At 45.0% G+C, this 71,023-nt stretch overlaps 1 protein-coding gene, 1 long non-coding RNA gene, 1 other non-coding gene and 1 pseudogene across 5 annotated transcripts; 1 reads left to right on the top strand and 3 right to left on the bottom strand.

The window, feature by feature from the left end:
- Nucleotides 1–3,733: 3,733 nt before the first annotated feature.
- LOC140694450 (uncharacterized) lies at nt 3,734–11,008 on the bottom strand. The gene is made up of 3 exons (XR_012070091.1): nt 10,852–11,008; nt 7,634–7,723; nt 3,734–4,675 (listed from the first exon to the last, which is right to left on the bottom strand). It is a non-coding gene; the product is annotated as an uncharacterized lncRNA (long non-coding RNA).
- An 843-nt stretch (nt 11,009–11,851) lies between these two features.
- Nucleotides 11,852–23,819, top strand: LOC140694416 (tectonic-like complex member MKS1). 3 transcript variants are annotated; one of them, XM_072957675.1, is made up of 18 exons: nt 11,894–11,973; nt 12,372–12,481; nt 13,747–13,817; nt 14,279–14,434; nt 15,876–15,973; nt 16,158–16,286; nt 16,546–16,650; nt 17,084–17,189; nt 17,730–17,786; nt 18,862–18,904; nt 19,158–19,223; nt 20,723–20,793; nt 21,144–21,207; nt 21,306–21,410; nt 22,102–22,238; nt 22,759–22,841; nt 22,927–23,024; nt 23,120–23,819. In XM_072957675.1, the coding sequence occupies exons 1-18, from the start codon at nt 11,894–11,896 to the stop codon at nt 23,209–23,211; spliced, it is 1,671 nt and encodes a 556-aa protein (XP_072813776.1). In that variant the 3' UTR covers nt 23,212–23,819. The 3 variants fall into 3 exon arrangements, with proteins under 3 accessions (XP_072813775.1, XP_072813776.1, XP_072813774.1); XM_072957674.1 differs by lacking the exons at nt 12,372–12,481; nt 21,306–21,410 and having other exon boundaries at nt 11,852–11,973; nt 22,105–22,238; XM_072957673.1 differs by lacking the exons at nt 11,894–11,973; nt 12,372–12,481; nt 21,306–21,410 and adding an exon at nt 12,586–12,626 and having other exon boundaries at nt 22,105–22,238.
- A 548-nt stretch (nt 23,820–24,367) lies between these two features.
- On the bottom strand, nt 24,368–34,823 carry LOC140694415 (eosinophil peroxidase-like; annotated as a pseudogene).
- Nucleotides 34,824–38,292: 3,469 nt separating this feature from the next.
- Nucleotides 38,293–38,397, bottom strand: LOC140694569 (U6 spliceosomal RNA). The gene has a single exon (XR_012070161.1). It is a non-coding gene; the product is annotated as a U6 spliceosomal RNA (small nuclear RNA).
- Nucleotides 38,398–71,023: the final 32,626 nt, after the last annotated feature.

The following is a 71,023-nucleotide window of genomic DNA, read 5'->3' on the forward strand; positions in this document are numbered from 1 at the left end:
TACAGACTGACAACACATTAGCCTTTTTATGAAATTATACTTTGGGGTGAAGATACTCTGGAGGACTATCAGAAACTCATCATCCAAAAACCAACCCCCTGAATTTACCTTCCAAAAAGTGATATTCCTTTGCTCTGGCTGATGGAATGGAGTTAGAAGCTGCTTCTCTTGTGGTGAATCCAGGCAAATGAGCTGGGCATCTCGAAAGAAGGCAGCTGTCCAGGAAAGGTAGTGAGAGACTTCAGGCTCTTCTTGTTTTCTTTGAAAGACATTTCTGCTTCTCAGCCAAGTTTTTCTCTGTCTGATCCTTCCCTGAACTTTGAAGCACGTGTCTCAAGGCTCTCGCCTCTGGGTTTCGAGACTTATGATTTAATGAAGGTGTGTCTTTAGATGGATTTTGACCTAGTTGGTTCTGAATGATTTCAAAATGAAACTTCCTTCTGGAAGAGCATATAGGATAATGCTGTCTTCCTGTGTGCAATATATAGTGAGCTACTGGAGTCAAGGTAAGAGCAAAATGCAGATCTGACTGTCCCTGGGTCTTGATCGTGTTATGAGATGATATGATGTCTTAGGTTCGATCTTTTTGGAATGGGCAGGGGTGGGGCAGTGTCAGCTCCAGACGAGGGTGGTCCTTCCTTTGTTCGGGGCATGAGGCATACCTGGAGGCAGTCACAGTGGATGTGTAACTGTCCTGTGGCTAATCTGTATTTTCAGAGCTTTGCTGACATGTAATGATGTGTTCCTGGACTTACTCAATCTAGTTAACTCTGTTTAGCATAGTTAGATGTCTCCCCATTAGAAAATGGCAAATTGGCCCATAAGAAATGGAGATTGGAAGACAGGAAGTCCAGTAGAAGGCTAAGAAGGCCAACAGCTTCTCATGTATGGGGGCAGAGATTCCAAGAGATTTTAGTAACAGCAGCAGAAGTGGCAGGAAATACCCAGTGAAGATCACGGGCACATGGTAGTGTGCGCACACACACACACATTTTCCAGGAATTCGGTTTATAGATGAGGCTGACCTTGGACATGGTTGGTTCTCCTCTTCTACTTTAAGAGGTAGAATTCTGCATGCTGTACATACACTGCATGCTGATTAAAGGGACATCCATGGTCAGTGACAAAGTGATCTCTCTGTATGAGGTGACTTAAGTTCTTACACTGGCCTTCTCGCCATCTCCACCATTTTGGATGATACCTTCCTTGGAAACCCAGCTGGTCCCTTCCTCAGCTGTCTGTTTTCACCCATCTTCTGCTGGCTTGACTGTCAATCACAGCTGGACAGCTTATTTTTTTCTTTCCTGGCTAAAATGCATTTCCTCTTGTTGGTTCTCAGAACACCAAACTAATGGACTTCTTGTCCCCCAATGGTTACCCTCTCTGAGACTCACCCACCTTTCACCCCAGGAAAGGGAGGAACCCAGGTGCTCTGGTGTAAGCCATCCTGGCCTTAGGAGAGGCGTGGAGATGGCAAAGGTTCTCTGAATGGTGACCCTGGCAGCCAGAGGCCCTTGGAAAGGATGGGAACACTGCCAGGCAGCCCCTTTCAGAGTGAAGAGGGATTTATGGAAGAGAAAAATGTCTGGGATGGTTTGTGTATCTCCCTCAGCAGACAGAAAGAGGCCCCACTGTCTTCTCTAACTATTTTTTAGTGGGAGGATTCATTAGATGCTTGGTGGCTTCTGAAATTGCCGTAACACAAGGGTTCTGAGTGGCAAACTCAGTATCAATGAATTTCTCCAATTAGCCACAGAATGTTGGACCCAACTCTAGTAGAGTTGGCAGAGGGGGTTCCCAAGAACTTCTCTGCTGGAGTGGGCAGAATGCTGTTCCTTCCTTTTCTCCATTAATCAAAAATCCTCTTTTTGGTCAAGGCCATTCTCCTATTTCCCATTGGTATTCTGTCTCCCTGTCCTTTCATTTCTCCCTCATAGGTATTCATTGAGCACCTGATATTATGTGCCTCTGGTCTTTTTCCTCTCCTTATTCCCAATCTTCCTCCTTCTCAATTAACATACAGATGATGAGATTGGAAACCAGCGAGTTACCCCAAGTGCTTCTACTCTTCTTTTTTCTCTTCCTCTTCCATCCTCCCATCTCCCATCTCAGTCACCAATTCCTGTCCACTTGTCCTTCATAAATCTTTTGCATCTGTCCTCTTCTAGCCTTCCCTACATTCTGGTTCTGCTCTGACTCACCACAGTTTTGCTTCAAGACCACATCCTTCTCAGTGGCCTCCCTGCCACCAATCCTCTCCACCCCTTCCTTTGCTCCAGGGCTCTCTGCTACCCGCAGGACAAAATCTCAAGCTTTAGCCATGGTTCTATCTTGCCTACCCCTCTATCTCTCCCAGTCCATCACACATCACTCCTCTGCCCAAGCTCTTCGTTCCACCCAAACTAACCCATTAACATTTTTCCCCAACATGCCCTGCACATTCCTGCTCTGCCTCTTTTTCTCTGCCATCCTCCATTCCTGGCTTGCTCTCTCCCTTCTTGTCCGAGCCCAATATCTAGCTCAAGCCCTATCTTCTTCATGAAGCCTCCCCTATCTGCCGAGCCCCAGGGAGCATCGTATATTGCTTCTCTTTCTCTCTCCTTTGCTTTTCCTATTTATTATCTCTTTATGCCTCTTTCCTGTTGCCCAGATTAGCTCCTAAACTCCTCAAGAGCTCTAAATTATACTGGGCAATCAGTAATATTTATTTTGATGATAAAGATGATGACCTTGGTGCAAACATGACCTTGGCTTAACTTCATCATTCAAGCCTAAGTTCTTGATCGTCAGCTCTAAAACTTGTTTCTGGAAACCATTTCTGACTTGACTGAAATACTGTGGCTGTTCAAAGTGTAGCTAGAGGGTATGGTTTCTGAATTTTTCTCTTCTCTCTTTCATCTTCCCCAGGGTACAGCCCCACTGTCCATCCTGAGCTGTACAAAAACAGACAGGCCAGGACATGGTGAGGAGCATCTGGATCTTGGTCCTTTCACAGTTGGGTGAAAACAGCAGCTCAAGTCTGTTTTCCAGCCTGAAGGGGGAACTTCAACGCCTGTTTCCCAGATGGCGGAAGAAGCTTTCGGAAGCAACAGAACCCACGCACCCTAGTCTTGTAAGGTTCCATCCTTAGGTCTGTTTGCCAGAAGCAGGCTGGAGTTCTGCATGGACGTCGCTGAGAAGACACCCCGCTCCACTGCTGGCTAGCCCAGCACGAGTAGGTGGTGCTCACTGGGTGCCAGGGAGCACCCTCTGGGACTTACCCTAAATGGCAGATCTCACTGCTTCTTCCCGGGGCTCCACCCAGATGATCTGGGGCGGGGGTGCAGCTCTGGGAGACCGTGATGGAGGCTGGATGGGGTGAGGTGCTGTAACAGAAGCCCTTCTGCTCTACTGGGAGCCCGGGGAGGGCAAAGCGGTTATTTGCCTCTCACTCTTCTCACAGCGCTAAGAAGGGGGCAGAGGCCAGGGGAGGGGAGAGAAAGAGGCTTTACTGTCCTGCTTTCTTGTTCTTCCCTTTGGAAATACAGGGCTTTCAAGACTCTATAGAATGTCCCTCTACTCTGCAAACAGTAGGGCATGGGTAACGCTTTTTAACTATGGCTTCTGCTAGGCCTTTAACAAAAGAGGAGTATGACCAGGTACTCCAGGAGGAAACAGACTCTGCAGCTTCTTCGATAGCTCATACCTTTTAAAATAAAATTTTTATTTAAGAACAGTTTTAGATTTACAGTATTATTGCAAAAGTAGTACAGAGAGTTCCCATATACCCAGTCTCAGTTTCCACTGTTGTTAACCTTCTACATCACCGTGGTACATTCGTCACAATTAATGAACCGATATTGTTACGTTATTATCAGCTCAGATTCAACATCTCACATTTTAACTTAGGAAAGTCACACTTCTGTGTGCTTCTCCAGAACTCATCTGTGTCTGTTTTACGATGTAAAAATTTAAATTTACTTAACATCAAGCTAAAATGGACACCCCCAGGGACCATGAGCTGTGCTTAGCCTGTGCTCTGGGTTCTCTGAGTTACTCCGGCTATCCCGGGGAGGCGTCCAGCCAGCTTAGGTAGCATGTGCTGTGGAGAGTGAGCCTGGAGTGAGGTCAGAAGATCTATCTCCCTGGGTCCCGACAACTCTGCTCAGTAGATGTGTGACCCCAGGCAGTCATTCCGTCTCTGAACCTCGCCTTCCTCCTCTGGCCATTGGGAACAATAGTGCCAGCCTGTATCACGAGGCGCTGTGACAGCCAACTGCCACCATGGATGCAGACACGGAAAGCATGATTCATGGGTAAGCGATGAATATGGAGATGAGTTCTTAGTCATGAATTTCCCCCCTGAATCCCAGCCCAGTGCCTGGGGCACTGCTACTCCTGATAATTTAATTCAGTCCAGGACAATTTAAATAATAATAATAGTGAGCAGCTACTTCAGCATAAACTTGTTCTTGAGGCATGCTGTCTGTTCGCTGCCTCATCTGAATCCCCAGTTACTGAGGAGGCCAGAAGCTAAACCTAAGACCCACGTCCTCTCTGCTGGGTTGCATTTCACAGGCTCGGTAGGGGGGAGGAATGGAAAGTTTCCTTTCTTTTCTTTTCTTTTTTGGCTTCTGCTGCTGGACTTCCGGTTGGTCCTGGTGACGATGCGGGTCCCTCCCACCATGGGCTGCTTCTGATGAGGAGAAAGAAAGAGTTCATAGGGACTGTAGGCTCTACCCTATCTCCCCAGCAAAGCTAGGCAGCTCTCGTTTTTCCATCTGGGGGTGGTGTGGATGTGCAAAACACTGTCTCCAGCCTAAGGACAGCAGCTGCCCACACAGGATTTCTTCTCTTGAACTCGGCCACTCAGGCTAGATGCTGCCACTTCTCAGAAGTCCCCGTGGGCCTGGCTACTGCCCAGGGGTGATGCCTGTCTCCCGGAACATAGCCTAGCGGGGTTTCCTAGCCTCACATCCTAAAACCAGCCTGCAGTGCTGACAGTTACTCACGTTTTCTCTTTTCCCTTCCAGTTGCAAACTCTAGGAGGCTCACCTTAATCCAAGTACCTGGGCCCCCTGAGTCAATGACCTCACTCTTAGCTTCCCCTGGCCAAAGCCTAGAATTTCCCCCCTGAATCCCAGCCCAGTGCCTGGGGCACTGCTACTCCTGATAATTTAATTCAGTCCAGGACAATTCAAATAATTCTGCATTGAGCAATCGTTTGGGTGCCCCGAAGACACAAAGATAAATCGAGCCTGGTTCTTCCTCTTAATAAGCTCACTGATCAGTGGGGCAGAAAAATATAGAAAAAGGTAATTGTTCACTTATTGAGCAAGTGTCTATCATGTACGTGCCAGGCACTGATGTTCTGAGATGTCTTGGGACTCAAGATAGATCTGACTTCTGCCTCTGTGGAGCTTAGAGTTGACAATAATTTTTTTAAATAACATTTTTAATTGTATGACTGCAAAGTGTGAGAGTGTAACCTGTCTTTGATTCAGCCTTCCTGGAACTTATAAAATCTACAAAAATAAAATAGAAGCCTACAGTCTCAGATTAGGGATCTGCGAACTTTTGGCTCATCGCTGCATCTGGAGCAAGAGATCATGGCTCCAACAAGTGTAGCTCTGATCATTCCCCTTTGTGGGATATTTTGAGTGTTCACATAACCCTGGATTTCCTTTGCTATTTTTGTCTTTTAAAATTCTCCAAGAAATCTAATGTAGAAGTTCCTCTTCTTAATACAATTAAGCTGTATCACCATGGGCTGATGGGCTAAAAGAAGTTGCTGACAATCCTACACCCTGAAATTTCCCCATCCTCCTAATGCAACAGCATGAGTTGTACAAGAACCCTCTTTCAGGACACATCAGTTTAACTCCTTGCTATACAGAGTGTGGTCCATGGGTCAGCAGTGTTCGCATCACCTGGGAGCCTGTCAGAAGTGCAGACTCAGTTCCCTCCCTAGACCTACTGATCGGAATCCTCATTTGAACAAGATCCCCAGGTGATTTTTTGCATATTAAACTTCAAGAGGCAGACAAGCCAATTATTTCACGACCACCTAAAGAGGATTGTTAACCTTCCAAGCCAGGATCAAGCCCTATCTCTCCAGGTCGGCCCATTCCATCAAGTTTCAGATCTGTTCCTTATAGCATTCCTACTTACTGGCACCAAATGCTGCAACACTTAGCATGCATTTGCTGGGTCCAAGTCACCAAAAACTCAACTCAAATTGGCTTAGCTACTAGGGAAATGTCCAAGGTGGATGCGGGATACAATAATGGGTGGTCATTATCCTATGTTTCCATATTTTTGTTGTCATTTTTGTTATTTTTCTTTTGTAAAAAATTGTGGTAAAATACACACAACATAAAATTTACCATCTTAACAATTTTAAGTTCAGTACTAAGTATATTCACATTGTTGTGCAGTCAATCTCTGTTCCACATTTTTGATCATCTGAAATATAAAAATGGTAGTATCTACAAATCCCAAATTCCCAATTTATCCCTCCCCACCTCCTTTCCCCCTCTGATAACCATAAGTTTGTCTTTGAATATAGACTTTTAAAAGATCATCGCTAATTTGGGAAAAGTCAATGGATTTTAATGAGATTAAACTTGAAATAATCTTAGAGTTGGCAGAAAGTTCTGCCATTTATTAGAATGTATTGAAGAGATTAATTTCTTTATATTTCCAGGAGAATACCAAGAGGAGAAACATGGAAGGTAAATTTTTAAGTCCCTGTGTTTCCAAAAATTGAAACCTCTTCTTAAAGGGGGAGAGGCCATAGGAACCAACGTTCTCAGAGTTCTGCCATTTAGAACACTCCTGTTGCTCCACGTCTTGACATGCCACTGAAGACCTGCGCTAACTTGTTGGGACGCACTGTAGAGAAAATGGGGCTGCCCACGATAAAGCAATTAATTGTCAAAAGCTGAGCATGTTTCTTAAGAAAAGGCATTTGAGATCTGGCTAGGACTTACAAATGAACTGTTTCAGAGGCTGAGTTTCTGGGTCCTGCTGACCTATTTTATTCTCCTCTGATTCGGGTAATGTCCATGTGGTAATAATACCTGCGCAGTCCCACCTGTTCTGCCTGTTGACACACTGCCTGGAAGGGGCTGGGGAAAGGTGAGGATGCGCACTCTCTTGGTGCCCTGAATAAGCTGGCCCGTAAGTAACACTCCCACACCAGACTTTTCTGGGATTAACCTCTCCAAAGCATACTTGTAGCAGATATTGTTAGTGCCCTGCCCAGGTTCCCTTGACCAGATGCTGAGCATAACAGCTCATCCCGGACTGCCCTTGGCTGATGGAAGCTATCTAGCCCAACAGCATGAGTTCCCATGAGGTTCCATTCCATTTCTTCCAGGAAATCAATCATTTCTCCAAGGAGCCCTGATTCCTTCTGATGGAGAATGATATTTAGAAACCAAGTCTGGGTACTGGGAATGCTCATTTCTGCTGGAGAGTAACTGCTTCTGGACTCTGTCAGTGGGCAGAGCTAGGTACCGTGTGGATGGGTAGTACTCATATATACTTAAAATTCGTATTTCATGTCTGACTCTGTCTTTATACATATCTTTTAAAATACCCAGGGGTTTTATTGCTAACTCTGATTAGGCACCACAGGGTTCATTCTTACCTTTACCTCCTTTCCTTGCTTGTAATTTCTTTCTCAGACAGTCAGAAACATGGCTCTTGTTATGTCCAGTAGTTTATTATTTGTTCAACCCTAGTATACATAGAAAATGGTTTCAGAATTGAAACTCATACCCCTTTGAGAAAGAAATTTGCCAACTTGAGTAGGGCATTTGTGGACAGTTTTTTGTCTTTAGCCTTCAGTTTCCATTAAAACACTGCTTTCCAGAGTTATTTCGGTTGGCTCCTTTCTTTCTCACTCCCTTCAGTGTGGTTATGTAAGTATTTTGTAACACAGTTACAGTTGGACTCCGTTGTCATAGCCTGCATTCCAATTTGAGTCCTTCTCATAACTTGGTTAATAGTTTAAATGTTACATACAGTGACATCCACTCATTGTGACCCACAATTCTGTAGATTTTTAATAAATGCCTAGTTCCATACAGGATAGCTCCCTTACCTCCTAAATTCTCTTATTCTGCCTCTTTATAGTCAAACCCTATTCCCAGATCCAACCCCAGGTGACCACTGATCTGTGTTCCATCTTTATAGTTTTCCTTTTTTCTAGAACGTCATATAAAAGAAACCACATGGCATGTAGCCTTCTGTGTCCAGCTGCTTTCTTCCGCTTAGCATAATGATTTTTGAGATTCATCCTAGTGGTTTTCTGTAGCAGTATTTACCTCGTTTTTATTGTGGAGTAGTATCCCATTGAATAGATATTATACAATTGTCGATATCATACAATTTGTTTAAATATTTACATGTTGGTGGACGTTTGCACTCCTTCCCATCTTTACTAGTATGAATAAATTGCTATGCATATTTACATCTGGGTCTTTGTATGGACATGTGTCGTTACTGCTCTTGAGTAAATAATTAAGAGTGGGAGTGCTAGATCTTAAGGTAGGTAAATGTTTCACTTTCTAAGAAATGTCCATTTTTCCAAAGCAGCTGTACTATTTTGTATTCTGACCAGCAATTTCACGAGTCCGAGTTGCTTCACATCTTCACCAGCATCTGGTATTGTCTACCATTAAATGTTAGCATTCTAAGAGGTATAATAGGTGTGTAGTGGTATCTTATTATGGTTTTAATATGCATTTCATTGATAACTAATGATGTTGAACATCTTTTCACAGACTTATTGCCAATCATGTACCTTTGGTGAAGTGCCTGTTCAAATCTTTTGACCATTTAAAAGTAAGATTGTTTGTTTGATGATTACCAAGTTGTAAATGTACTTTTTTTTTTTTCCTGGATATAAGTCCTTTATCAGATATACGTTTTGTAAAGTTTTTTTCCAGTCTGTTTCTTGTCTTTTTCTTAACAAGTGTTCTCTAAGAATAAAAGTTTTTCATTTTGATGAAGAGTAATTTATTAATTTTTTCTTTGATATTTTGTATATTTTGAGTCCTATCTAAAAAAATATTTACCTAACTCAGAGCAAATATTTTCTCTTGTATTTTTGTCTGGTAGTTTTGTAGCTGTATTTCTTACTTTTAGCTCTATGATCCATTTTGCTTTAACTTACTAAATTGTGTAAGGTAAAGAATTAAATTTTTTTGTTTTTGTATTTTACAAATGGATATAAAGTTCTACCATATTTGTTGAGAATATTATCCTTTCTCCATTGAATTATTTTTAGAATTCTGTCAAAGATCGATTGCATATATTTTGGACTCTCTGTCTCATTGATCTATATGTCTATTTTTATGCCAATAGAACAATTTAGTGATTATTATATTTTTGTATTGTCTAGAAATTAAATATAAGTCCTCAACTTTGTTTTTCTTTGTCACTTTTTTTTTTTTGGCTATCTAAGTCTTTTGCATTTCCATGTAAACTTTAGAATCAGCTTGTCAATTCCACAAAAAAACCTGGTGGATCCCTCATACCATACACAAAAATAAACTCAAAATGGCTTAAAGACTTAAACATAAGACAAGACACTATAAACTTCCTAGAAGAAAACACAGGCAAAATATTTTCTGACATAAATCTCAGCAATGTTCTTCTAGGGCAGTCTACCCAGGCAATAGAAATAAAAGCAAAAATAAACAAATGGACTTAAACATAAGCTTTTGCACAGCAAAGGAAATCATAAGCAAAACAAAAAGACAACCTACATAATGGGAGAAAATATGTGCAAATGATATGACTGACAAGGGCCTAATTTCCAGAATATACAAACAACTCATATAACTCAATAACAAAAAAACAAACAACCCAGTTCAAAAATGGGCAGAAGACCTAAACAAGCAATTCTCGAGTGAAGACATACAAATGGACAACAGACACATGAAAAAATGCTCAATATCACTAATTATCAAAGAAATGCAAATCAAAACTACAATGAGATATCGCCTCACACCAGTCAGAATGGCCATCATTCAAAAGTCCACAAACAATAAATGCTGGAGAGGCTGTGGAGAAAAGGGAACCCTTTACACTGTTGGTAGGAATGTAGTTTGGTGCAACTATTATGGAAAACAGTATGGAGATTCCTCCAAAAACTAAAAATAGATTTACCATATGACCCAGCAATCCCACTCCTGGGCATATATCCAGAAAGAAGTCTAATTTGAAAAGATACGTGCACCCCAGTGTTCATAGTAGCACTGAATACAATAGCCAAGATATGGAAATAAACTAAATGTCCATTAACAGATGACTGGATAAAGAAGTCATGGTATATTTATACGATGGAATTCTACTCAGCCATAAAAAAGAATAAAATAATGTCACTTGCTGCAACATGGATGGACCTGGAGATTGTCATTCTAAGTGAAGTAAGCCAGAAAGAGAAAGAAAAATACCATATGATACCACTCTATGTGGAATCTAAAAAGAAAAGAAAAAAAGAAGACACAAATGAACTTATCTACAAAACAGAAACAGACTCACAGACATAATAAATAAACTATGGTTAGCAAGGGGGAAAGGGGGTGAGAAGAGATAAATTGGGAGTTTGAGATTTACAAATACTAACTACTATATATAAAATAGATAAACAAGTTTCTTCTGTATAGCATAGGAAACTATATTCAGTATCTTGCAGTAACCTATAATGAAAATGAATACATGTATGTATATGTATGACTGAAATATTATGCTGTACATCAGAAATTGATACATTGTAAACTGACTATAAAAAAAGATAAAATCTTAAAAAAAAAACCAAACCCAAACCAAACCAAACCAAAAGAACACAATACTTACTTAAAGGGTTTCTAGGAGGACTGGGGACAATGGAAACAGAGTGCCCAGGCTGTAGAAGATCTTAAATAAATAGGGTTATTGTTATGGTGAGTCCTTGGTGTTAAACAACAGTAGCATTGTTGCTTAGGGCTCCCAACGCCATATAATCAAACTGGCATTATATTCTTGAGTTCAGGGGACAATTGCTTACTCTGTTGGAGGAGCAGTAAATGTCAAAGACTGGTAACTGTTGACATCCCCAAGGTGCCAGAGAGCCAGACTCGAGGTTACAGTGTGTCCTGCCTTTGACAGGCCAATGAAGCACGTCTTCAGAATGGCATTTTGTTGGCTATTCCTGAGGTGGCTTAGGTGGCCATCTAAGGTGGCTTAAAAATCCGGAAATAACACACGCAGGGGAAAAACCAGTGCAATAATAACACATTTTCCTTCCTTACTGTTAGCTTCCTTGTTTTTTCTTTCTCTGATTCAGTGAATGCCAACACAAGGATTATTAAATCTCCTGACATTTTCGTTTTCTTCCAAGAATGTATCTTCATGTCTGAGTAATTGTCATCACCTCCCCTGGTGAGGGGGGAAGAATGGGTACATTCTGTGAGTCACGTCCACTGATTTACAGGCCAAAGTTTCCCAGCATTCAGTGGAAGGCCGAGTCGTGTGGCAGACAAACTAGTAGCTGAGAACTCAGGACACTTGGGTTTGGTCTCCATCACCATTTCTGTCTGAATCTCTGTAAAAGGGGCCGATGGTTCTGCTTTAGTTTCCTCGTTTGGAAAGTGCATCAAGCCTGGCCTTGGGTATAAGCGCGCTTCGTTCGCACACGTTCTAAGCGGTGACCCCAAAAGGACCCCGGCTTGAGCGCACAACGGGGCTCCGCCCGGGTGGCGCCCGCGCTGGGCAGGCGGCTGCGGCGGCGCGTGGGGAACCGCGAGTTGCGCGCGCAGCGCCTCCGCCGCCTCCCGAACCCCCGCCCCCGTTGCCAGGGGGACTGGGGCGACGCGCTTTCCGGCCGCGGCGCGGCGCGGCGCGGCGCGGCGCGGCTGTCATGGCGGAGGCCGCCTGGAGCACAGACACCGGAGAGGCCGTGTATTGCTCCCGGGACCCCGTGCGCAACCTCCGCCTCCGGTAGTCGCGTTGCCTCAGAGCTCCGTGCTTTTATGCTCTCAGATAGTTGGAACCTGAACTACAGTTCTCGGTTGTTCAGGGCCCCTACTTCCGTTTGCAATCCTGACCTCTGCCCGGTCTCCCCGCGTCTCCCTCACCACCCGGAACCCTCTTCAACTCACAGCTTCCAGACCCACCCTTTCAGGACCTTTCCTTTCCCACATTCCTCGGAGCCCTGTGTCCCCAGTGTACTTTCTCATCCTTACTCTTCTCCTTAGGACCCCGTGCCCCACTCACCTCCCTCTCTGTTGCCTTAGCCCTCCCCTCTACTGTGTTTTGTTTCCCCCGTTTTTGCTCTGTGTTTATCTCCTGGTTGTGTGTCTTGTAACGGGTATTTGGGGCTTCGCTTTCCCTGGCAGAGTCCACCTGCAAAGAATCACATCAAGCAACTACCTCCATTACCAGCCTGCTGCCCAGGCCGGAAAGGACCTCATAGACTTGGCCACTTTTAGGCCTCCCTCAACCGCCAGTGGGTGTATGGTGGTGATGTGGCCCCTTGGGGATCTGGGGAAGGGCCTAGGGTGAGGTTACCTCTTAAGACAAAGTAGACCCAGGTCTGTAGTCTGGGGAAAGGCATAAAGAGGTTGAGTTTCTTGTCCAAGGTCACATGGCTGGTAAGCGTTGAAGCCAGGATTTGATCCCAGGCAGTTTAAACTACATTATGTTGCATAAAAATTGAATAAGCGTAATTCCTGCCATCAAGATACTGATCTGAATTGTGGTCAAATGTAGTGAAATAGCAAATACCATACTTTAGATATGTTATAAATTTGCCTGTCAACCTAAATACCATTTGTGGCATTTTTTTTTTTTCTAAGAAAGAATGCTCCAGGCTTGAAATATACTTACAAACCCTTTTCAAAACAATTTACAAATGGGGGTCTGCTTGGGAAATGTATATATGAACATCATTTTTACTCTTGCAGTTTTCCTTATCTGGGAAGCCAGAAAAGTGAGCAAGAGAGGACATTGTGTTTGTGTTAGGTCACTGCTCTCTCTGCTTTTGTTGTCTGTTCAAAAATATTTCTGAGCAAGAGTGTGAGCTGGTGGGTTGTGAAGCATGTATCTTTGAAAAAGGCATACCCAGCCAGGAGTATATGTATTAGATTTGGTTCTTTAAAAAAAATCTGTTCTTTGCAGGGAGGGTAGAGCCCATGCTTAGCATGTATGAGATCCTGGGTTTGACTCCCAGTACCTCCATTAAAAAAAAAAGAAAAAGAAAATGGGCGAAGGATGTGAATGTACAATCTGAAAAGAATAAATACTAACTGCAGACAAGATTTAAAATAAAAGTTATTCGACTTTCCTTTTCTTTACTAATACTTAGTCTCTTAAGGTTACAGTGTTTGATTCTAGATATATGGTTTCAGGAATAGTAAAGATAAAAACACCACAGTTTTTTTTCTAGCAAATATTGACAGTTGGGATTGAGGAAGAGCCATTCAGCCTATTTCTAAATTTCAGTGCCTCACACTGAGTTAGAATAAATAATTCCTGGAAGGCATGACTTCCATTTATCCAGATTAGTGATTAAGACTTCTTAGGTCCTAATCTTGGCTTCTACACATATCTACAGCATCTCTAGAGTGAGTCTAGGGTGAGTGCTTAATAAACCAGTGAGTTCCAACAGGTTTTGTGGCAAATGTAAGAGCAGGGACTTTGGTTATAACCAACTACAGAGCAAGAAGTGGTGCTGGTTTGGCTCAAACAATTGACTCTCTGTTGTCTTTGGAGGTGGACACCGCCCAGATGAAGATGAAGAGGAGGAGGCTGTGATTGGGTGGCAAGAGAAGCTCTTTAGCCAGGTGAGCCAGTGCCACTTGTCTGCTCAGTCTACCTCCACCTGGTCCACCTCCCACCTGGCTGGTAGCTGGGAAAGATTCTTGATCCATATCGCCAAACTGATTTCCAGAAGGTTGTAGCAGTTGTATACTTCCCACTGCTGTATTCACGGGGTCAGTGTAACATCATGCCTGCCACTACCCAGTTTTGTGATCCTGGCTAAGGCACTTTCCACCTCTGGGCCACAGAAAGAATTACTGTTTTGCTATGTCAATTCTGTAACAGTAGAGTTGAATTAGACTATCACTCTGGTTCCTTTTAGCTCTAATCTCCTTTGGATCCCCTGTCCTCCATTAGTTTAGACAAATGAGAGTTGGTTGTGAAAATGTGTTGGATTGCATCATCTCTATAGAGCTGATTTGACCAGTTACAGGAAAAAAATTTGACCTATTCTTAGTAGATCTCTGTTTCCTTGTGACCTCAGTTTGAAGTAGATCTGTATCAAAATGAAGCAGCCTGCCAGAGTCCTTTGGATCATCAGTACCGTCAAGAGATTCTGAAGCTGGAGGATTCGGATGGCAGGAAGAACCGACGAATCTTTACTTACACTGACTCTGACAGATTCACCAACTTGGAGGAGGTATTGTTCTTTTCCCAAGTCCCATAGCTCCCTTCACCTTTGCCTTCCCTAGCTTTCTGGCCCCACTGTCTGTTAAGACAGAAGCCTGTTCAGGGGAGATGGAGAGCCTGTCTAGGAGCCACGGTGTGCCACTGGCAGCCAGGCCAGAGTAGGTGGGCACAGTCCGCAGGTGCTGTGGCTGCAGCTCCCTGCTCCACCTGCTGGAGGGACTGGGGGAGCCAGCAGTGTCTCTATTTTTATTTTATTTTATTTTTAATTTTTCGCCACAATTCAGCAGCTGCTTCTCAAAACCCACAAGACCGAAACAGACAAAGATTGTGTTTGTACAAAGCACAGTTGGGCCAAGAAACTCATCTCAGAAAGGGACTTTTCCCCTCTGTTTAAGGCAAGTTTGAGACTCTGAGTCACGAGAGACCATTTGGCAGGGAGATGGTGGCAGGTCTCTGGCCAAACTCAGCCTTTTGTGTATGGCTGCCTGCCGGAGGTACATGGCATCGTGGTGAGATGAGCTTGCAGTGGGGACTTCCCTGTCAAGCCACTTGCCCAAAAGGGTCCTGGAGATCATTTAAAGTGTCCATAGAAATGTGGCAGTATCTCTAATGCTAGACTTGCAGACTGTAAATTGGGAGAAACAGCCACTGGGCTTTTCCTCCATGCATCGTGAGATCAGACAGGTGGGTGGAGTCTAGAACCATATAGATCAAATTCAACATGGATTCAGCCAAAGCTGAATATATATGAGTTTTAAGAGGAATTCAGTACAACACAGGGAATGGCTTATGTCCTCATTTTGCCTGTGACAACATGCCCTCGGGGATTTCAGTTTTACCTTTTCTTCAGTCACTGCATGATGTATTCTTTTTAGTGAGATTTCAAACTCCTTGAGGGAGAGTAGAGCGTGTATTTTCTGATTTTTGTCTGTGACCTTGTAGATTTCTGCAAGGAGCAGGTGTTAGGTGAACGTTTTTGAAAGGTTGATGCTTTCATTAGGAAAGCTGTGGGTTGGTAGATACAAAGTTTGGGTTGTCTGTTTTGGTAAAGAAAATTACAGTGAAGTGCTCATTACCCATGTGCGGATTCTCTACAGAACACTTGTATTACATGTGGCATCTTCCAGCTACCTAGTGAATGTCAACGTCTAGCAGGCAGACTCACCCAACTTTTTGGTGGTATGTGCTTAGAGACTGCAGGCTCATTTTAATATTAGCACAAATAAATTCATTTCTGAAGGGTAGGATGCTGCTGAAATCTTAGGGCAAACCAAGGCTTGGTTGGACTGTCCTTTGGGTTGTCCCCTCCATTAACATGTGTAACTGTGAGGTGGCTGTGCCTCTTAGGGTCAGGTCTCGGGTGAGGTTTCAGAAGGAGGACTTCCCTCCAGGTGCTTGGTCCCATGTGGCCCTGACCAGATGGCTTACACAGGGCTGCCCTGTTTTCCCAGCACTGTCAGAAAATGACCACCGCAGCCAGTGAGATGCCATCCTTCCTGGTCGAGCGAATGGCAAATGTCAGGCGGCGCCGGCAAGACAGGCAAGGGATGTGAGTACCAGTGTGGATGGCGGCTGGGGGGCCTTTGTGGTCCTTCCAGGCCAGTGTTCTGTCTGCCTGCTGACTCAAGTGTCCCATTCTGCAGAGGCCCCCACCCTGGTGTGCTCCCCTATGTTCCTCCTTCAGGCTCTTCTTGGGGGGCCAGGGGAGTGACCCTTCCTGTGGTGTCTCCCAGGGAGGGTGGCATCCTTAAGTCACGAATCGTCACCTGGGAGCCCTCAGAAGAGTTTGTGAGGAACAATCATGTCATCAACACCCCTCTTCAGACGATGTACATCATGGCAGACCTGGGGCCCTATGGAAAGTGAGTGCAGCCCCTCGTGGCCCGGCTCAGACCCTCATCCTTCCTCCTTTCCCTACCCGCCACCCCCCGTTGTAGTCATCCCAGGTATGTGGGAGGGAGGGACTGTTTTCTTCTTTTTTCTCTTTGGAAGAAAGTATTTTGCCATGACAGTTCTCACTACAGCCTCTGTCCTCTCTGACGTGGGCTGCCTACCTCTTCCTCTTTCCCTGGAGGTGGGACCAGTGACCTTGGACCCTGGTGTGGATTCCCTGGTTTCTAGGCTTGGCTATAAGAAGTATGAACACGTCCTCTGTACTCTGAAGGTGGACAGCAATGGTGTGATCACAGTAAAACCTGACTTCACTGGCCTCAAAGGACCCTACAGGTGAGGAGAGGAGGAAGGGGACAGTGGACACCGGCACTCCTTTCCTTGTCTTCCCTTCTTGCCCCTGGTTGAGGAGCGTCTCAGAAAGCCCTTCGTCTGTTCTAACTCTTAAATTCCCGGCCGGGGGTTCATATTCTCTTCCAGGCCATAGACCCTTAGGACACTGGGCATCCTGTTCTCAGAAAATGTGCAGCTACACTGATTTGAAAGTGATGACTTCAGCAGTGTAGTTCAGTGAAAATAATTCTCTGCGCTGCTGCACGCAGGGACTGACCCAGACGGGGCGCAATGGGCTTGGCCAGGGCTTTTCCTCCGGGCTGACCTCTTCTGTCTTAGAGTAACAGAACCGCAACTCGGCTCATCCCCGGGCTGGGTCTGCAGGGCCCCATCTCCTGTCATCAGAGTTAGCCCTTTTGTGGCTTCGACTTTACAGAATTGAGACGGGGGAGAAGCCGGAGCTGTGGAAGTATACGATTGACAACGTGTCGTCCCTCGCACAGCCTGAGGAGGAGGAGCGAGAGCAGCGTGTGTTCAAGGACGTAAGAGCTGGTTCGTCCCAAGTACCGGAGAGCGGGGAGTGAGGCCCCGTCCAAGGCTGAGGTCTGCAGCTGCGAGGTCTCGCTCTTAACGGCCCCTCCTGGCTTAGGAGTCGCCGCTGACATCTCACATACACGCTTTTGGTCCTGTTGTAAGATCGTCATAATAACGACCATTTACTTGAGCATGTACCATGCTCCACGCAAGGCCCTTCACATGCTTTAGGTTATTTAGACTGTACCACAGCCCTCTGCGGTGAATACCTTTATTGTTACCGTTTTATAAGTGAGGAAATGGAGACTGAGAAGCAGCTGAGCGTTCTGCCCGAGGTCGCGTAAGCGCGAGAGCCAGGCCGGTCCCAGACCCGCGGACTCCGCGCCCTCCGGGCCTCACTGGGACGAAGCTGGCAGCGGCTGGGATGCTCCGGCCTCCAGCTCTTGGTGGCAGTTCCCGCTCCTGCTGCTTGTCTCCCTCCCGTTTGGAACTGGACCCCGGCCTGGCTGGGGTCACCTCTCAAGTTCTGGTTTGCTTTGTCTCCTCAGCTGTGTGGCCGCCACAGGGAGTACCTCAGCAGCCTCGTGGGCACCGACTTGGAGACGGTGAGGAGCCCGGCGTCCTGTAGCCCCAGCCCCGCCGGCGGGTGTGTTCAGCTGGAGGGTTCTGACCATCCCTGAGTGCCGTCTTCTCCTCAAGGCCCCCAAGACATACTCCTCAGTGTAAAAAGGAAGTGAAAATTAGCATGTGGAGTGTAATCCTTGTTACGTTTTAACAACATTGCATGTTGATCTAGAACTGTTAGCCTGTAGAAGAAGGTCCCAAAGGGGACACACACTATGGGCGACTTTCTCTGGGCAGTGGGCGGGTTGGAAGATGGCAGGTGGCTGTTGTGTGGTGAGAGGGTTAAATTAGGAATGTTTACTTTTTAGTCTCTAAACTTAGATACTTTTGAGTTCTTATCCGTGGCAGTGTATTTATTTATTGCTTTATAATTAATTTTATAAATATAGGAAGGAAAAATGTCTTCCTTACTCTTCATGTCGCCATTCTTCCTAAGTGCCCCGTAGAGATGGGCTGTCATTTTTGTTTGTCAAATAGTTTGGCTCTTAAAAAACAAAACAGAATAGTGTGAGTTAGTTATTCTGTGGTCCTACTCTGTGTCTTACTGCAAGAGTTCCATTTCTAGATCTGGAAACAAGGATGAAATTACCCAGCGGTCTCCCTCTCTCTCTCTAACAGATGAACTTTCATTATTTTTTACATTGCATTAACATCAGATGTGCGGTGTTAAAAAGCTGGATAAGATAGATACACAAGTGATGAGAAAAGGAAACTGCCTAGTTCCTGGACCGCAGCCCTTTACGGGGAGCAGGGCTCTCTAGTTCTCACTATACGGCAGAAGGCAGCTGTGGATGCTTCTCTTGGCTCTTCTCGAAAATATTCATACTTTGTTGCCCTCCCCACCATTTAAATTAGGTCCTTTCCCCACTGTGTTACATGTTTTAGAAATGGAGGGAACAGATCTGTGGAGAAGTGGCTGGTAGGGCGGAGGTGTGACAGTCAAACACGTGGGTCTGACGTCCAGCGTCAGGTCTCCCGGGGGTTTGCCCGCGGGCTGGAGGAGGGGTGCCGGCGCCCTCAGACCTCCTGACCTGTTCCCACTTCTCTCTGCCTCAGACTGTCCCCGGTGCTCTGCGGCTTTTTGTAAATGGAGAGGTAGGTAAGTGTCTTACCAGACGGAGATCCCTTGATGCTCGGCCGGGGCGGGATGGAGCTGTGGAGTGAGCCGCCCCGCCCCAGTGGACGCCTTGGGTTGTCCGCAGCACTTGGGAGGCTCAGGTGTGAGTCCTTCCTGGAGACAGAGTTCCTGGCTCTCGAGGAACTTATTTTTCCAAGTGTGTGGGCCCTTCAGGACTGGGTCGGGTGCTAAGGGTGATAGGAAAATAAGCTGAGACTGTTTCCTGTTTTCTTAGTTTCAGCCCAAGGCTATGAGTATGACAATCTCTACGTGCACTTCTTTGTGGAACTGCCAACTACTAGTCAGTAATGTTCCTAAGTCTCTCTTTTTGTACGCATTCTGACAGCTTTCCAGAGGCATTCAGTCAGGCTCCCTTCCCCACTCCTCCACTAAAATTGTCGCTGTTCTTTTCAGGGTCATAGATCACTTCCAAGATATGAATCCTGTGGTGACGTCTGCTTTCACCCTGCTTGTCTCTCAGAAGCATTTGCCACAGCCCACTTTCCTCGCTGGAACCCTCCTCTTGGCTTCTGGCTCCATGCTCCTCCTTTCATTGGTGGCTCAGAGGCCTCCTTGGCTGTTTCCTCATCTTCTGTTGATCTAGAATTATTAGCGTATCCAAGGCCGGGCCTGGCCTTCTATTACTCTCTCTCTCTCTACAGTCTTTCTAGGTCTTTCTAGATGGCTTCATCCATCCCATGGCTTCAATACTGCTTGTATGTCTCAGACACCCGGGTTCTCTGTAGCCTTAGCCTCTCCCCTGAACTCTAGACTCCTGTACAATTACTTCTTTGTCATTTCTGCTTAATATGACCAAGAGAACTCTTAATTCCTCCTCTTGCCTCAAACCCGCCCTCATTGTCTTCCCCCACTTAGCAGAATGGCGTTGTCATCTGCATAGTAGCTGATGCCAGAAACCTAGGAAGCATCCTTGATTCCTCACTTTCTCTGGCTGCCTGCATCCGGTCACTCTACCTCCAGTTCCTGTCAGTTCTGTCTCCAGAAGATGTCCTGAATCATCTGTCTTCTCGAGCATCCTGGACCAAGCCACCAAGCATCTCTTGCTTAGGCCAAAGCATTTAGTTTCTAACTTACCCTCTTGCTTCCTGTCTTGCTCCCGAGAGGAACAGTTCACTTGCCGCATATATCATTGCCACATTGAGCCTTTAAAAATGCAAACCAGTTGTCTCTCTTGAACTTAAAACCCCAACAGCTTCCCTTCTCACTTAAAGCAAAATCCAAACTCCATTCCCTGAAGGAGCTGGCCCCTGCCTCTCTCTCCCTTACAACATTCTGGTCATGCTTTCTTTCTATTCTTGAACGCCCATCTGTGGCCTTTTCAGAACCATTTCCTTTGTCTGAAACCTTTTGTGTCATATCTTTGCATGACTGGTTCTGCTTGAGTTTAGGCCTCAGCCTAAGTGTCCTCTCTGAGTGGTGTTCCCTCCCTACGTGGTCTAAATGAGCATCCAAGTCACTCAGTCACTCCTTCACCCTGTTTTATTTTTAGTTTAGCATTTATTACCACCTAAGAGTCTCTTATTGGTTGGTTTGTTGTCTGCACCACCTCTCCTCCACCCCCAACTAGAACGTTAGCATCATGAGAGATAGGAAGCTTTTCTTTCTGGTCACCAAGATGTCCCCGGTGACTGGTCATAGCACATAGCACATTGCAGACACGCAGTACGTGCTAAATGGAGGATTTGTTGCGTGAATGAATGGATAACGGAACTTTGTCTTTTTCTCAACTCCTTGCTCTCCTCCCAGGTAAACTTACTACGTGTGGTCTTTTGCTTTCAGATTGGTCGAGCCCAGCGTTCCAGCAGCTCTCAGGAATCACACAGACCTGTGCCACCAAGTCCCTGGGAATGGTATGGCAACGGGGGGGGTGCCTGGGAGGAGCAGGACTCCTGGGATGGCATGTGATGAGCATCAGGCTGACAGCCTGGGGAAGGTTCCACTGTTGGGTCTGGCCCTTCGCTGTGGGCTCTGCAGGGCTGCCTCGTCCAGGGTCCTCTCTACATTTTTGAAAATGGTCACAGCTTGCATTTGGGTGTCCTTTCACTTCTCAGCCTCTTGCTTCCTACCTGGGGTGATAGTTTATCTTTTCCCCTTGTGGGGATGACCTTGTCATTGGCCACAGGGGAAACAAATTCCCAGTGAGGGCCTGTGCACCCCACGACACTGAGTATGAAATAGTGCTCCTCTCTTTTCGGACAAGGCGGCTTACTTCTCCTACCCGTTCACATTTGAGGCCTCCTTCCTCCACGAGGATGAATCCGCTGGTGAGTGGCCTGGCAGGTCCCTGGCCGTGGGTCTCCGCAGGCCAGGCCGTCTCCCGGGGAGGCCTCCTGTGACCTGGCTGCTGCTCCTACTCATGCAGGTGCCCTCCCGGAGTGGCCTGTGCTCTACTGTGAGGCCCGCTCACTCGACTTCTGGCAGAGGTATCGCGTGGAAGGCTACGGGGCTGTGGTGCTGCCTGCCACCCCAGGGGACCTCTTGTCCCTGCCCTCCACGTGGCCTATGTGCTCTCGCTCCCAGAAACAAGACTAGTACTTCAGAAGATTTGGCCGCTTCTCGTGAGAAGTGGGGATGATTGGGAATTGGAAGCACTTAACTTGCACAACTCCTTGCTCCTTTGGGGCAGATTCCCCTTCTCCATTAGAGACAGCCAGCTGAAGGGACAGCTACCTGAGAAGTTGAGCAGCTCTGGTCTCCGCTCCCAGCAACTCTTGATCTGACTCCTGGCCTTGAGGGGGGCACTGCATGGGAAGTGGGCTACTGGTGGGTGTGTATTGAGTAGATCGGAAGCCTTTCTGAAGTAACAGCCCTGCCGTCTGTTGTGCGCCAGGCACTGTGCTAAGTGCTTCTCGTTTCATTCTCCCCACCACTTGGTGAGGCGTCGGTGTTGCTATTATTTCCATTTTGCTAGATGAGGAGACGGGTTCAGAGAGGTCGAGAAACTTGTCCTGGTGCACAGGTAATAGCTGGCAGAGCAGAAATTGGAATTCTGATTGATTTCCAAATGGGGACCCTAAACCACCATGATGACCTTCACCAGAGGCCAGGTCGTCACCAGGCCAGATGTTTTACTGGTGGCGAGGCCCGTGTCGTTGCTGGGGAGTCAGCAAGGGGCCACGTGCCCGTCCCCGCCGCGGCCCCATTCTCCTCTTCCCGCACAGGCGCACACACCCTGAGAGTCTCCACGTGGAGGCCCCTGGAGCTCGGCACCGTGGCTGAGCTGAGGAGGTTTTTCATTGGCGGCTCTCTGGAGCTGGAGGACCTTTCCTACGTGCGGATACCAGGAACCTTCAAGGTGACTTTTGTCTCTGGGGAGACTTCATGCTGGGAACTTATGTCCCTGTTTCTTCTGGAAAAGGTGGAACCGGGGTTAAGGCCTTTTGCCCATTGCTTCATTATTGCTTAGTCCCTTCCTTCCTGTGTCTTCAGCTGGAAGTCTTGACCGTATCTTAAACTAGGTACAGACATCCACACGCTGTCCTAGGAGAGCTGTGGAAAACAGTGCACTTAGAGATCTCCCCTGGTCCCTGTCAGAATAACCAGCGCCTCCTTCCAGCCCATCCTTGAGGCTTCCAGAATCAGAGGGTTGGCAGGCAGCTTACAAGACTGCTGGTACTCAACGGAGGTTGGAATGTGCCCTGATTTACAGTTGGGAGCCCAATGTTAGCCTTGAGGTGATGGAGTCTGGGTGTTGGAATGAAGTTTCCCCAACAGAACTGTTCTCCCCAAGAATGGGAATAAGAATGGGAGTGAGGCCAGCATGGTGCCTGGGGTCTAGAAGCCAACAGAAACCTGACGCTAACTGGATGCCGCAGGGGGAGCGTCTGAGCCACTTTGGACTCCACACGGAGACCACGGGCAGTGTCACCTTCCACCTACACTGTCTGCAGCAGTCCAGGTGAGTGGCCCTGGCCCTCTGCCTTGGGGCTCTTCATCCCAAGGGCTGGAGAGCAGCCGTGGCCATGTGGCGGGCTCCCCTGCAGGGCCTTCATGGAGTCAAGTTCCCTGCGGAAGAGGATGCGGAGTGTGTTGGACCGTCTGGAGGGTTTCAGCCAGCAGAGTTCCATTCACAATGTGCTGGGTAGGCTCCCCCTCCCCCAGCCAGCCACCCAGCATCCACATGGGCCCATTTCCCGCCACCATGGCAGCTGACTCCTGTGTCTGCTTCCCTCACAGAGGCCTTCCGTCGAGCCCGGCGCCGCATGCAGGAGGCCCGAGAAAGCCTTCCCCAGGACCTAGTGAGCCCCTCGGGAGCCATGGTCCGCTAGCTCGCTGCAGCCCTGGCCTTCCACATAGAACAACAAGACGACTGGTAGCCAAGGCCATGCCCTCCCGCCTCTTCATCTTTCTGATTAGAGATCACAATGCCCTGCTGAAAGCTGGCATCACTGAGAGAATCCCAGGCCGGCCCCCCCTGCCTCATCTCCAGCTGCCTCATCTTCAAAGCTGAAGACCTTGTGGCCCTCATGTGGTCCCCTTCTGCATATGTCAGACACTGCAAGTGGGCATCACAAGGCAGGCTTTTTGGTTTGAGGGCAGTTTGGGGGTGGGCCCAGAGTTAATTCTGTCCTCGCCTCAGCCTCCTCCCGGCCTGTCTCACAGCCTCAGTGGCAGAGCTGCAGTGCCTTCCGCTCCACACCTGCTTTATGAACGGAGGCTCGAGAAGGAAGGCAGGCGAGAGAGATCTCACAGTCCCGGCCCGAGTCCAGCTCCTCTTCCCAGGGTAGCCTCCCCTACTACCGGGAGCTAGCTACATTTGCGATAGAACTTATTTCTGGAGTAAATGAAGGCTGAAGGCAGTGCCCAGTCCTTTCTGCTAGCTGGCTGGTATCTTTTATTGTGTTTTTTTTACATAAAGACTTTTTATACTGACTGATATTCTGTCCCCTGATTTTCTGTTCAGGTCGCTGGCGTGGCTGAGGTATTCTCCTCCTTAATGCCGAGGCCCCCATGCCGCTGCCTTTCCCAGTCCCTGCCTTTTTGTATTCCAGAGTGTTTCTTTTGATTCTCTAAACTCAGCCCCCGGGAGAGGCTCAGAGGCTAGTGCCAACTGTGTCTTGGCAGCACTCCTTTTAAACATCTGGAGCAAAGCATGGGACTGAGGTCATGCCCTCCCCAGCCCAATGCAGATACCAGCTTCTGCCCTCAGCGATGCTTTATTGGTAGAAGCAGAGTGTGCTGCCCACCTGCAGTCTCCAGGGAAAGACCGTGGGTGGAGTGGCTAGAGGCTGGGACTCTGTGGCCCCCGTCATAGGCAGGGGTCAGGGACAGGCTGGGAAATAGAAGAAAGTGGCTGGAAACCTTCCAGATGACTCTTCTTGCCAGGTCCTGAAGGCCCCTTGTTTGGTTCGCAAGTCCTTGCACCTGGAGCCGATGTGCAACCTAATAGGTAAGAGGCTCCGTTAGGAGGAGGGTTCAGTGCTGCTGGGAGCCCGGCTGTCACTCCCAAAGAACCAGCTCTGAGCGATAGCCAGCAAAAGCATCAGCAGGAAACGGTGGCCCCGGGGGAGAAGGTAGCCTTGTGGTCTTCCCCAGGTTCCCCCGTCTCCAAGGCCAGAGGCTCCGATGGACTCCTGCGGAAGTGGCACAGGTGGGCAGGTAAGGAACTTGCTGGATATCCAGACATGGAGCTGCTTTTAGGGTGTTGGATCCTTCCTGATTGCTCCCCAAAGTCCCAGGGCCCTGGAATTAACTTGTCAGCCCAGAAGCTAGTGTCCACCAGGAAAAAATCTCTAGAGACAAGATCTGTTGTTCTGCTTAGAGGCCTGAGAGGACTCAGCCATCCTGTCCAAGGAAGGATGTGTGGGCCTGACTAGCACAGGGCTGTTGGAGGGGGGCCTCCCTTTACCTGCACAAGCCTCATGTGCCTCTCCAGGCTGACAGGTTCAGTCTGGGGATGGAGTTACAGTTCACAAAGCCCAGGGGGTAGGTGTTGGCCTTGAAGATGTCCCTTGGAACAGTGGTGATACCAGTATTGTCACACACAATTCGAGACAAGGAAATCTGGCGAAGGGCCTGGCGCTGGCGCTTGGTGAAAACACCCCGTTTCTGCCACCAGAACCTACAAGACGGGGGAGAGAGGTGGATGAAGTTTGGGGGGAATGAATAGGAAGGCGCACCCGCTGTGTGCTGGGTACTTTACATACATGATTTCATTCGCCTGTCCAAAATCCCTGCAGGAGAGGTGTGATTCTCATAGAGGAAGACTCAGGTTCAGTGGTCAAGTAAATTGCCCAGGATTAAATGCACAGTAATATACGTGGCCAGGGCTGGATTTGAACCCAGGTAAATGCCAAATCCAAATAAGGAGTCAGGTCTTAAACCTCAAGCTTATTGGAGGAAAACCAGATTTAGCCATTTCTGCATGTTTTTGGGATCAACCAGCCTGGAACAGTGAAGCTGAGAAGTCTGTCTCCTGGGTTAAAGGTGCCTGTACCTCAGGCAAGTAGTCTCTCTCCCTCTGACCAAGCTCTCCAGGGAGGAGCCTCCTGGTCTCAGATCTTGGAAGAGATGAACCTAAAAAGAGTACTTTCACTGTTTTTCAAAAAGTTGAAGCATAGTTGATCTACAGTGTTCTGTTAGTTTCTGGTATACAGCTTAGTGATCCAGATATATATATATATATTATATATATATATATATATATAAACTTTGTTTCATTGTTGAGTCTTGGAATTCTAGTGCTTTCTGCCCTGCATCTGGGGCTGGTCCCTTTAGGGTAGGGTCACTTACCTGTCTCCATTTCGGGCTCTTGTAAACTGGTTCTCAAAAAGACAGGCCAGAAGAGGCCCCACTCGGGCCCCTGGCAGAAGAGGCTCGGCGATGGCCCCAATCCAGATGTCAATGTTGTCAGGTGTCCCATACAGACTCAGGAACTTCCGTGCCAGATCCCCGTTATTCAGCACCTGGCTAAGCTGCGCCAGATTCCGGGGCTGGGAGAGTCTGCAGAAGCGCCTCCATGCATTGTACCCTGTAGGGAGAGGGGACAGAAGCCGTTTAGTCTTCCCTCTGCTGGTTCCCATTAGCTTCTCTCCATGATTCCTCCCAAGAGAGCTCTGTGGTCAGGCAGTATTGGGCAGAACAAAATCCCTGCTGGCAGAAGAGGCCTTGAGCTTTTCAAAGACCAAATCACTCCCCTCTAATTTTCAATGTGAGCAGACAACCACGCTTTCTGTCTATCAAACGGAGGTATATACTAACGTAAAACACTGTTGTAACCAGCATTCACAACCACAATGATATTATTATTGGGCTCATGGCATTAATTAGACACAAAGAAGACAGTATCCAGAACATGAAAGACACTCAGATTTGTAGAATGAATGAATAAATGAATACATAAGTGAACAAACAAAGAAATGAACAGCATAGATACAATGTATCTGCTCAGAAGAGGACCACATGGTCTTCTTTTTATATAAATGAATCCATTTATATAAAAGGTCCAGAATAGGCAAATACGTAGAGAAAGAAGATTAGTAATTTTCAGGGGCTGGAGTGAGGATGGGAAGTGCCTGTTTTTTTGTTTTTTTTTTAACATTTTATTGTAGTATGATTCCTGTATAGTAAATTACACATATTTCAGATGTACAGTTTGATGACTTTTGATAGATGTACACACCAATGAAACCACCACCACAATCAAGGTAGCTAACATTTCCATCAGGGGAGTGCCTGTTATGACCAGGTTTCTTTTGTGAGTGATGGAAATGTTCTGATATTAAATATGAGGCACAACTCTAAATACACAAAAACCACTGAATTATATACCTTATATGGGTGAATTTTATGATTTGTTAATTCTCTCTCAATAAGCTGTTAAAAATTTTTTCCCACCTACTCAGAAACTTACAAAGACCAGCCATACTGATTTGTCAGCTATCAGGATCCCACACCAAGACCAAGTCATAATATGGTGGGGACCGTCAAGATAGGCGATAGCTTCTTCATAGCCTAAAGAAATAGGAGTCCAAAGTCGTCCACCGAACTACAGCTCACAAATACCATCCCCCGGCTGAACAAAGGAAAACCGTATGATGTTCCACCATTACCAAGCCCTGCTGTGTGAATCTCTCTCAGGACCCTCCCGCTTCTGTGAGGTACTTTGTAATGTCCGTGTTACCAGTGGATATTTACTGAGCTTGAGCAGCTGTGACTTTTCCAAGGTCACCCCCTCTTTGCAGTGGAGTTCAGATCACAGTTTCCAATTCCAAATTTGGTGTTGGAATTGGGACGGGATTGGAGGAGACTGCAAGAGCTAGGATCAAGAAAATATTTCTGGGACAGCTTGGCGGGATCAAAAACAGTGTGCCAGTTTGGCTGGCTAGCAATCTCACATCTCCAGCAGGGGGCGCCCACAGGGCTTTAGCTGTCCCGGGCACCCAGGCGTAGGGAAGGAAGGAAACTCAAGTTCTTGAGTGCCGGCTATGTGCCCGCCAGCTGCTGTGTTAGGTGCAGGAGGAATTGCCCGCACTTCATTATCATCGGCCACAGAGAAGCCGAGGCAGATGGGGCCTCAGGTTGTACCGAGACAGAGAAGTAGGCGATGGGGAGGGGGAGAGACCAGCAAAGCGGGGGCCAGTCTTTCCATAACATCGTGGATTGAACAGGGGAAAGAAAGGAGGAATTTTTAACTTGACTGGAATTTCACTACTTCTTAGTTCTGTGGCCTTGGGCCAAATTACTAGATTTATTTCCTCAGCTATAAAAATGGCTATAACAGCTACTTCTCAAGGTCATCGGGAGGACTAAAAGAAATCCATCAAAGTTCCTAGCAAAATGACTAATTTTTCTTCTTTCCTGGGGTAGAACAGCCAAGACAGTTTTAATTTTACTCCACCTGTTCCCTGCCTCTCAGAGCCAGGAGCCAGCTTCTATATCCTTGCAACTTCCTCCTTGGAACTTGCCAGGGTACTGGGGAATGGGGTAGCTCTCCCTTGCCTTTGAAACCTACTGTTTTTTTCTACTTGGAAAGTCCTAATCTCCTTCATTCAGCTCCTCTGTCCAAGTCCTGGTCCTGTGGTGACCCTAAAGCTAGAAACCCCACGGTGGATGAAGAAGATACTGAAAAGGAGGTCCTCAGCCTCAGGCTTGTGTGCCTCTGAACCACAGCACATCCTGGTGACAGTCCCAGTCAGAAAGGAACCCTGGTCAGGCAAAGCCTGAGAGGAGGGGAGGCAGCCCCCTCACCTGGGAGGCCGTGGTCGCAGCTGCGTTGCATGTTGAGGGCCGCCAGGTCCAGCCCGATCCTTCTGACTTGCCGAAAAAGCCGGTCCCGGAGCTCATCCACTAACATGGAATCTTGCCGGTTCAGCTTGGCAGGGGTGGCCATGAGGCCTCGGAGGATGGGGTCAATGCCACCTGGTGGTGGGAATATGAGCAGCACAGATTGGACCAGCCTCTTGGAAGCCCCTGAATCACATGATGCTAAACTAGCTCAGAGCTGGACAAGCCAGTCACTTAAATTCTATGATGTTTGTATCAGGAAGCAGTGACCCAGGTGGACAGGAAGGGAGCTGGAGCTGGCAGGGAAAAGCACCCTCACTTCTTCTAGAAGGAGTGGAAGGAAGCTCCTTTCTTTCAGGACCACAGCCACCAGTCTGACATCAGTCTCCTCCTCTTTTAGAAATCCTCTAATCCTGGAGGGGATGGGGGCACGTGACGAAGGGTCTTGGTGACACCCGCCCTGTTTTCACTGCCCGTGACCTGAGCAGCAGCCTGGCCTCCTTGCACTAAGCTGGGCCCCACCCTGACTCCTAGCTGCCTCTGGAAAACCCAGGCACCTTCGTGCATGATTCGCCAGCTGGCGAAGAAGGCAGAGCTGAGTGGGACCCATGAGTTGGGCGCCGAGGCCCGGTACTGGCTGTCCAGGCAGAACATGAACGGCTGGAGCATGGTGTGGCCGAAGCAGAAGGCCAGGGTGAAGACGTTGGCCACCCGGGGGTCTACATTGGAGCAGTACCCCCGGTAGGGGCCCAAGGTTCTGCTGGCCCTGGCCCGGCCCAGAACCAGAGGCAGAAAGTCCCAGTAGGTGATGATCTGGAAGAAAAGATGTCAGAAGATCATTACCTTAGTGGCCCCCACCCCACGTGCTTGCCTTAGGGCAAACCTTTTGCTTTTCGAAGCCTGCTCAGACATACTAATTCTTTATTGGCATGGTGTCAAATGTGGCCATGTTGATTTCCCATTGTCTGATGGAGACACTGAAGCCCAGAGAGGGTGCGTGACATGGTCAGGGTTACAGGTCGGATCTCAGGAACATCCCCAATCAGACCTGGCTGACTTGGGGCACATCCCTGAGGATGTGTTGAGGAAGGTGGGAGTCACTCCCTCAGATGGCTTCTCTGGCCAGATTGCCTTCTAGGGGATGCTGGGACCCAGGCTCCCTACCTGGACCATGGCCCCCAAGATCTTGCGGGCCTCCTGGTACAGCTTGTCTCCAGTCCACCGGGGGTTCAGGCGTCTCAGCTCAGTAGCCAGCCGGTTGTGCTCTTGCACAAAGAGGGTGTGCGTGGCTGCCAGTTTGGGGGTTTCCGTTGACCGGGTATCACCTTGAAAATCCCAAGATCAGAGTGAATAGAGCTCTTCCCACAGAAATGTCTTTCTGCTAAGGCAGACAGAGCTCTGGGGACTAGAAAGAGGTGGTGGGACTTTGTGACCTGGGCCAAATTCTTGGCCTCACTGGACCTCCATCTCCTCAGCTGTGTGGTGGGGCTCCACCAATTACCACCCTCCTTCCCAACACAGCGGGCCAGGACAGGGAGGACTGTGGAGTCCTGGGTCCCGAAGTCCCTGGAACGGGTTTGGGGCGGGGGGGGGAAGCACAGGGCAGCTGCTGGGCTTGGGCGGGAAAACCTTTGCCTAATGATTCTGCTCTGCAAGATGACCAGATCCACAGCCAGTGAAGGGACACAGTGACTAAGGGGCCTTGCCTTTGGGACTGTGGGTCCCCCTGCCCCACGGGTTGCATCCCTCTGCACGGTCTGTCCCAGGGGCTAGACCTTTCCCCAGCTTTGGGCTCGGTGTCATGCTGCTCTCCCCAAGGAGCCCCAGGGAGGGAGAAAGGAGGAGGGCTGGGCAGAGCCTGTTCCTGTCAGCAGACTTCCTTCCATTGGCCGGGAAGGAAAGTACGTTCCCAAAGGTGGCCTTACACACAGTCACTTGCTGGCCTTGAACTAAGCTCTTTTGCACGTGGTCCTATTCAAACTACTCAGTTTCAGTAGACATCTCACAAAGGTGCACGCTGCTCTTGCCAGCAACAAAGAAACATATGATCCTTAAAAAAGGGACTCGAGATGACTCCCTGAGAGGAAAGTGGTGGAGCAGAGTGGAAAGAGCCCAGACCTGGCCACTGCACTGACTTGATTCCCACCGTGGGCTCTGCCACCTGACCCTCTGCTCTGGAGCACATCAGTTACCGTCCCTGAGTTCTCATCTGCAAAACGAGGGTGATAATAGTGCCCTCCTTTCAGGATTGCTGTCAGGATTAGAGATGGCACATTTAAACATCTGAAACAACCAGAAGCGATGACCATCATTATTATGACCAGGACGGTGTGGGGGAAAACCCTCAGAAGAGTTCAAATTATGCATCCAGAAGAAGGCGGCAGGTGACAGTGACTAGCAGCAGTGGAAGGGAAACTAAAGAGCGTAAGGGAAGTTAGCCCCAAGAAGGAAAAAAAAACCAGGTGAAAGTAAAACTACTTTCAGGGAATTAAAGAGGCTATTGCTGTGTGAAAGAGAGAGAGCGTTTTCTCTGAGGTCCCAGAAGCATGATGAAGAGCAGCAGATAGACAGTAGATCAAAATGAGGGGGACCTTTCCGACAGCACTGCTCCAGATAGACTTCTAGTGGGTGAGTCCGTTATCACTGGAGAGAGTCAAGCCGTGATCTCTGGCCACACTTGGGTCACTTGCAAAGGGACTCCTTCCAGCATACTGATTCTGTGATTACTGTGCACAGATCTGCGCTGTGGTGTGCCAAACACTGAGTTATGGAGCCATATATCCTATCCTATCCCACTGTGGCTTCCCAACCTGGAACCCAGGGACTGGCTGCTTCCTGGGGTGACCCCCCGCCCACTGTGTCAGACCTGCCAGGAAGCAGGGGATGCGCGCAGAGCGGTTGGTGAGGAGGAGGGGTCATCGTGCAGGTTGTCGAAGGGCAGCAGGGCCCGCCCGTTGTCCTGGAAGCGCTGGTTGACGGCCAGCAGCCCCAGATGGTTGGTCCAGTTGCGCAGCTGCAGGGCAAGGGAGACCTCGCTGCTGTACACCATGCTGGCGTCCACGAAGGAGGTGAGCGCGTTGATCTGGTTTCGGACTTTGTTCCTGTTTCGGGGGCAGGCGGGTGCCTAGCGGAAGAAGGGAATGCAGTCACGCTGGTTGCTGATGCGGGGGTCGTTGGGCGGGATCTGCGGTGGAAGAGGAATCTGTGACACTGGGGCTTCTCACAAGCAAGCTGCCTCCTCCTGGTCATCCCCCACCTGCTTCAAAACCTTGCTCAAAACTCCCTTCTTTCAGGAAGCCCTCCTTGACTCACCCAGACTCACGGTGCTCACCAGGCCATCTGAGCATCCTTGGCACTTTGTGTCATAGAGTCATGAAAGGTTAGAAATGCATGAGGCCTTAGAGCCTCATCTTAAGGATGGGGAAACTGAGGCTCAGAGAGGGGAAGTCACAACTTGTCAGCAGGAGAGGAGGGGTGAGAACTAGTTCTCCCAGCACATGAGCCTGTGCTCCGTTCATTCCATTTAGTCCGACAGGTGTTTCCTAAGCACCGTTCTGTGCTGGGTGCTTCAGAGACTGGGAAAGCCACCAAAACTCAGGGCAGGTTGCGGGAAGCTGGTAATTCAGTCAAAACAGACACCCACGTAGAGTAATGTAACTGTGAATTGAGGCAGCATTTGCTGTGCTTGGTCTAAGTCAAAAGCTAAAGGTGTAATAGGATGCTGGGGAAGGCTCCCCTGAGGACCTAGAGGAAGGAGCCAGCCAGGGCCCCCACACATCGCATCCCACACTAATAAGGGCGAGTGAGTGTGTGAGTGTGTGCACGGACCTCCCCTCCATCCCCAACAGAGGCTCTGCTCCCAGGAGTCCATCTTTCTTCCCCAGTGTTCCACACTATCATTGCCTCTCAGCATGCACGGTGCTCACAACCAGATCCCAGGAACTGGCAAGAACTGCAGGACCTCGGACCGCCCCAGGAGGGAGAGAAGGGCAAGAGCTAAGAGACTCTAAAGGCTTCAAAAAAAAGGCAGCAGCCCAGAGGCTTCCCCTGCTGGAAGCAGACCCATGGGTCAAGGCCAGTCTCAACTGCTTCCCTTCTGTGAAGCCTGCACTGAACCTCCTGGCAGGTTGCGCCACCCCCACCCCTCAAACACACACAGAACCAGGAGTCTTCTTGTCTCTGTGTGATATCCCAGCATCACAGGCAGTTCCTTAATGCTCCAGTTCCCCAGTCCCAGCTCTTAAACTTAAACTTAAACCTTAAGCCTATGACACCATCACCTGGGGGTGGAGGCCACACCAGGGGCCCGGGAGATTATGGGAGGGTAACTTGATGGGGAAGCAGGGAGGCAGCTGGGCACAGGTCCTCTCACAGTCAATGCCTGCAGTGAAGGCCACCCTGGCTGGGGACTCGGGGGCGAAGTCCAAGTCGTGGTCGATGAACTGGCCCCACTGCATGAACATGAGGGACCGGCCCAGGTCGGAGGTCAGCCTCTCGCTGGGGAAGCGCACGATCTGGTTGGAGACGGCCTGGACCTGGTGGGGAGGTAAGTCAGTGTGGGGCGTAGGCTCCTGACCCCTTGGGGTGTCAGAGCCAACCCAGGACTCGGGATGGCAGGTCACCCCTGCTGGAGTTAGCGTATTTTTGCATCCTCTCCAGCCCTCTTCTCTCCTATCCTGCTCAGCCCTACCTCCTGTGTTGCTGTCATTCCTACAAGAATGATCTCTGGCCTGGCTCCTGATGATTCCAGGAGTAAAAGGAGGGGGAGGGGCCAGGTTGGCTGGCTCAGACCCCACCTGCTCCTCCAGAGTGGCAGATAGATCAAATTGATAGAACAAGTTATAGACTCGTGGATAATTAGATGGTAGAATTGATCGACAGATGCAAGGACTGGTTGCTAGGTGATGGATAATAAATATGGAGAGAATTGGATAGATGGAAAGATCAATGGAAGAAAAAATAGTAGATAGATGTTGATAGATGGGTTGATGATAGATCGTTCTGTTACCATATGAATAGAAAATGGATAAATTGTTAAATGTGAAACAGTTTAGGTCAATAGCTAGAGCTAAATTAAGGTGCATTGCTCTTTAGTTTAGCAAGGTACTTTGATACTAATTTTTCCGGAATAAAACGATACTGTAATGGCTGGCGTTACTTTATCACATCTTATATGGATGTTTATACCAAGGACTTTATTAAATAGTCACAACAGCAATAGGAAGTAGGTTTTACTGCCATTTTACAGCTGAGGAAACTGAGACTCAGCTGGAGTCACCCAGCCTGCCAGCCATACAGCCCAGATGGGAGCCCTGGCAGGCTGACTGTGGGCTGTGCTTTGACTCCCTGCGTTTAGAAGAGATGGGGCATCCTCTAGACCCTCAGCCCTGACTCACAAGAGGGAGGAGGAAGCCGTTGCGCCTCTTGCCGGGGGTCCAGCCGAAGGGGAGCGACACCCCGTCCTCATACTGGGCTGGCAGCCAGCGAGCCAGGGCCTGGTTGGCGGCCCCCAGCAAGGGTCTCCTCCTGTGGCGGTGGGTGGGCTGGGGTCAGCAGGGCTGGGAAGGAGGGGAGGGAACAGGGCAACCCCAGGCCAGGTGCCACCCCAGGCACCCACCTGTTGTTGCATCTCCCAGTGATGGTGCGGTACTTGTCACTGCACTGCTCAGCCTCATCCTGGACAGCGCAGCCACTGGCCTGGGACAGCAGCCGCAGCTGGGGTTTCGTTAGCACGTCTGGAGGGGGAGGGGCAGCGGGCAGGGTTCTAGCTCCTTCTTGACCTAGTCTGTTCTGTACCTCCCACCCCTTTCTCCTCTCTCCTCCCAATGCCCCAAGGCCACATGCCCTGCACTCCCGCCTGTCTCCCTTCCACTCCCAGGCTGGGGCAGGCCTGGGGCGGGGAGCTCAGTGGGGTGCACAGTACCAGTGACATTGAAGGATCTGGACTCCTGGAATTGCAGCTTCTCCTCCAGCAGCCCCAAGGCCACGTGCATATAATCAGCAGCCCTCACAGCTATCCTGGTGGCCGCTACTGGCTGTTTGAAGTAGGACAGGAGGTCCATGGGGCTGGCCAAGCCACTGCGAAGGCGCTGCTTGATGCTGCCCAGAAGAGGAGGAGTGAGGGCCAGGAGAAGAAGCAGACCCACCCAGCAGGGCCCCCACCGTGGGCAGTGGGCAGTCAGCACGGGGGAAATAGACAGAAGGCTGGACGGAAGGGAGGCTCTGCACTGACATGGCACTGCCCCAAGGTGCCCAGGGGCAGCTGATGGGTGAGAGGCCCTTGGCTGGAGTCCACCCCCCATCAGTGTCCCTCCCAGGCCCACGCAGGCCCCAGACCCATGCAGGCCCCAGACCCAGGCCCAGGCCCACCTCCTCTCAGTCTGATTGTAGGCAGAATCCACCAGCAGCTTGGCCTTTGTTATGCAGCTCTGAAGGACTGAGGTGTCCACCGCCCCAGGGAAGGCTGTTCAGGGGGAAGGGGACTCAGGCTCCAGGGCAGCCACAGGCCCCTCAGACCCAACTCCTCCCCGCTCCATTGCCCCTCTCCTTGGCCGCCCGAGGGGCTACTACCTGGGGCTGTGCCCTCACAGGGCTGGGCCAGGATGAGTGTGGCTAGGACCCCCGCCAGGGCCGGGAGCAGCTTCATCTCTGCAGTGAGACCCCAGCCGCAGTGGGGTAAGCGATCACCCTGTGGGGGTCCTCTGCTCCCTTCCCGTGGCCTCTGAGCTGACCTCTCACTTCCTCCTGCTCTTCTCTGGAAGGAGCTGGGAGGGGACTTTTATAGCCTGTTCTGAGGGAGGGAGAGGAGCCCTGGGCGTCAGAAGCCCAGCCTCTTGAGGTGGGGCTCTGGGACTTCCCTCTCATTCTGGGGGGAGTCATGGGACTGAAACACATACCCCCTCCACCAGCGTGGGGATGTTCTTTCCCCTCACCTGCTCACTCCTCTTTGCTGTCAGGTTCACTGATGTATTTGTCCCAGGGCGCAGAGCAGCACCTGGAACACAGAGGGTCATTCAATGAATCTTAGCTGGATAATGTGAGCCTCTGAAGACTGTGCCTGGTCCTGCCACTAACTAGCTGTATATGGTCTTGGGCAAGTCACTTCCCCTCTCCAGGCCTCAGTTTTCACATCCCTAAAATGGGGCTTGGGCTAGATGATTGGCAAGGCTCCTCTCCTCCCCAACAGGAAGCTGGGGCTGCCTTCTTGTTGTACCTCCCATACCCCCAGAATAAGGCGTGAGACTCAGCAGGTGCTCAATAAATTGGTTAAGGGAATGAATGATGTAGGATCAATGATTGATTGGGTCTCTCTTCCTTTCTCTCTGTCCTCTTGGCTCTCTCCAAGATGCAGGCAAAGGAGAGGTGATGGCAGAGGGAGGGCCTGGCAGTGAAAATCAAGGGGGTATCTCATAGGCCATTTGGGGGGTACAGTGAGATGTCACGGGGGAGCACCCAGCAGAGGGGTGGCAGCAGGCCTCCATCCAAGCCGAGGGCCTGTCTCGGGCTTAGTGCTTCTCCATGTGATTCTTCAGTGCGTGTCAGTAGCACAACGCGAGTGGTGGGTGTAAATTCTAACGTGCTCTGGGCTTGGTCACCAGTAGCTCCCTTGGTCAGCAGGGGAGGCTGCAGCAGTGGGCTCAGCCCACCTGGGCTTGGACTTGGCTCTGCCCCCGCCTGCACTGCCTTGGCTCATCTCTGTTTCCACATCTGAAGGGTAGCACGCCCCCAGCCGGTCCTCCCCCCGGGGCCCAGGCCTTCACACCCCTGGCCTTTCCTCCTGGTCTCCTCCCCTGGGTGAGCCCTGCTCGTCCTTTGCCCCAACCCCATCCTGCTCTGCTTGGAGGGCACTCACTCACGTCTCTGCACTCGGCCCCAGAGTCGCCCCGCTGCGCCCTGTGGTCCTCACCCCTTCTTCAGGTGGATGTGTCCATCCCTTCCCCAGTGCAGACCCCGTACTTGCTGAGTGTCTTTGTCTCCCACTCTCTGTCCCCCGTGCCCGACCAAACCCAGTCCCATCACCTTCCACAGCCTCCTCCCACACCTCCACCACCGCCCAGCGGTTGCTCTTGTAACAGCCCCTTCAGCAATCCCTTTCACAAGCTCCAGCTGAGGGCCTGCCGATCTTATCTCCCTATCTCCAGCAGGGGCCCCTCTCCTGTGCCCGGATGGGGATGGACAGTCACCACGCAGTCGCTGAAAGCCCACTGAATTCCTTGCTGCTGACCCCCTGCATGGCCTGGGGAGATCACACCACTCCCTGGATCTGTTTCCAGACCAGTGAGATGGGGACAGTGGCCTCATGAGGAGAGAGGTTGTAACAGTTGTAGGGCGCTCCTCAAATGTGCTGGCCTCCCCTGCCCTCGGGAAGCCAGATGCCCCCAAACGTTGGACGGTGGGGTAAGCCAGGGTGGGGTGTATGTAACCCAGGTCACTCTCCTTCCAGGGTCCCCCCAGAGAGGACTTAGACTGAGCCCGGCTCTCCCCCCAGTTCTTCGGCAGTAGTGAGGTGTGCCAGGGTTTTGCCACAGCTGTGGGACAATCTTGAGATAGAACCTGGGCTCTAGACCTAGCCCTGCCAAGTTGACTGATCTCTTAAGAAAGCGGGGGTTGGTTCATTGACTGCTCAAGGTGGTGATGAGAGGAAAGCAGAAAGCAAGTGGCCGCTATGGGGCCCTGCACAACCAGTCTATGGAGGGCAGGTTCCCAGGGCCGCAGGGCTGGGCGGGCAGGCAAGGATCAGGCAAGGATCAGGCAAGGGAGAAGCTGGGTCTGCCGCCTGGCTCTCCTGCCTGCCGGCGGGACCCTGCCCCTACGCCCCAACCACCTCGACCCTCCACAGACAACGTGTCCTCCCCCTTGTCTGCTCCAAGGCCTCTGCTGATGATGCAGGAAGGCTCCCTCGGGAGCCACAGCACTCAGCACCCAGGAGCTTGTTGAGAGCAGTCTACAAGGGTGACTGAGAGCTGGCCTGCGTCCCAGGCCCAGCGCCGTCATCCGTCTGGGCAAGCTTCTCAGCCTCGGAGCCTGCCTCCTCACCATTGAATGGAGGTCCTTGCTCTGTTTACTTCACAGAGCGTTTATGGGAATAAATGTGAAACGCTACCAGGGCCTGGCACACACAGCAGGCACTGGACGGTGTTTGTGTGACAAGCTTTGATTGTTGCTCCTTTACTGAGCTGACTCCAGCAATCACCATCAGGTTGATGGTCAGCTTTGCAGACCATCCAGCCTCAGGTGCCTGGGAGGAAGGAGGGCAGGAAGATAGGAAGGGAGGCCTCCAGGGTCAGGGTCGTTTAGACCCTGGTCTCCGAGCGCTGTCAAGGCGGAGTGGGCATGCCTTTGCCTGTGCCGAGGCTGTCGGAAACTGAGCGGGGCGACAGTGATGGAAAGAGAAGCCCTCTTGGGACCCTCCAGTTTGGGCACCTGCCCCATCTCCGGCTGTGACCATCACTGGGGGACAGGACTGGATACATGTGGCCCTCACTGGGTGAGGTGAGCAGTTGACAGCTGCTTTTTCTCTGTGCTCAGGGTCAACCACACCCAGAGACCAGAAGAGGGGTGCGGGCAAGGGCTTTTCCATCACACCCACTGAGACCTCGCTGGAGAGACTGTCCTAAGCGTTGCCCAGAAGTGACCTGGAGTGTTTGATATAGGAGCAGATTCGTTTCTGATACCTGATCCTCTACAGAACAAAATTATTTCCAGGAATACTCATTAAATGATACAAGTAATAATAATGGCTAGGAAGGAAATGCACGGAAGTTCTCTTTTATTAAATTTGGACTCAATCATGCCAGTAAAGAAATAACAATAAAATACCACAACATAAAAAGGAAAAGAGTAGGGGAGTAGTGGATGAATCCTTCTTAACTACATGAATGTGTTTTAAATAAAAGGAAAAAACCACATATTGGTGAGTTTTAATATAATATCAGTACAGTTTCTGTTTTCTTGATTCTTTCTCTTTGTTTGATTTTGTTATTACTTTTTTTTTTTTTGGTCGGGGGAGATCATTAGATTTACTTATTTATTCTTAGAGGAAGTACTGGGAATTGAACCCAGGACCTCATGCGTGCTAAGCATGTGCTCTACCACTTGAGCTATACCCTCCCCTGTTTGCTTGTTTTTAATGGGAACACTTCATGAATTTGCGTGTCTTCCTTGACCATGGGCCATGCTAATCTTCTCTGTATTGCTCCCAATTTAATAAGCAAGCATTTGATTCATTTTTTTTAGTGTTAAAGTAAACAAACATTTGGAAGACTAAATCTCAGTGTTAAAGATACTCGAATTCACTAAAATATTTATATAGTAATTAAATTTTGCACTTTAAAAATAGTGCATTTCACCATTTGCACCGTTTCACTGTTTTAAACCTTGAACACAAAGTATAATTCCAGGGGGGCTGGGGTGTAGCTCAGTGGTGGAACGCCTCTGGGTCCTTGTACATGTTCCCTTTGCCTGACTAACTTTACTCATCTTCACAACCCAGCTGAGACCTCACTTCCTCCAGGAAGCCTTCCTTCATTCCTTTCCTGTTCACCTCTCAACGTGATTTGTGTTCTGTCCGCAGAGCACCCTGTGCTGACACTTCTCTCCGCACACACTGGTCTGTGCTGAAGGCACGCTGCCACTCAGTCCACCTCCTGGACTGGCCACAGAGCCCTTTGGGGGCCCCAGGCCCGATCTTGTTTGCAGCTGTGGACCCAGCACTGTGGGCCTGGCCGGTGCTCGGGAACGTTTGTGGAACATGAATGAACTGCACCGTGTTCTGGCTTAACTCCATGAATCCACACACCCTCTTTCATCCTGGACAGGAGAACGTGTCCTTTCCCCCACCACATGAGATTTCCTCTTCTTTCTCCAGGTGACAATTTGGAGCTCCCAGGGTCTTGACCCAGAAAGTCCACACAGGTGAAGTGGGGCACGGATTGGGAGCCCCCATGATGGTGACCTGGAGCCTTCGTGTGGGCACTAGGTGGGACCCGTGACTCTCCTGGTGCCAGGCCGAGGGCCGGAGCCGGAGCTGCGAGTGATACAGGCAAAAGAATGTGGGGCGAGAGGATGGCCATGTCCCAGGTCTCAGTTGAGTCCCTGGGACGTACCCCACCAAGTGTGGGTCCTTAGCTTCATGCAGGAAAGATTTCAAGAGCGAGCCACAGTTGAGTGCAAGTGGATTTATTCTGGGAAGAGGGTAGAGATCAGTGGCAGAGCACATGCCTAGCATGCACTGGGTCCTGGGTTCAATTCCCAGTCCCTCTATTAAGAAAATAAGTAAATAAGTCTAATTACCTCCCCCTCCAAGATTAAAAATAAATAAAAAAATTTAAAAAGAAAGTAGATTTATTCTGAGAGATGCATAATCCACAGACAGAGTGCGGGCCATGTCAGAAGGCGAGGGAGCCAGAGGCAGCGATGTACGCTGTTGCTAGATTTTATAGGCTCAGTGACTTCATTTGCTAACAAGTGGATTATTCCAACTACTTTGGGGAAGGGGGTGGGATTCCCAGGAATTGGGCCACTGCCCACCCTTTGACCTTTTATGGTCAGCCTTAAAACTGTCCTGGCACCTGTGACAGTACCATTTGGCATGCAATTGTGTTTCAATGAGTGTATATTGAAGCTCAAGTTTTATTGGGAGTTGAATCGTTCACCATCTTGGTGCTAACTGCTGTGTCTTTATTTTAGTGGCTGTACCCTGCCCCCTTCCCTTCCCTCCTGTCTCAGTTAGAGTGGGTGCTGGTCGAGGGATGTGAGAATCGACAGCCCTCTGAGCGTGGCAGCCAGGGGCTGGGACGTCAGAGTGGGATGGCCCAGGTGCCTGGGAAGCTTGGCTCCCTGCGAGGCCCGTGTGAGCTGTTCCCTGTGGATGTGGAGTCCAGAACCCGCTGCTGTGGATTAAGGTGGTGTCTGTTAGCTTTCTCTACTGTAAGTTTGTAATTAATAAGTAATTTGTAGGAAGGTCCTTTCAAGGCTGGATGTATCCATTCTGTTTCTCATAACTTTCACCCATTGGTTTTAGCACGCATTGATGATTTTCTAACTGTGTTATTATTTATGTATTTATTAGTTGTTATTCTACTGTAAGAAAGAACTTCCCTTACTCTGCCAATTATTTATTTATAACTATATGGGCTCATGGGTTTTTATGTTATTCAGTGGGATATAATACATCACTATTGTGATTTATTTGAATGTTCATATTGTTCCTTTGAACTGTCTCCTGTGTCTTTTTCACATGTCCCCATTATTCTTTAAGTACTTACATATTTTCTGGTTTCTAAAGATGTTCTACACACATCTTGTACTTTCTCTATCCCATGCCTGGAATCAACCTTTTCTCCAAGGAGCCCAGGTTCTTTTTATTAGAATATAATATTTAGAAAACAAGATCTGGGCTTGAGATGTGCCAGTTGTTATTGGTGTGTCATTTCTGTTAGGTTATTTTAGCAGATGGAGCTGGGAAATGTATGGGTGTATATTTTGCTTTCTCTCTCATATGTATATGTAAATGTGTATCTATATCTATCTATCTATCTATCTATCTATCTATCTATCTATCTATCAATCTACCTATACACTGATACTTTCAATTCCAATTCAGCAAAACAGGGTACATTTTAGTATCCCCCCTTTTCATACCTGTACTCATCCAACAGTGAGAAACTTAGCTCTCATAGTCCTCAATATATTTAATCATTTGCTCAAGCCTGGTATATACAAGAAGCTAGTTTCAAAGTTTCTAACTCATGTCTCAGTAAAAACCTTACCTGGTTTCTTTCTTTAAAAAAAACAAAACAGATCAGTTTATTTTCTGAGCACAGTTTTAATGATAATATGACATCACCAACAGCCAATCAGAAAAGTCTCTGGTGTTGGATGTTCGAACACCATTACATATTTATGGGTAAGCACCAGAAAGGTTTCAACCCTGTGTTACATTTCCGTGCTTACTCACTTCTTTTTTTAATTTTAATTTTTAATTTTAATTTTTTCATTGAAGTATAGTTGATTTACAATGTTGTGTTAGTCTCTGGTGTACAGCAAAGTGATTCAGTTTTATATATATTAGATTCTTTCCTATTATAGGTTATTACAAGATATAGTATGTAGTTGCCTGTGCTGTATGGTAGGACCTTGTTGTTTATCTATTTTGTATACAGTAGTGTTTATATGTTAATCCCAGATTCCTAATATATACCCCCCCAACCCTTTCCCCTTTGGTAACTATAGTTTGTTTCTATGTCTGGGAGTCTGTTTTGCCTGGGGTTTAAATGTAAGTTCCAAGCCTCCAAAAGTGGGATCCTGGTGAACAACATTTCAGTTTGCTCTCCCAGAGTCCTGGAACTTAGAACCTTTTTCTTAAGTGCAGTTGCCAAGTCTTAACCCTCATCATTTGGTTATAGACTTGTCTGAAGTTGAAGGTTTGCTTCCTTGAATCTCTCTCTCTCTCTCTCTCTGTCTCTCTCTCTCTCTCTCTCTCTCTCTCTCTCTGTGTGTGTGTGTGTTTATTTACTTATTTATTAAAGTATAGTCAGCTTCCTTGAATCTCTCATTACTGCCTATTTTCAGTAGTCCTCCCAATCCCCTAGTGCTGCATTGCAAGTTATTTTTGCCAGAGTTTCTCCATATCTCCTTCAGGTCTGTGTGATCTTTGACACCATTCACTTCCAACTAAGCCCTGACAGACCAGTACAAGAAAGAATTGGTAGTCTCTTATTATTATTGTTCTTAAAAGATAAATTGAACTCTGTGTGTGCATTCAAGCACATGTGTCTCTCTGTTTGTGTGTGTGTGTGTCTGTGTAGAGGAGGGTGTGGATGTGTGTGTAAATGGTTGACAGGCACCTAGAAAAGTCAGAGTTAGCAACTATTGCCAAAACCGTTCAGTTGTATCAGCATTGCAAATTTATAGTATACTCAGGTAATTTTCAGAAGGCTTTTTTTCCAGGAGAAAAATTACATTATTTTGCAGCATCATAAATTGCTGTCTTTTTTTTTGAATACTAACTATATGTAGCTTTCGAATGCTCCATCTCACTTTGAAATGTCAAAGTCATCCTTCTGAAAAGTCACACAATTAGGTCAAATATATTGCCTAATAAAAATCTTTCACCTTCTCAATGAGCACTGGGACAAAAATAAGAGGCCTCTAAGAACCATTCACACAGGATATGGGTTAGATCTTCTAATTTGAATATCCAGTATTTTAATGATTCAAAATCTATTTTAAAAATCAATCACTGCTCTTGAGGAAGACACAAAAGAGACAATATTCCATTTAAGACCGTGAACTCGGGAGTCAGATAAAACTAAGTTACCTAACTTTTCTACAGTTCAGTTTCTTTATCTGTAAAATGGGTATAATAACAGTACTTCACTTGCAGGGTTGCTGCATTAAATAATATATTGCAATAAAACATTTAATGGTGTATGTACGCCTAGGACATACTCAATAAATGTTATCTCTTCTTGTAAATATTATTCAGATCTACCATCCTTTTCTTTGCTTCTAGTTCTTGGTTATTTTTCCTTTCCCCTTGTAACTGTTTTGCAGTTCTGCTCCTTGCCCTTCATTGAAGGGAGATTGTTTGATGATTTCCATGCTGCTGTCTCTTCTGCTGTGTTGCTTGTGCATGTGGTATTGGTCAAGGTTTATTGCTGATTCTCATATGGCTCAGCTTTTGCCCATAGAGCTGTCAGGTCTTCAGAGGCACTGTATTGAGGTCCTAGTATGTATTTTCCTGCTTCTCACATCTAAGGTGATATTAATGAGGTACAAGAGACTCTCAGTCATTGCCCTACCCCTAACTACACCGCCAATCAGGTTTGTCTTTTGTCTCTTCATTGTTAGCTATGTTCTTTTTGATATATGCTGCTTTTTGCTACTCCCACCTCCCAACTTCTTCAAGTCACTGCCACTATACTTATCTTTTCTCCCTTTAATTGCTTCTCTAATATTTTCCTTACCTTTTTTGCATGAAATGTCTTAGGCTTATATTTTATATAAATCACCAGTCAGTGGAATACGCTTTTCACACTGCATGTGAATTGACCAATCATAATATACTTGTTGAAATATTTCGGTCTCTTGGACGTTGTTCATTGATTCATTTGTTGGTGGCTATTTAGAGGCTACTCCTTTTATCTTAAATAAGGTTTTATTTTGTTTGGATAACTATTAAGATATGTACTATTACAGTAGACTGAGGCTCTCAAACAGCTAGTCTTTTGGAAGCTGAGGTCTTACCACATTTTGAACCCAGAAAAAAATCTTTCCTGTAACATATTTTTTTTAGAAAAACCTGGAGCTGCTTTGTCTGGGAAGATACCAGGAAGAGGCAATATAGAATTTAAGAGTGTAGCCTCTGGAGTCAGACAGAGTTGTCCTTGGAAAGGCACAGATAACATCCTTTTTTATCTGTCTCCTTGTCTTAATTTTTATCTCTAAAGAAATTACTCACATGGAGGCAAGGGCCTCCGAAGTCATGTAGGGCCATAAGAGCTTTACTTTCCTGTTCCTAAAAGAGCACAGAAACCTTTCTGAAGTAAAGGGCATCATATTGGCTACAGGCACTGGTTTCTTTTTCCTTTTTCCTTTATAGTTTATTGCAAGATATTGAGTATAGTTCCCTGTGCTATACCATGAGACATTATTGTTTATCTATTTTATATATAGTGGTTTGTAAACCCAAACTCCTAATTTATTCCTCCCCTGCCCCTTTCCCCCTTGGCAACCATAAGTATGTTTTCTGTATCTGTGAATCTGTTTCTTTTTGTACTTAAGTTCGTTTGTCTCATTTTTTAAGATTCTACATATAAGTGTTATCATGTGATATTTGTCTTTCTCTGTCTGACTTAACTTCACTTAGTATGACAATCTCTAGGCCCATCCATGTTGCTGCAAATGGCATCATTTCATTCTCTTTATGATTGAGTAATATTCCATTGTATATATACCACATCTGCTTTACCCAGTCATCTGTGGATGGACATTTAGGTTGTTTCCATGTCTTCGATATTGTAAATAGTGTTGCTATGAACATTGAGGTACATGTATCTTTTCAAACTAGGGTTTTCTCTGGATATATGCCCAAGAGTGGAGTTGCTGGATCATATGGTGACTCTAGTTTTTAGTTTTTTTAAGGAACCTCCATGCCATTATCCATAGTGGCTGCACCAATTTATGTTCTTACCAACAGTGTAGGAGAGTTCCCTTTTATCCACACCTTCTCCAGCATTTATTATTTGTAGACTTTTTAATGACGGCCATTCTGATTGGTGTATGGTGATACCTCATTGTAGTTTTGATTTGCATTTCTCTGATAATTAGTGATATTGAACATTTTTTCATGTGCCTGTTGTCCTTCTGGATGTCTTCTTTGGAGAAATATCTATTTAGGTATTCTGTCCATTTTTTGATTGGGTTTTTTGTTTGTTTGTTTGTTACTGATTTATATGAAGTGTTTGTATATTCTGGAAATTAAGCCCTTGCCAGTCACGTCATTTGCAAATACTTTCTCCCAGTCCATAGGTTGTCTTTTTGTTTTGTTTATGGTTTCATTTGCTGTGCAAAAGTTTATAAGCTTAATTAGGTCTCATTTGTTTATTTTTGCATTTATTTCTATTGCCTTAGGAGACTGACCTAAGATAACATTGCTACAATTTATGTCAGAGAATGTTTTGCCTATGTTCTCTGCCAGGAGTTGTATGGTATTGTGTCTTATGTACAAGTCTTTGAGCCATTTTGAGTTTATTTTTGTGTATGGTATGAGGGCATGTTCTAACTTCATTGATTTACATGCTGCTGTCCAGCTTTCCCAATACCACTTGCCAAAGACACTCGTTTTTTCATTGTATTTTGTTGCCTCCTTTGTTTAAGATTGATTGACCATAGGTGTGTGGGTTTATTTCTGGGCTCTCTATTCTGTTCCATTGAGCCATATGTCTGTTTTTGTATAGGCACTGGTTTCTGCTCCTCTTCAGAGCTGAGCTCTCTAGTTGGGTTTGCCCAGAGAGCATCAGGCCTGTGCCTTACTCATGGAGGGAATCAGAGGGCTTCCTCTAAAAGAATGATTTTGACAGTGATAAAAAAAATAATGCTTCTAGAAAACCAGTATTTATTGAGAGTTTTACATGTACCAAGCATTCATAAACACATTTAGTTTTGTAAAAATTTTGAGTTATTACTATTATTCTCATTTTTATAGATGAGCAAACTGAAGCCCAGAGAGGTTAATTATCTTGTCCTGAGTCACAAGGGTAGAAAGTTGCAGAGAATTCATAGTCAGTGTTGTCTTACTCTAAAGCCATGCTTTTTATCACAGCAGGCTGCTTATAGACCTACATGACTCTTGCAAACTCTGTGCTACCCTAGATTCACACACAGGGAAGGAATCAGATTGGTTCTCATTTGCATAAATAAGGTTCCAGCTGTCTAGATGAAAAAAAGACATTTATTATCCAGCCACATTCAGAACCAACTGAACAGTAAATATAGTGGCCAGAAGATAAAGATCAAAACTATCATGTTTATTACTAAGTTATATTTGAGGCAGTGGCTTGCCATCCCTCCCCTTATCTTGGAATTACCCACTTGAAGGTAAATTTGGTTCTGCAGAACATAGCATTTACCTAGAGTTGCTGCCATACACTGGTCTGGTGTGAAGAGGGAAGGAGAATTCTTATAGATTTAGATTATTGGCCTACTAATATAATTTTGGACCAATGGCTATAACCCATCTAACAGGAAACTCACTAGATCTCAGTGGAGAGGAGAATGGGGCAGGGCTAGAGGCCTAAAGTTTTAATCCCTCCTCAGGGAAACCAAAGTATTGAGGAATAAACACTCCCTGTAATATCTCTGAAGTTTAGAGATTTTACCCAGTGACAGATACATTAAAAATGATAAATCAAGGCTACAGTGAGACTTTGGCTTTGTTTGAAAAGAAAAATAAAGGCTAGGTGAAAAGAAGCCAAAGAATTTCTTCTTGTTAGAAATATAACGCATTCTGTGGCCCAGGCAGACATGGCTTTGAGGTCAATTTCCTTTTCAAATCAGTGAAACTTATTCACTAAGTTTTAAAGTAGTATATCTGGGGAAAGGTATAGCTTAAGAGGTAGTGCGCATGTTCAACACCCAAGAGGTCCTGAGTTCAATCCCTGGTACCCCATCCAAGACAAAATCAATGAAGAAACTTAGTTATGCCCCACTCAGGAAACAAACAATACCAGCAAAGCATGTGTTTTCATTACAGTGGTATGTCTGTTTTAAAAAAAAAAATTTTTTTTTTCTGGAAGTCAGAAAAATGAGCATGAATTGAAGGTTTACTAATCTCCTCTGAGCAGCCACTGGGCTAAATAAATTGGTGAGCAAGGGAAAGATTGCAAAGGAAATAACTAATAAAAAATAGGAATTGCATAGGAGGGGTTAAAAAAAAGTCAATGAACCAACAGATGCAAAGTCACATCCTAGTGATGACTTAAGAATGTGTAGAAGTCTGTAAGAAGCTATCAAAGTGTGGTGGAGCTAACTGGGGAATACAGTGCATGAGAGATGGAAGTTTGGAGATGGGTTTTGAAAGACATGATGGGCATGACTTGGCACACAGCCTTTCATACGGGACAACAGCTTGAACAAGGAGATGTGGTCAGTATGGGGAAAATTGGTATGTGACCACCTAGATTTAGAAACATCAGTATGAATGGCATTTAATCAAGAAAAAAAAATTAGTCAGATAAAAATCAGGTTGAATTGATAGAATAAAATACCTTGACTGACAGTGGCCTCTTCCACAGAAATATTGCAGGAATATTATATGTGGGAATATTAACTGAAAATGGCTTGTGGAAGCAATATGATCACAAATTTAAATCAACCTCATTGTTGGTGACTTTCCCCCAGAAGTGAAAGCAATTCTCAAGAGATTTTTTAAAAAGAGAGACAGAAAAGAAAAGTAAAGAAACAGCCTGAGATTATTTATGTGAATACCTGCCACATTTTTTTGTTGTTTGTTTTTTTAGTGAGGTGACCATTTGAATGGTTTTGAGGAGAAATCCCAAGTATATTTTCAGAAAAGAGGTGCTAGATTTGACCTAGAGATGAGTTTGGGAGTGCAAGAAAATGGAAAGTTTTTGCATTAGCAGGATGTGACATTTTTGTTGAGCTCAGACATTCACTAGTTCTTCTTTCTGCAAAACTGCAGACAAGTATTTGCATAGCCTATGCCTAGAAGAAAGGATTTGTGACCGTGCAGATGCCAGCTACAGTGGAATCTCTTGGGAGAACACCTGTTCTGCTTGCTGAGGGACACAGAATTCCTGGACTGGATGCTGACCATATGAAGAAGCACCTGGAAGCTAGACCTTCATCTGCTATCCTCCAATCAGAAAATAGCAGCTCTGCTCCAGACTGTGACTCCAGATGCCCAGGAAGATTGCCTGCACTTCTGATTGCAAGTCTTGTTCTGTGACTGGCTTTCAGTCTGTCTCTTTCCAAGTATGACAAAGTCAAGCAGTTATTAAAATATAAATGCTGCCAGCCTTTTCCGTTTCCTGAAGAGAAGGATGCTATCTTAGTCTTAGGTCTTAGTCTTTTGTCCACATTCCCTGATGATCTGGTCTGAATGTTTATGAACCCCAAACTTCATGTGTTGAAGTCATGATGCTCAATGTGACAGTATTAGGAGGGGGCCCTTTGGGAGATGATTAGGTAGACCACCACCCTCATGAATGAGATTAAAACCCTCATAAAAGAGGCATGAGAGAGCTCCCTGGTCCCTTTTACCATGTGAGGACACAAGAAGTCAGCAGTCTGCAACCCAGTAGAGGGCTTTGACCAGAACCTGACCATGCTGGCACCCTGATCTTGGACTTCCAGCCTCCAGAACTGTGAAAAATAAATTTCTATGGTTGATAAGCCACCAAAACTTGGGGTTTTTTTTAATAGAAGCCCAAGTAGACTAAGACATCTGGTCTTTGAGGCGCACCTCTCTTTCATGCACAGTTCCTAAACTTTCATGATGAAAACAACGGGAAAAAAAAAAAGAGATTTAGAGAGAAAGAAGACACGTTGGCAGATATGCTATATTGGTCTACATGATGAAGATGAGCAAGAGAAAAATATTCCATAATCTGGGAGATATTGGTAAAGGTATTTTGTGAGATGGGGAGGGATTTAGGTAAGTAAGAAAATTCTTAGAATTGTGGGATGTGAGAAGAGTAGGAAAGGGATTGTGAGAAATTTTGCCAAGAGTATGACCCAGATACTCTAATATTTTCCAAGTTTAGAACTACACCCCCCATCCCTTATTTTAAATTATTCTTGGCTCTTTGGTTGTATTTACTTGAAACAACTTCTTTTAGAGACTGAACCACATGGAAGAGAGATGTGCAATAGTTACGCAGATTCAACGTCCTGCAACTTTTACATCTAGTAGCTCACTTTATCCTTAAAACCCTCTGGTGAGGTAGATAAAATCATATCTATTTTGTAGATAAAGAAGTGAAATCTTAAAGAGGTTTTATGAGTTACTGAAATTTGTAAGTATAAATGACAGAGTCAAGATATGAGCGTAGGTTTTCTGACCCCAAGCCCCAGTGCTTTCTGCCCTTCCATCCTCATCACAGTATATGAGTATGTGCCATGCCTCATCACAGCCAGCCATGTTCTATTCCCAGTGGACAAGCAATAAATGACATTATTCTGGCTGTTGTGGCTGTCTCCCCTTGCCCCCCTCAAAAATGAACTTTATATGAATGTGGAACATCCTGACTGCCTCATGATGTTTTTAAAGGTAAGGATTGCTGCAGCTCTTTCTTCCAGCGAAGGCTTGAGAGGTGATGAGAATCAGGATGGGAATGCCAGTGAATGCAAAGAGGATCCCAAGAGACCAACGTGGGAACAGAATGAAAGTTGATGGCAGTGGTTCCCATAATGTGATTCAGAGGCCACAAGGTCACACTGGGGGCCGTCATATTGATCTGTATGGAAGCTCATGTCTATGCTTCGCTTCCGTCAGAAAGAATAAAGAATTATATTTTACAAAATGCAGATACGTCCTTAACTGGGGTCATTTAGCCATTTATCTTGATGATTCTTGTTTACTTAGATATGGGTTTCCTAAACCCATGGAGATAGTCAATCCATAAAATCTTTTATTCTGCCGAAGTCCACCATGAACTGAAAATATTTGAGGGGTTCTTGGTGTTTGTATGGGCTCAGCTATTCTATTTGTTCATGATAAATAAGAGGTGCTGACAAGTTGAAGCACAGCTTCTCTTGAAGAGAGAAAAGCAGAGTGTGTTGGTGTGAATGGCCACGAGCACTTGTTAACTTGCACACACTGAAAGATGCTGCTCAGAAGCTTCACTTGCTACTGTAGAGTGTCCAGAGCTGTCATCCTTCATTTATTTGTAAACCAAATGCAACTAAGCCCCTTGTTTGTCCATTTCTGCTGTGTAAATTTCTTATACTTAGAAGAAACACAAGATCCCAAATGATCCTCTAAAAAGAATAGAAAAGTATTATCACTTGTTACTAAAGTTCTTGTGCAAAATGGAAAAGGGAATTGACATTGTGTATATTGACTGAAAAAAAGGCTGCACAACCCCAAAGTTGAAAATTACGTTTTATTCAGAGACATTACTGAAGACAATAGCCTGGAAACAGCCTCTCAGATAGCTCTGAGGAACTGATCCAAAGAGGTAAGGGAAGAGCCAAGAAATATAGGAGTTTTTGCTGGGAAAAAAAACAAAACAAAACAAAAAGAATAACCGTGTAGTCAAACATCCAAAGATGACTGCTAATCACAAAAGACAGGTATCTCAAGTTAATTATTTTAGTGCCTTTCTCTGTATGGGAAGATGCAAGAGTTTGGGGTCATTGAAATTATTCCTTTGATGTGCATCTTACCTATCTAGGGCCAGTAGCTTGTTTTTCTCCATCCTGAATTCCCCTCAGGGCACATGATCAGAGGTGGCTGCAGAGGCTGCCGGCTTGATGCAGGCATAATTCATTGTTTACCGGAACAGCAGGTATTCCTTGAAATGGCAGGCAACACCTTTTTTTATCCACATGTATCACTCTTAAACATCTCTTTCTTCAAAATTCTACATCTTATGGGAGCTGCCATTTCTCTTTCTGCCAAACAACCCCATTTTCCCATCTAACGTTTTTTTCTCCATGCCAGTGGGGAAAACACTCCACTTTCAGAAGGTCTGGCTGTACATTTTCTCAAGCAAAGAAATTGTTTTTTGTTTTTGTTCTTGTTTTTGTTTTTGCTCCTATAATTTGCATTTCCAAGAATCACTCTGCTGTGCAAAACCAAAGTTCTTAGTGGAGATCTAACTTCCTTGAAAGATGCAGGAAAGGAAGGATTTTAAAATAACTAATAATTTATTATTTTTCTCTATCATATGATTATTTAACAAGCATTTATTGCAAATTTAATGAGCACCTAGCTGCCAGATACAAAGTAGAGCAAAATGCCCTATCCGCAGGGAAAATCCAGACGGTGGGAGAGAAAGACAATTGACCATAAACGACTGTTCAGTGTGTTGAAGGCTCTGATGCAGCATTGTTTATGGTAATTCAATGACACATAATAAGAGTCGCTAATGATACTGAAGCAGGGCAGGAAGGAAGGCTTTTAAGAGGAGATGATGTAGGGACTTAGTACCCAGTGATTAGATGACAGAGTAAGCTAAACAAGGAAGGTAAAGAAGTTGACATTCAATGGAGAGCTGTTAGCAGATAAGGTAGTGGGTCCCTGGAGAAAGGGAATCAGGCATGGCTTTCTTGACCAAAGAGAAGCCATGGTTGGCTTAACTCATCCAGGGATCTAAGCCTGGCCATCATGCTTGTCCTTAAACAGGTCTCAGTAATAATGCTCTTAAGGGAACAAAAGAACAAATGACTGTTATCAGGCAAGAGAAGTAACAATAGCAAAGATAAAAAATCAGTTGTAAAGACTCCCAGTTCTGTTTCAGTGGGAAAGATTAGCCTGAAGCACCATCTTGAGCTGTTGTGGAGAATTTAAACCACCCCCTCCCCCGCAAGCACTCAACCAACATGTGGAGCCAGCTAGTGCTCTCTGGGAATCATAAAACCCCCACCCCTGCGCTTTCTGTGCCTGGAGCCTATTGACACTTAACTCCCACAGCCCACTGCAGTACTCTTCCTGTCCCTGCATTTCTGCAAGATAAACATCTTTTCTTGATGTGTGTTTATCCTAACAAAGCTAAACCGCCCCAAGACATAGCCAATCTCACAATCCCCTAGGCAGACAGGACTCACCACCTGCCCTTATCAAAGTCATAAATCCTATTGTAATTGACTGTTCTTCAATTGAAAAAAAAAAAAAAAGGAGTTCCTGACAGATTTTACAACCACTCTGGTACCTGTGCGTGAATTGATGATGCCGCCCCTGCTCCTTGTGGTCACAGCCTCGTCCCCCCAAATAAAAGACCCTGCGCTGCCACCCTCGGAGCTCATGCAGGCACATCTCGTCCATGTGACCCCTTGTTGCCTGTAACAGTGCACCTATTAAACTTTCCTAAACGTTCCTCATGGTCTTTGGTAAATTCTTTCACTGCCCGCGTTGTGTCCGCACACAACAGATCTCAACCGGAACCTCAGGGCTGATGATGTAGAACTTTTCTGACCCTAATGAGCTCAATCAAATGAAGCTTGAACTCTGTCAACCTTCGCCACAATTCTACGCTGAATTCTTCTCTGCTTAAGCCCCTTCATGAATATGCACATATGCTTAGTTTACCACTTCCCTAATTTTGCTGTTCAGGGAGACATTGCTTTGGGGAAGATCCTTGGTGTTCTCCTTACTTGCTGCACGTAATAAATACTTCCTTCATCTGCTCTTTGGCTTGTCTTTTGGCTCTACACCCACCAAGAGGTGAATCCAGTTTTCAGGTAACAAATTTTGGCAACCTAGATAAGACATCTTGGCTAACCTCTTGGTTTCTTCCAGCTCCCAATAGGCTACGCAGTGGGCTGTGGCAGCTCACCTGGGGGAATTTGTCTTTGTTGCTGAGAGGGTGGGTACAGGAGATCCGTCTTAGCACCTGCTTTGTTGAGTGCCTACACCCCAGCTCACAGAACAGACTCAGCAGCCACTCGACACATCTAAGTAGTCCTTTTGGAGAGGTGAGTGCCATTTACCCCACAAAACAGCTTCTGGGCTCTGTCCCCATCTCAAGGGGGAACGAAGGGACAATTCAGGGACTGCACAGTTAATCTGATCTGGTCTGGTCAGCTTGGAGGGTCTGAGAGATTGTAAGACAACCCTGTCCTCCAAGTCTTGGAGGCTGATCAGGGAGGCCTGATTGTGAAAGGCCTCAGTGAGACCATCTATGTCTCTCCTGGCTTTGGCCCTCATTAGGGGGTCCTGGTAACTAAAATTACTTGTAGAGGGGTGCTAGTTTGGTATACCTGAACAACCTGAGTGTACACTTTTAAATTATTAATTGGAAAAACTTACTTACCAACTCTCTAGAGAAGGAAATTTTCAGTGGGGTAAGAACAGCTGAATTTGTGTCTCCACCAACACTTATTATAGATCTCTTGGTTAGGGACAAATCTTCAACCAAGATCTGAGGATATGGGGGACAAGATATTTGTCCTCTCTGACAGCCCGTTAGGGTGCATTCTGAATTATTGGAAACTCTATGGCTATACCTCAATGACAAAAAAATAAAAACAACCTTTTTTTTTTTTTTGCAAATACTGTCTGGCCACAATACCAGCTAGGTGACCAGGAGAAATAGAGAATGGCTCACTAAATTATAACACCATTTTCTAACTTTTCAGTTTTGTAAAATCAAAGAATAAAAATTCCTCTGCCTTTTTGGGTAAGATTAGAGACTGGCTTAGGAGATACACTACCCTGGACCCTAAGGATCCAAGAAGTGCAGTGGTAAACACCTAGTTCGTATCTCAGAGTACTCCAGATATTTGCTGCAAACTTTGAAAGATTATGGTGGGACCTAGCATCCTCACCTCCCAACTAGTTGAAGTGGCCCTTAGGGTTTTCAATAACCAGGACATGGCAGAAGAAAAAGAAAAAAAGAAGAGGACTAAAAGCAGAACACCCCAGGTGTGAATGGGTGCCCCCTGCCCCCAACGTGGGGTATGCAGACTTCCAATGAAACTGGGACCTAGTCAGCACACTTACTGCAGGAAAGAGGGACATTGGACAAGGGAAGGCCCTCACTGTCCCCAGAGAGAGAAAGGCTGAACTAAGCATCCTTCCTTTCAGCTCCCAGGAGCTGAAGAAGAGGACTGATGGGGCCTGGGGCTCCCCAGTGCGTGCCGCAAGGTACCATCCCAATCTCCCCTGAGGAGCCTCACTTAGAAGTCACATAAAGCCATTTGAATTTTTATTAGATACATGAGCCACATTCTCAGTGTGGGCACCCTGAAAGGGTCCCCCCCTCCCAAGAGGGGACACATCAAAGGAGGATCAGAAAACAGAGATACTAGGAAATCTCACCCTTGGACATGGCCAAGATGAGGCTCCTTTGACATTCTAAAACTCGTTTTGCTTTGCGGAGGAACTTGCATATCTCTCCCTGTGCTTTTGAGATGTAAATATTCTACCCAGTCTCTCAGGAACCTTCCTCTAGACCATTCTTAATTTCTGAGACTGAAAAAAAAAAAAGGCCTTTGTAAACTCAAGCAGAACTATGAGATCTCTGTGTGTATGTAGATGTAAGTATGTCTATGTTCATTATAGATATGAAATGTCTTTACATCCAGATAGTATTATCAAAATTAATTTGGGAATGAGCTCTATTTAATAGTCTTAAGGGAAATTGAGTGCTTATATAAATTCCCAGAAATATAAAAGAAACTGCCTAGAATGAATTTAGGGTTTATGTGATCTAGAAAATATTTAATATTAAATCAATATCTAGTTTTGAAACTAGCTTAAGCTTATTGGTTTAGGGGGTGGAGGGTGGGAAGGGATAGACGGGATTTTAAAATTGTAGAATAGATAAACAAGATTATACTGTAAAGCACAGGGAAATATACACAAGATCTTATGGTAGCTCACAGAGAAAAAAATGTGATAATGAATATATATATATATGTTCATGTATAACTGAAAAGTTGTGCTCTACACTGGAATTTGACACAACATTGTAAAATGATTATAAATCAATAAAAAATGTTTTAAAAAAAGATTGCCATATCTGCTTTCCCTGCCTATAGGTACATGTGTGTGAATGTGTGTGCTTTGTTTTGCTAAACCTTTTGAAAATAAGTTCAATGTCAGTCATGACATTTCAGGCTTACATATCTCAGCATGCATGCCCTGAAAAGAAGGATGGTCTCCTTCATATTATATCCTCATCATAATGAGGATACAAATAATAATTCCCTAATAACTGACTTCCAGTCCATAACTGGATGTTCTTTTTTTTTTTTTAATTGAAATGTAGTTGATTTACATTGTTAGTTTCAGGTGTACCGCAAAGTGATTCAGTTACACATACACATACACATACACATAAATATTTTCTTTTCATATTCTTTCCTATTAGTTGCATAACTGGATGTTCTTAATTGCCAGGATCTACTGAGGGCTCACATAATACATTTTGGCTTTATACTTCTTAAATTTCCCCTAATCTAGAACAGAAGCCCCCTCCTGCTTTCCTATGGGATCAATGTTTTGCAGTAAGAAGGCCAACTGTCTTGAGGTATGTCTTGCATTCTGTCTTTATCTAACTGTGGTGTAGTTTAACTTATTTCTGTCTTGCATTTTCCCTATAAGTTGGAAACTAGGCCTGAAGGCCTCCTTATCTTCAGGATAAATATTTGGGGCAAAAACACAGTGCTTCCCAGGTTGTGTTGGCACTTCGTGTTATGTCACTTTTGTAGGCACATAGTGTCAATCGTGTCCTTAGCTATTATTCTTACTGAGAAGGGATACAGTACTGAAACCTTCTTCAGTGGTCCTTGATTAACATGACCAGGATGGGGGTGGGTAATAGCTCAATGGTAGCTCAATGGTTCAGCCCCCAGTACCCTCATTAAAAAAAAAAAAAAACAACAACCCAGGACATGGTACCAAAAAAGCAGGGTTAAACTCTATGTGTCATTGTGGTAGCAGGTGAGGGAGGGACCACCACCACCACCACCACCAACAACAACAACTGAATCCCCGATTGCCATTAGAGACTTTGGATCATTCTGTATGTGGGCTGGTCGTATAGAGTGTTTCCTGTGAGGTTTGGGATTAACTTTTCAAAATTTAATTCAATTAATTAAATATTTCCAAATATTGCTGTTGGCCAGATATTGTGCCAGACACCTGGGATGGGAGACAAAGCTGAACCTGAGCGTCACAGTCTAAGTGACTTCTCGAAGTTCTCTCAACAGCAGCTAAAGGGAATCACCATTTGTACTCCCATTTGAGGACATCATTTTAGGCTTTAGGAGCCTAAATAAATAAATAAATTTATTTATTTTCAGTTACTGAATTATTCTCAGACTTCAGATAAAACTGAACCAGAGGAAGGATCACACAGCAGACGAGAACCTCCACACAAGAGGCTTAGGAGGACGTGGTTAGATAATATTCAGTGAGTGATGAGTTAACGTTCTTTCCACTCACCCAGTCGTCATTTGAAAAGCAACCTCAGGTCAGGAAGTTAGTTTGGGGTAGACATGAAACAATTGCCATTTCTGCTTTGTCTGGAGATCTGTATTATTACTACCCACTAGGTCTTCTTCACATAATAATAATCATGTGTCAGATAAATGGGTTCAAACCCCCTTTAATGGTTGCATGTTTTTGGACAATTAAACTTGTGGTTTCCAAACATTTTTTTTTTTAAGTTGTAGCAAAATCTACGTAACAGAAATTTTGACAGTGTTAACCATTTTTAAGTGTACAGTCTGGCAGCATGAATTGCATTCACAATCTTGTGCAACCATCACCACTAACCATTTCCAGAGGTTTTTCATCATCTTGTACTGAAGGTCTGTACCCATCAAACAATAACCCCCCTTCTTTCCTCCCTTCACCCACTGGTAACCTCTATTCCACTTTCTGTCTCTGTGGATATGTCTATTCTAGGTCCCGCCTATAAGTGGAATCACACAATGTGCCCTTTTGTGTCTGACTCTTTTCACTTAGCATAATGTCTTAAGCATATTGTCCTTTGAAAAAAAAGGTTTTATTGAAGTATAGTTTATGTACAATATTATATGTTACAAGTGTACAACATAAGTGATTCATAATTTTTAAAGGTTGTACTTCATTTATAGTTATTATGAAATATTGGCTATATTCCCTGTGTTGCAAAATACATTTTTTAAAGTTAATTAAAAATTAATTACAGTGGTACTGAAGATTGAACCCAGGAACTTGTGCATGCTAAGCATGCACTCTACCACTAAGCTATACCCTCCCCTGCAAAATATATTCTTACAGCTTATTTTATACATAATAGTTTGTACCTCTTGTAACCCCCCTCCCTCTAGGTTACCCCTCCTTCCTTCCCTCTCCCCACTGGTAAACACTAGTTTGTTCTCTATACCTGTGAGTCTTAAGCATAATGTCTTAATGTCTCATCCATGTTGTAGCATATACCAGAATTTCCTTCCTTTTCAAGGCTGGATAGTATTCCAGTGTCTATCCATGCCACATTTTGTTTATCCTGCTGTCTGGTCATGGATGTTTGGGTTGTTTCCATATCTTTTAAAGGGAACAATGATATCTGTTTCACAGATAAGGGTAAGATAACCAGGAAAAGGCCTGGAACACAGTAGGTGCTCAGTTAACGTTATTTTCTTCCTTTCTCCTTGGTACAAAAGTTCATATATTTCCTCAGCACTTAAGTAAGAGAGTGTGATGAAGAGGACAGGATAATTATTTTCCATTTCCTGTGCCTTTCTCACCCTCTGTTACGGTTTCCCTAATTAATAGCTTGGCCCTTTGAATTATTTATGGGAGGAAGTTTTTCTGAGGATATGCTGGGATGGGGTGGTGGGGGTGGGGGCTGGAGGGGGCGGGATGAGGGTGAAAGACAGAAGCAGGCATCCAGTTGGCTCTGTGTTGCTGGTCCCAAGGGCACTTGTTACCTGAATGATTTGCTGACTTTTTCCAAAACAGCAATAGAGCTCAGAGTCGAGATAGAGATCTTTGAAACTTGACTCTCCTTATTGCAAAAGCCTCAAGTGTTCAGATCTGGGCCAGCAGGACTGGAAAATGAAGATTTTTATCTCACTTCAATCCTTTTCTTCTCTCCAGGGCAGATGCTTCCCCCCAAACTGCAGTAGGAGAGGGCAAAAGGCTGTTTTCCTTCTGTAACTTAGAGGAAAGATGTGTTTCAGAGGATGCTGAGGAAGAACATATTTAATCTTGAGTGTGAAGGGGTTCAGAGTATACCACCCCTTAAAATATGCCACTCTGACATAAGGGTTATTTTGAGCTGACGGCAGTTGAGAAAAAGCAGACATAAGAAAACATCTCTGCCCTAGCCCTCTCTATATTCAGAAGGGCAGGGTGATTCTTAATCACTGGAGAAAACTCTAGACTTTTATCAGCCCCGAGATGGCACATGGGGAATCTAGGTAACAAATTTTACTAACTAGCCTTGATTGTCCAATGGCTTCCCCCAAATTTACCTTCTCATAATTTGCTACCCTTAAAAACTCAAAATCCTCTCCCTTTTGCTTGTCACTTCTCTACAAATGTATTGTTCATTTGTTAAGATGCTATATAAATCCAAATTCTAAACCATTCCTTTGGGCTGCTTATCACTGAATTCTCCTGTGCGTACTTATGGTACATGTGTCAATAAACTTCTGTTTTTCTCCTGTTAGTCTGTATTTTTGCCAGTCTAGTTTGTAGGTCCAATGAACCTGAGATGGGTAAAGGGAAATCGTCTTTTTCCTCCTCTGCAAATTCTTCTTGCAGAATATAAATGGTATAAGAGCTTCTAGAAGCCAATTGCAGTCAGCTTCTCTCTTTAGAAAGCCACTCCCCAGACAGCCGGAGAGACTTGCCTGCCAGGGTCACAAGACAGATTGGTGCAGTGTAGGGACTTAGACTCGAATCTCTCATGCTTGGCTGAGCAGTACTCATTGAATAAAACTACCTACCATATGCAAAGTCTTTTACTGGGCACTATGGAGGAAAAATGAAAAGAAATAAAAGTCATGGTGGAAGGGGGACCCTGGAGAGGAAGAGGGTAATTTGGAGTGAGGTGGTAACTGACATCTGTGGTGGGCTTTGTCGGTGGCGCAATATCATGTACACACAAACACCATGCGGAGAAAAGTGAAGCAATTCTCTGTTTATTGATTCTTAGGAAAGTGTTTATATAGGACATGCATGATGCCTCATATATCATCTAAGTTAATAATCTTAAGCTATTTTGGTGTCCGCCCAAAAGATATGTCCACTTTCTGATCCCCAGAAACTCTGCATATTAACTTCACGTGGTAAAAGATTAAATCTCACTTGATACAGCTAAAAAGATATGATTAAGTTTAGGATCTTGAGATTAGGAGCCTATCCTAGATTATCTAGATGGGTCCTAAATGCAATCAAGGATCTTTACAAGAAAGAAGCAGAGGAAAGTTGAGATGCAAGATTAAGAGGCAACAGAGACAGAGATTGGAGTGATGTGGTCACAAGTCAAGGGTCCCTAGAGCCACCAGAACCTGGAAGAGAGGCAAGGAATGGCTTCCCCTCGAGAGGCTTTGGAGGGAATGTGTCCCTACCAACCTCTTCATTTTTGGACTTTTGGCCTCTAGAATGGAAGAGAAGAAATTCCTATTGTTCTAAGACAATTTGTGGCCATTTGTTACAGCAGCCACAGGAAGCTAATGCAATATCTAATCTTTGACCTTGTTTTTCAATTGCACATATTTAATGTACACTTTTGAGGGTTTGAACATATTTTGGACAAGTACTCAGAAGTGGGATTGTTGGATCACATGGTAGTTCTATTTTCAATTTTTTCAGGACACACCATGCTATTTTCCATAGCAGCTGTACCACTTTGCAATCCCACCAATGTGTACAAGGTTTCCAATTTCTCCACATCATTGCCAACATTTGCTGTATGTTTTAAAATGATTATTATTGAGCAAAAGTCATTCTAACAGGTATGAGAGGATACCCCATGGTAGTTTTGATTTACACATCCCTGATGACTAGTGACCTTGACATCTTTTCATATATCTGTTAGCCATTTATATATCTTCTTTGGAGAAACGTCTGTTCAAGTTCTTTGCTCATTTTTAAATTGGGTGCCTTTTTTTGTTGGTTTTTGCTGTTGAGTTGTAGGAGTTCCTAGTACATTTTGGATATTAATTCTTTATCAGGTACATGATTTGCAAACCTATTTTCCCATTCTCTATGTTGCCTCTTCAGTCTGCTGATTGTTTCCTTTAATGTGCAAAAGCTTTTTAGTTTGATGCAATTCCTATTCGCCTAATTTTGCTTCTGTTGCTTGTGCTTTGGGTGTCATATCCAAGAAATCATTACCAAGCCCAACGTTATGGGGCTAATCTTTTAACATGTTATTTTTCTTCCTTGTTATCTCTCATCAAGGGATGTGAAGCAAATCCCTAGTTCCCTTTTCTCTATTTGTCTAGTTATGCCTCTCCTTGCCTTGAACAGCAAAGAATGTAGAACTCGAAATGGTAGAATTAGATCACTTAGTCCTTTGGCTCCCCTTTATAGATGAAGTGACTGAGGCCCAGATGTGAAGTGGCTTGTCTACACTCTAACAGCTGCTTAGTGTGAGCCCAGGCTTAAAACCCAGGTCTTTTGATGCCTGGATTTTACTCTTGGCCTTCTGCTTAGAACCTAGAGAGAGGGAACTTGCAACTGAGTTAGGAAACAGAGGTTCATAACCACAAAAAGACACTATGAGTATAGCACAGATAATGTGCTGAAGCATGTGTAGAGTCCAGACAGTAACTGGAGAGTCCCACAGGCCCTCCTAGCAGGACACATTTCTAAGCCACCCACTTCTCTCCATCTCCCCTGGCAGCACCTCACTACTTAAAGCCCCTTAATAGCTTCTTCTTGCTCTTGGACCAGTTTCCAAGTTCCTGGTGGTTGCCCACCAGGCCTTACATGAACCAATACCCACCTTCTCCTCAACTTCATTTTCCACCACTGTCTTTTTCCTTCACTAGCCTCCAGCAACACCAGCCTGGCCAGACTTTGACTTTGGAGCAGCCCATGATCCTTCCTGTCTCTGGGCCTTTGCATGCACTCTCTTGTTTGTATAGAATGTTCTCCTCATGGCTCTTCCTGTGGCTGACTCATGTTTACCTTCAAGTTTCAGCTTAGACAGCTCTCCAAAGAGGCCTTAAAAAGTGGGCCCTGGCAATTTCCTCCATACATTTCTTATCAGATGCTGAAGCTATCTTGTTTACTGATTTATTGCCTTTTCGTGCCACTAGAATAAAAAGGCTTTGAAAAGGACCTTGAGAAAGATATATTCTCCAGGCACTTGGAACTGTGCCTGACACCTAGCAGCTATTTAATAAATGTAGGTTGAATGAATGAATTTCTCAGTTTTCCTAAACTGGATTGCCTGAGGAATTGCTATTTATTCCTACAAAAAAAGATTTAAGAGTTTTCGTGTATTCTAGAACATCCACAATGCATATCAAAGGCTCTGAGAAGTTCTAAAGTTAACACTTAAAAAACTCCAGCATTCGGGATGTAGTTTGTAGTTCGGTGCAGTCATTATGGAAAACAGTACAGAGAGTCCTCAAAAAACTAAAAATAGACTTACCATATGATCCAGCAATCCCACTCCTAGGCATATATCTGAAAAGAACTCTAATTCGAAAAGAAACATGAGCTTCAACATTCACAGCAGCATTATTTACAATAGCCAAGACACGGAAACAACTTAAATGTCCATCAACAAATGACTGGATAAAGAAGTTGTGGTATATTTATGTGATGGAATACTACTCAGCCATAAAAAGAATAAAATAATGCCATTTGCAGCAACATGGAAGGACCTAGAGATTGTCATTCTAAGTGAAGTAAGCCAGAAAGAAAAATACTGTATGATATTATTCATATGTGGAATCTGAAAAAAAAGGATGCTATGAACTCATCTACAAAACAGAAACAGACTCGTAAACATAGTAAATAATCTTATGATTACTGGGGAAAGGGGGTGGGAAGGAAGAAATTTGGGAATTTGAGATTTGCAAATATTAGCCACTATATATAAAAATAGACTAAAATGTTTTTCTTCTGTAATAACTTTTAATGAAAAAGAATATGAAAATGAATATATGTAAGTATATGCATGACTGGGACACTGTGCTGTACACCAGAAACTGACACATTGTAACTGACTGTACTTCAATTAAAAAAATAAAAATAATAGAAAACAAACTTATGGATACCAGAGGGATAAGGGGGTGGGAAGAGATAAATTGGGAATTTGAGACTGGCAAATACTAACTACTATATATAAAACAGATGAACAACAAGTTTCTCCTGTATAGCACAGGGAACTATATTCAATATCTTGGAGTAACCTATAGTAAAAAAGAATATGAAACAAATATATATGTATATGAAACATTATGCTGTACACCAGAAGTTGACACAACATTGTAAGCTGACTATACCTCAATTACAAAAAACCCAGAACCCCCCCCTCAAAACAACTCCAGCATTCCCCAAGCATATCTGACCCCACATCCTTTTGTCAAGGAATTCGTATAAATATCCCTGAATATAAGTGTTCCACAGAACATAGTTTGGGAACTTCTGGTGTAAAAAGTCTGCTGCATTCAGGTAAACTACCAGTTTCTTTGAAAATAACTGGTTGACTCCAGACTGTACGTGTGTGTGTAAGCACAGGTTTGTGTAGAGAAACAGCAGAGCAAAGCTGGTAACAGAGCTGAGTTAGTGATGATGATGCAAGAAGGAAAACTTGCAGGATGGAGAAGTCGGGGAGTCTAACGCTGGCCCACAGACCACTGATAATGAAAAAGGGGAAATGGATGGGACGAGATCTCAGCTTCTCAATGGGACTTTGACCTCCATGACTGGACAAACCAAGAAGATGCTGTGAACAGCCCATAGAAAACTCCAGCTCTGCCACTCCAAGTGCTCCACTCCCACAGTGGCCATCCTGTTGCGGAAAATGGGCTTTGTCATCACTCAGCTTACATCCTGTTTCTGGGTGATCTGAGTCACCTATAAATGTTTCACTTTGCTTTCTAATAAGAAAAATGATTTTATCAGTCATTGCTGCATTTTTTTTTTAGTACACTAATGACAAATTTTGTCTTTTCTTGACACATCCATGAGAACAAAGCCATCAGGTCATGGTTAGTAAGATCGAATATTCTCCTTTGATAGCTGGTCCAGCTGAAGTTCAGAGAAGAAAAGTGGAAAGCTCAGTGATCCAAGCGTCTGTGGTGAAGGCTGGGATAGGAGACTGTGTTCCCATGCACTCACCTACCCTTTTCTCTGAAGCAGATCACCTGGGCGGTTTCTCCGAATACGAGGCCACACCACTCGGGCTCCAAGCATACAGGCCTCTCTTGTTTTCCACTCTCCTTTTCCTTCCTTTCACTCTCAAGAGGCCTGCAAACCAGATCCATTGCCCTATAAGTCTCTTGGCAAATTCAGCACTGGTTCAATTGAGGATCCTTGCTCTGGAAATGATAATAGTGGTGCCCGGGTAGTTTTTTTTTTTTTAACTTTTTATTGAAGTATATCATATAAGGGTCACCTATGTACACTGAATGGATCTTTAGAAGCTGAATATACCCTTATAACCAGTGCTAAAATAAAAAACAGAACAATTAACAGATCACTCCCTCCTCCCCCTGCAGGCATGAACACAGATACCTGCTGTTAATGGCAGGTCCGTAGGTTTTAACAGTAAGTTCCACAGATGCTCAGAGTAGTTGATCAAGACTATTCAAGCATGGTGGTGGGATGGCTCTTCATTGCGCGATATCTGGAATATCTTACAGTTTTTTCCCCCCCACTTGAAGGTCAATAGCAGAGCCCTGATTCTCTAGGAAGCATCTCCAGCATGGCATCAATGGGAATTCACCTTGTGGTGTGACTCCTGCTCAGGACACTGATGGAGTCACACCAGAAGGCAAAGAGGCATCTGTCTGGAAGGACATCAGGGCATATTAGAATCAATCCCACTTCCTCTTCTCTCTCATTACCAGCTGATCCCCTCAGTGTTGTCTGGTCAGACATGGAACTTTTGACAAAACCAGAAGTAACTTTCCTAGGAAGTAGGTTTTGAATAAGTGTTTGGTAGGAATCTTCAGAATGCTCATATTCCTAAAAATTGTTTTATAGACATGCTTCCCAGAGGGAGGGAGTGCTAAGGGGTAAACCAAGCCCCTAAATAAGTCATCCCAGACAAAGCAGATCTTCAGAGTAAGATAGGAAGGGCTGAGACATGGACGTGTCACATGACATTTGATTATGCATTACAGAGAAAGAACTGCTGAGGTCAGAAATCATCCTGGCTAGGTTTAACTTCCTCACTCAAAAACAGTCATACTTCAGGGATGCCTGTCTTTGAAAAAATAACACCTGTATTTTGCTTTTAAAATGATCACTTGTTATTTTTTTAAACCTAGAAAACAGAAAAAAAAAAAGAGAGAAAACTTTTTAAAATGTTAATTTCACAGTTGGGGATAACCATGATTAACTTTGTGATGAGTTTTCTTTGAGTCCATATACATGTGGTCAGATGCCTTTTGATACTAAGGATGGTGGAATTCTTCCTGCTTTGCAGCTTGGTTCATTTCTCTAAATGTGTGTCATGACCTTGTCTATGCAGATAAGGCACACGGGCTAGTGAAAAAACCTCTGGCTTCTCACTTGAGAAAAACATATTAGGAAAGGTAAAATAGTCAAAACAAACTTAAAGTACACACAATTTATCATGCACATTTCTCCACTAACTACTCTTCGACAGGCTGATGCTTATTGATCATATTTTTTATTTTCCCATCTTGAGGAGGAGCCTCAAGATGTCCTCTGTGTGTGGTGATTAGGCAGTTTCTAATGACTCATTACTGAAATGAACACTGCCACGGATAGTCTTAGCAATCTCTATGCATGTTCATTACTATTTACATAGAATAAATTCCTAGAAGAGGTATTGCCTAGTTCACTAGCTCTGCACTTCTCAAAGCATTTTGGTACCGATTCTCAAATTGCCCTCCAGAGAGGTTGTACTGGTTTATATACCCACCAGCCGCTTTTATGAGTGTTTGCCAGCACTGAGAAAGTGTGAACATTCAAAGAAGTCTTTGGAAATTTGATAGGGGATATATGCTACTGTGGATCCTTGAACTTGCATTGTGTACTATGTGTCTGTTTTCATTCTATCTCTGATGACTTTCACAGTAGGGCCACCACCTGTTTTTCTAGTCCTAGTTCCTATTCCCCACCCACCACACACACACAGATTCATGCATCCTAACTTTATTTTCCCTGTTTCTTCTCCCAGATGACACTCACACTCCATCCACCCTCACCTTAGCCTTCTCAATAATATGTCTCAAAATCCATCATCAAGATTATTTCAAAGGTAGGGGATGGGTATAGCTCAAGTGGTAGAGTGCATGCTCCGCACACACGAGGTCAGGGGTTCAATCCCCAGTACCTCCTCCAAGCGGAAATCAAAGACCACGTCTCTTATCAGGTCTTTTTTGACACTCTCCAGCGAATGTAATCTTCCACATTTCTCCTGTAGTTCTTTTCTGTTACTTATCTCACCCTACCCTCACCATAGCCATAGTTAGTTCTGGAATGGGGCTGTGGCCCATGTCAGTGCTGTGTGGCACCAGGGATAGTTCATTTTCTGCTGCCGCACCTCAGTTTTCTCATTTGTAAGCTGAAGGAGGCTAACTCAGACTAAATGGCTTTAAAGTACCATTTCCCCTTTAATAGTTTACCATTCAATCTTTAAATATGCTTGTAATTTTTTTGGAGGGGGAGTAATTAGGTTTATTTATCTACTTTTTCTTTTTAATTAAGTTATACTCAGTTTACAATGTTGTGTCAATTTCCAGTGTAGAGCACAATTTTTCAGTTATACATGAACAAGCCTTTATTCATTGTCACATTTTTCTCACTGTGAGCTACTATAAGAACTTGCATATATTTCCCTGTGCTATGCAGTATAATCTTATTTATCTGTTCTACATTTTGAAGTCCCAGTCTGTCCCTTCCCATCCCCTTGGGAACCACAAGTTTGTATTCTATGTCTTTGAGTCTGTTTGTTTTCCATTTATGGTTTTTTTTTGTTTGTTTGTTTTTAGATTCCACACATGAGCGATCACATATGGTATTTTTCTTTCTCTTTCTGGCTTACTTCACTTAGAATGACATTCTCCAGGGACATCCATGTTGCTGCAAATGATGTTATGTTGTTTTATGGCTGAATAGTATTCCATTGTATAAATATACCACATCTTCTTTATCTAGTCATCTGTCAATGGATATCTAGGCTGTTTCCATGTCTTGGCTATTGTAAATAGTGCTGCTATGAACATTTGGGTGCAGGTGTCTTTTTGAAGTATGGTTCCCGCAGGAGCGGGATTCCTGGGTCACGTGGTAAGTCTATTCCTAGTCTTTTTTTTTTTTTTTGTACTTTATTTTTTTATTTTTTAACGATTTATAATCGTTTTACAATGTTGTGTCAAATTCCAGTGTTCAGCACAATTTTTCAGTCATACATGGACATATACACACTCATTGTCACATTTTTTTCTCTGTGAGCGACCATAACATTTTGTGTATATTTCCCTGTGCTATACAGTATAATCTTGTTTATCTATTCTACAGTTTTGAAATCCCAGTCTATCCCTTCCCACCCTCCGCCCCCCTGGCAACCACAAGTCTGTATTCTCTGTCTATGAGTCTATTTCTGTCCTGTATTTACTCTTTGTTTTTGTTTGTTTTGTTTTTTAGATTCCACATATGAGCGATCTCATATGGTATTTTTCTTTCTCTTTCTGGCTTACTTCACTTAGAATGACATTCCTAGTCTTTTGAGGCAACCTACGGAATGGTAGAAAATTTTTGCAAATGATGAAACCGACAAAGGCTTGATCTCCAGAATATATAAGCAGCTCATATGACTTAATAACAAAAAAAAAACCAAACAACCCAATCCAAAAATGAGCAGAAGACCTAAAGAAGCAATTCTCCAAGGAAGAAATACAAATGATCAATAGGCATATGAAAAAATGCTCAGTATCACTAATTATCAGAAAAATGCAAATCAAAACTACAATGAGGTATCATCTTACACCAGTCAGAATGGCGATCATTCAAAAATCCACAAATGACAGATGCTGGAGAGGCTGTGGAGAAAGGGGAACCCTCCTACACTGCTGGTGGGAATGCAGTTTGGTGCAGCCACTGTGGAAAACAGTATGGAGATTCCTCAAAAGACTAAGAATAGACTTAATGTATTTATCTACTTTTTAATGGAGGTACTAGGGATTGAACTCAGGACCTTGTGCATGGTAAGTACATGCTCTACCACTTGAGCTATACTCTCCCTTCACTCTTTCTACATAACTAGGACAGAGATCCTTAAATTTCTGGAAGCCACAGATGCCTCTGAGAATCTGATGAAAGTTTTGAGCCTAATTTTTTCCCCCAGTGGATTTGCAGGTATGGATAGTTAAGAACAATATGGTTATTAAAACATCACTGGAAGTCCATATAAGGACCATGGCTCTTTAAGTCTGTGTTGTGCTCATTTTTGTTTCTCTCTTGAATTTAATAGGAAAGCTCAATAAATATTTGTTACAATAAATCATATTGAAATAGTAAGGTGGTGAGACTAAAAGAGAATTATGTTTTCACCTTGGGGCTTAAGGATAAATTTCATTAGTTTCTAGTCACCTTGGTGTTAAATCTCTATTCATGTCAAAACACAAAAAAGGCAAACTGAGAGGCCTTCAAAATACATTTGAAATAAACTGTGATCTTAGTCTTTTAAGCACCATTAAACATCAAGCATTTTGGTGAATCCTTCCCAGCAGTTTGCAATTTCAGATTTCCTCAGTCAGAGGACTGCAGATCTGTAAGCAGTTACAATCTAATGTTATTCCTCCAACATAGATTTGTAAGAGATTAGTTCATGGGGTAGGGGTAGATTGGGAGAGGATAAACCAGGCATTTTTCAAATAAGTCTGCATTTTCAGAAAATACAAAAATGCTCTCTGAATGAAGAACAGTGTTTATACAGGCTTGCATGAAAAGCCAAATCCTGTTGACAGCTCTCGAGATCCTTTCTGGCGATGTCACGACAGGGAAAATATTTATAAATGCCATTAACCCACAGGGAGATCTGGCTCTTGAGGCTGGTGGCAGTAGGGAGCAGGGATTTGCCCGCTGTCTTAACTAACTGATCCACACTCCTGCGCTTCCTGTTCCTAGACTGCTTCTTGTTTGTTTCCCCTTCTTTCTTCATAGTAAAGTGAAACTGATGCCACAAAAGGTGCATAGTTGGTTTGGGGGGCATTCATCTTTTATTTTCAGCTTGGGGTTTTTCCGCTCGGTGCAATCCCGTGTGGTCGCTGAGAACAGCGACTCGGTCCTGTGTCCGAGCGTTCTGTTACTTACTTTCTCTGATTGCACCTCCATCCATGCAAACAAATGGACCCGCAGTTTGACTTACCACGCGTGACAGTAGGAGCTCAATATTTCTGTTGTTGATGCTGGTGTGTTGTGACAGCACAACAGGCACAGACGGGAAGGTGATGCTCTTTTTTGTTGGTCTGTTTGTTATTTTTATTTTTATTTTTTAATCTTTTTTTTATTGAGTTACAGTCATTTTACAATGTTGTGTCAAATTCCAGTGTAGAGCACAATTTTTCAGTTATACATGAACATACATATATTCATTGTCACTTTTTATTTTTTTGCTGTGAGCTACCACAAGATCTTGTATATATTTCCCTGTGCTATACGGTATAATCTTGTTTATCTGTTCTACATTTTGAAATCCCAGTCTGTCCCTTCCCATTCCCCACCCCCTTGGCAACCACAAGTTTGTATTCTATGTCTATGAGTCTGTTTCTGTTTTGTATTTATATTCATTTTGGGGTGGGTGGTGTTGTAATTAGGTTTATTTATTTATTTGTTTTTAATGGAGGAACTGGGGATTGAACCCAAGACCTCATGCATGCCAACCATGCTCTCTACCACTGAGCCATACTCAACCCCCTTGACGTTCTCTTTTATGACACCAGTTTTCAATCTTCCGTGTTGCTCTGTCATTCCCAGTGACCTGAGTTTGACTCATCTCCCCACAAGTCATTGGACCCAATTTTCTGCAGCTCAGTCCTAGATTTCGTTTGTTCAAACTTATCCTTCTAAGAAAAACAGTGCAAAACCCACCTGGTTTATGGACAACATACAAGAAGTTGAGCCCCTAGCTCAAGGGACAAGAAGTTGGCTGAAGTGTCCCTGTCTCGGAGAAACTGGCCCTGAGTCTCAAGATGAGGTTGGGCCCTGCTGTTAGAAATTCTCATACCACTTAGTTCTTTACAATTTTAGGATTATCACAATCATATTTATGTAGTTAATTATGAACTTATTTGTTTACTGTATTTCTCCATAAGGAACTGTGTGTTTTTTTTTTTAAAGAAAAAATTTCTCTATACCTAGGGTTAAAAAAAAATACCTAGAATATAGTAGATGCTCAAAAAGATTCTTTGAATAAATTATTGTTATTACTACTACTACTACTACTTAAAGTAGTAAATATTTGTAGAGTTCTTTAGGTTTACAGAGCACTACATATTAACTAATCATGGAGAGATCTTAAAAACAGTGCTGAGTGAACAGCACACAGTTGAAGCTCTATATCCCAATACTCTTTATGTGTATTTAAAACACATAAATATACAGATCAGCCCTTTATAGGTTTTAAGGATCCCTACTCACCTAAGCACATATAATGAACATATTAGAGAGAGAGCCTGTGGGAAGACAGCAGTGGTGTAGAAAATAAATTGAGAAACATAATCAAATTAAGCAGGAGTGAGGCCTCACACAGACTACGGGTAATAGGATATTGGGGACTGAGAAATTATCTCAACTCTGACATAAGGCCAAAGAGAAAGAAAGAGGGGAGAGATTTGTCTAGAATCGATTTTGGAAAAAAAAATCTAAAATAATTCTTTGTACCATATTTTGAGTACATTCAATTTCTCCAATACCTGACTCTGGACTCAACATCCCCTCCCTCCTCAAAACCTTCATCCTGGTCCTCTTCCTTGTCTCTCTCTCTCTTTTCTCTTGCTCATACAGTCTCAAAATGTCTTCATCAAAACGAACGGATTATCCATGCAGCAACATAGGTGAAACTCACAGCATGATGCTAAGTGAAAAAAGCCAGTTTAAAAAGGCTCTAACCTGTATGAGTCCATCTATATGGCATTCTGGTGAAGGTGAAACTCTAGGAACAGAAACAGCTCAGTGGTTGCCAGGCACTGAAGGTGGGGAATGAGATTGACTTCAAAGGTGGAATGGTGGAATGATGGAATATTCTATATCTTGATTATGGTGGTAGTCACATAACTATATTAGTCGGGTAGGACTGCCATGACAAAATACCACAGACGGTGGTTTAAACAACAGAAATTTATTTTCTCTTAGGTCTGGACATTGGAAGTGCAAGATCAAGGTGCTGGCAGGGTTGGATTCTTCTGAGGCCTCTTGTCCAGGCTTGCAGACGGTCTCCTTCCTGCTGCATCCTCACTGGCCTTCCCTCTGTGTGAGCACATTCCTGGTAGCTTTTCTTCTTATAAAGGCACCAGTCCTATTGGATTAGAATCCTCCCTTATGACTTCATTTAATCATAATTACCTCCTTAATGGCCCTGTCTCCAAATACAGTCACACTGAAGATTAGGACATCAACACCTGAATTTTGAGGGAGTGTATAATTCAGTCTGTAAGAACAAATGTATGCTCAAAATAAGGTGCACAACATAGAACTGTACCCCTTAAAAAGATGACTTTTACTCTATGTAAATTATCCCACAATACATAAAAAGAATGAATTATTCATTTATGCAAAAATAGTACTGTGCATCTAGAAAAGAAAACAATTTCTATGAGTATCCAGAGAACTAAACTTGTTCATTTTTATGATTTCTTTAATGTGGGAAAAAAACCAAACCTTAGACACCTCCCCTGCAGCAGTAGTACTGAATGAGTTAAGTGTATCCTTGAAGTGATAACTGTTTTTGCTTCTGTAATATGGTTAGTAAAGAGAACAACTCAGGGCAGAGAGTCCTTGCAGAAGAAGGCTGCAAATGTAGGCTACCTTAGGAAGCCACTGGGAGACTGGTCTGGAGCAGCAGATGGGAAAGGCTGCAGACAGCGGTGGTAGTCAAATTCACACTTTCCTGGGTAACTTGTTTGAGGGCTAGTGGAGGTCAAACTTGAAATAACTGAGGACAGATTCGGGAGCAAGCAGTCTGGTGCTATGCAACGTGTATGGCCTAAAATTAAAGCTTGGATGTAGATGGGTTGACATTGGCTTTAATATTGGCATCTCCACTTATTTCCTTGGAAAAGTGTCTAAGGAGTGATGAAAAATTTTTTTTTCCTCCTCTAGAACCCCAGAGCTACTTTCTGGAATTTTTTGATAAGAATCTTTCCCTTATTATGACAAAGTTAGTACCTAAGACCTAGGGATGTGTTTTTTTTTTTTTCACCCAGGAGCATTTGGCCTCTGAGTCAAAAGTACTTCTTCTGCCCTAATTGGGGTTTCCACAGGATCTCCCAGGCTTGAAAGCAGTAGTCCAGTTG

The sequence above is a fragment of the Vicugna pacos genome, unplaced genomic scaffold, assembly GCF_048564905.1.
Source record: "Vicugna pacos unplaced genomic scaffold, VicPac4 scaffold_21, whole genome shotgun sequence".
Classification (NCBI taxonomy): domain Eukaryota; kingdom Metazoa; phylum Chordata; class Mammalia; order Artiodactyla; family Camelidae; genus Vicugna; species Vicugna pacos.

What these genes read in the sequence shown, in the direction of transcription:
- LOC140694416 (XM_072957675.1), top strand. Translation starts at nt 11,894, where the DNA reads ATGGCGGAGGCCGCCTGGAGCACAGACACCGGAGAGGCCGTGTATTGC. An exon ending in GTGCGCAACCTCCGCCTCCG is followed by an intron (nt 11,974 to 12,371) that starts GTAGTCGCGTTG and finishes TTTCCCTGGCAG; the next exon opens with AGTCCACCTGCAAAGAATCA. An exon ending in GATTCACCAACTTGGAGGAG is followed by an intron (nt 14,435 to 15,875) that starts GTATTGTTCTTT and finishes CTGTTTTCCCAG; the next exon opens with CACTGTCAGAAAATGACCAC.